The sequence below is a fragment of the Tetrao urogallus genome (genome assembly GCF_951394365.1).
Source record: "Tetrao urogallus genome assembly, chromosome: 4".
Classification (NCBI taxonomy): Eukaryota; Metazoa; Chordata; class Aves; order Galliformes; family Phasianidae; genus Tetrao; species Tetrao urogallus.
Genome location: NC_136817.1, coordinates 21826417 through 21898505, shown reverse-complemented (window position 1 = coordinate 21898505; position 72089 = coordinate 21826417).

Sequence of the window (72089 nt, the reverse complement as noted above, 5' to 3'; positions counted from 1 at the left end):
GTTCATTGGTATGTCTTCAGAGTTTGAAACTATGCATAAGCATCTAGGTTTGCAGACCAATGACAGTGCATCTGGAAACAAACACTGGAAGCATTTCAGAACTTTCCTTGGTTGTTGCTAGTCTTCAATTATTTTAAACTTTAAGCTCTAGTCTGGTCCTAATGACTGCCAGTTCATTTGCAGCTAGTGAGCCATATGGCTCTGAAGCAAAATTGAGTAGTTTCATCCAAGACAAATTCAGCTCCTATATTTCAAGATATAGCATAATATAAATCAAAGCAAAGAGAGAAAAACTGGGAAATCTATTTGAAAAATGCTGTTTGACCACTAGAGATATATCCTTCCCACTTAATACAGACATCCTTCCTCCTCCTTCAAAGACATTTCTTTGTTATACAGTAGATATAAATAACGTAAGTAGTATAAGCTAATAAGTACCAACTTCCAATTGCCCACTGCCTAAAAAACAATACAAAGTTCACTACAAAAGCAAAAGAAAAAGATTCTTAAAAAAATGAAGTAAACAATTCTGACACTCATTTTTCTCAGTCTATGGAGTATCACCAAATGCCTCATTCAGATCAGTTAAAACTGGGTACACAGATTCTTTTGCCAAGGGCTAAAATAGAAATCTGTGCAGATTGTTAAGACAGAATGGATACAGATAACAGAGTCTCACCAATGTCATGGACATCCTGGTTTATTTGCAGATTAAAACAAGAACTTTGTCTGGAACTTCCATGCCCACTGAAGACAAATAGGCATGCTATCACTGCCCTACATATGCTAAATGCCACTGAAGAATTAAAAGCTCTCCTATTCAAAAAAAAATGGTGTAGGTCTGATTTTTTGAGGCGATGAGAGTGCTTGCAACATTTCTGTTTCTAGAAAGTAACACACCTCCTCAGACATTCCCTGACCATTGCTGTTTTAGTACTGCTTTTCACACTGTCAAAAACAGCTTTCCATCTATTTTTTTTTCCCCATCCTCCAGTACTTGCTCATGCTTATGCCCAAACCTCTCCATGTTAACTGTGTATTACCAGACCTTATTCTCTCCCACACTGTATTTTCACATCTGTTTCTCACACCTCTCTGCTAACTAGGAGTTAGTTTCTTGCCCAGTTTTTATTAGGAATTCTCCTGTTCTTCTGAGGAATAGATTGGCCATCAAGTCTAGTGACGATTATTAGGAAAGAGCAGGTGCTGTTAGAAAATGTAAATAACTCATTGTGCTTTCCCATCCCCTTCCACAAAGCTCAAAATGCTCAGGGAATGCAGCAGTTTTACAAAATTCTCTCTCATACACTCATTCAACACATAAAACTTGCTTATACTTAAATTGTGTTAACAGCGTATCTTTTTGTTGTCGGTATCAGAAAAAAATACTGGAAAATATCCAAATCCCTCCAAAAACTGAAGCTGCATACTTTTAAGGAAAGATTTCGAAAAATAAATACATGAATAAATATTCCAAAATATCCTAGGGTTTTTCCCTCTACCTCTCTCTCAGAGATAATGATGGCTCAGTACCATATCTTGTAAATAAAATTATTTATCCTGTCTAGTTAAGAATACAGAGAGAAATATTTACGTAAGTTTTATACCATGATCTGAAAGTCATAAGGTACATAAAATCTGATTTTATAATGCAAGCAGCTGGATAACTACAGACAGCATAACCCACAGACCCTGAGTTGATCTTTCAAACCCCAGTCCTAATTTGCTGCAACACAGCTGTGTGACCTTGGTTCAGTCCTACTGAGATGACTGCTGATAAACTGTAAGAAGACATAAATGGCAACCACACAAAGTAATAACAGAAGAGGAAGAAAAACCTTTCCAGTGATAATAGTTGGCAACTCAGTGAATCAAGAGAAAAAAAACAGGGATGGAAGATACAGCATTTCAAGGAAGCCAGGAAATATGAACATGGCAAATCTGCAAGATCAAAGGCCAGGCTTTTTCAGGATTAAGAGAAGTGACACCCTGACCCCTGATGGACCATTTATTGGCCAGCAGAATAGATTCACGAGTATTAGGGCTCATAGGAACAATGTTTAACCTCGTACTATACTTATCTGCTACATGTATTAGCCACACACAACTGGTGTGTTTTTTATACCCTCCTTGCACAGTGCCTCTGAATTGGGTGTCTACAGAAGAGCATCCCAGTAGGAAGGGATGCAGAGCTGGTGGAGAAGGTTTACAGTCTTGGTCATCTGGGCTGAAAGTCAAACATTTCGTAAGTAGAATAATGAAACTTTAAGGACAGTCACATTTTAGCAGATTTTCTTCAGCTGCACTGCAATACAGTATATTTCCTTAGTGAAGTTACCAATCTCTATTCTCTTAAATCAAGACATAATGGAGAGACAATATAAAGGGAAAAAATAACGTAAATATAGGCTAAGCAGATTGAAACATATCTGATATGCTATGAATTTTGCTAGAATGGAGATGTCATCATTCTCTGTTGACTTAAGCTTGATTTAAGTTCTAAATTCCTAACATTCTTTATTGCTCTCTTGAGCGATACTCTTGAAAGTGAGTCCCTCTGGATACTAACAAGTCATCACACAGCCACATTTTCCTCTCTTGGTTTAAACATGGTAAATCCTCATACCCTTTTCCTCTTCTAATTTAGGTATCAATCATTTAAATTGCACTTAACAAATTAGTGGGTTTGTTTTATGACTGTCCTTTGTCATCTTAATAGAGATTCTCTCACACTCCTGTGTTTTTTTTCTTTGTATCAAGCTCTTTTCTGATACACTGTAGTTTTTTTTTTTTGATAGGTCATGACAGTTTCAGCTCATTTTGTAAGAGCGTTCTACCATATTTGAGTGGCTAATCACATCTGAATATTATCACACAGTTAATTTAAAGAAAATAAATAAATAAATAAAACAAACCTCTTCTCGTCTCCCCTAAGAATTCCCTTCATTATATTGCTGAAATAAAATACCCCTGGCTGATTTACCTAACCCTACTAATCTTAAAACTCAGACAACATTGATTAAATCTTTTCACCACTTAATTCTGGACACAAAGCTCTTTATGTATCTAACAATTCCAGTTTCAACATCTTAATTCTAAAACTAAAGTGATCTTTATACAAGAGTTGTGGGTAGGAATTGGATATAAACTCGTTGAAGTTATTAGTTATTACAGTGCACTTAAAAGCTGTTTGAATTAAGATTCTGTAGTTTCTGATCAAGAGGACACAAAAGCAGAAGGAATGTTTTTAGTAGCAAAAAGCACCTGTATTTATTTTGTAAATTTTTGCCTAAGAGATGAAAGTTTGGAAAGAAAAAAGAGACTGGATAAAAAGGAAGGTCCATCCACCTCATAGGACCCCTCCCCTCCCCAAAATAGACCCCACTGGACCCCCCCAGACCCCAAACATAATCCTGTCAGGCAGCATGCACAGAGACTAAATGTTTCACAGTTCCAACATAATATTTTACTAAGAGCTGAAAGAAAAACACACAAAATAGCCAAGTGATACAAAACAAGGCTTTAATAAAACTTTCTCAATTTACTTTCTCAATTTACTAAGCCAGAAGTCATTCACATCAGGATAGCATAGGAAGAGTTATTGACTCTACATATTTTCTGAATACTCTTACTTATTTATCATGCTTTCACCATTAGATTTGTAATGTAAAAGGGGCATTCAGTTAGGATACCTGTTGGCAGTACTTTTTACTGAAGAAATACTATTAAAAGTTACATAATAAAAGCTCCCTGTAATTAGTACAAAACAATTAAGAGGCACTTAAGGTTAACACTTACGTGGTTTGTATCTCCTCATTTTGAATTTGGCTTTCTACCAAAACTAATGTGTTTGACAAACATGGACTAATTATTTAAATGGAGAAGCTCCCTACAAATTGTGCCCTTTGGAAGTCAATTTAATTAATGCCAATTAAAATTCCTGACTGAAAACTATAATAGCCCTCCTATTTTATTTCACCTTTCTCACTAAAGCTTACAGTAGAAAATAAACTAACATTAAGCAACTGCTTAATGCCTCTTTTCAAGCACAGAACTTAAAGGTGTTCAGAGTATTTCAGTATGTGCATATCTGTGTGCACGCCTGCAAGTGTGTATGTATGTATATAGATGCATCCAAAAATCAGAAGTGTTTGCTCAGACTGAGAGTTCCTGCCCATTAGATGACTTAAAAATATAAAGCTCGTAAGTTAAAGAGAACTTTATGGCTACATAACTTCCTTCTCTCCTTCCTGTATTTTATAAATATGATATTTTATCCGTGATGCAAGGACAGATGTCTGCAGGAATCCCTGTATAACTTTTTTCAATTACGAGATCATTGTTGTTCATTTGTTTTTGATTGTTTTAAATGTTAAAGGTTAAAATAGCAGGAAAACTGTGGTAACTTCATAAGTTATAATCTTCCCTCTGACCCATCTGATATTTATACAAGGTTAAGTAGGTCTAACAAGAGATTATGTAGACATGAAGAAGGATTTGAATTTGTTTCTTCACATACCAGATGAGACCTAGCTGAAGTTATTAGCTATTTAAAAAAGCACTTTCACTAAAAGAGAGCAGATGAATGGATGAGGGAGTTCTTTAAAGGTAAGAAATGAAGATTTCATCCTAACGCAATTCTAAAACAAATAATATTTTCATATTTACCAGGAAAAAAGTATTATGCATAGATAACCTTATTCTTGAATTATATGCAATAATCATTAACAGACATAATAAGCTATATATATATATATATTGAAACTTCACCTTTTCTCAGTTACGTGTTATTGAACAAATACTCTAACTCATTATCTTTATTCTTATTTGTACATGTCACTTCAACTATGCTAGTTATTTATAGCATACATGCAAATGCTTATAAATTGAGCTTGATCCATATGTAAAGTATTTTTCCTTATCACAGCTATATAGCCGTCCACACTTGAAGAGAGAAGTAAAAAATTGTATTAATGTATAAAAGTCAGATCTTTTATACCACAGACCACAATTTATCATTATTTGAACAAAAACTAAATATGTTACTTCCATAGTTACTTAATATTAATCTACTTTAACTTTTTAAGCTATCTTATTTGTATTCTGGGAGAATCTCTGACTGAGAGAGTCAGAGAGTATATTCATAAGCAAAAGTCACACATATTGTACCCTCCAAACAGAGCAAATGTTTTTGAAAGACATTTCAAACATGTAACAATCCTCTTCTAGCAGAAGTATTAGAAAATTTGTCCATGGGCTTAAATAATATTTGTCCATGAATTAAAAAAATTACATTTCTGCAAGATGTGGAATTTATGCAGCATGTGTATCGAGTCAGAGGTGGATTCCCTCCATTCAGGCTTCTTATCTTTCTTGTCTTGGAAGTGATTCATTCACCTTGTCTAGACAATTATTGAAAACATCTAAATTAGGTATATAAAACATCATCAGCTCCCTCCTCCTTCTTATTGGAAATAGCTACATACTTCTAACAACTAATAGAGACCAATTAATCTATGAGCCCAGTTGATTTCTGTATATATTCCAGCTTCTTTTCATTAATTACACAAGAAATAGGCTCTTCATGTAGGCTACCTATAGCATTTTTGTCCTATAACTTACTGAAACAAATCTAGACCTAAGAGTCACTTCAGTGGAAAGAACAACATATTCTTAAAAAAAAATCACACTATAAAATAATAATATTTTGTTCTTTCTTAATCTTGATTTGCAAAGTTCTTTATATATACATATAGAATGTCCATATATATAGTTAATCATACCTGGACTTTGCACCACATTATTATACTTGAAGGGGAAAATATATGCAAAAATATACTTTTTGTCCTAATAGGGGAATTCCATTGTTTATATTTCTATTTGAATGGAACATTCTCTCCAGTGCCTGATGTCTAAGAAGCGACAATATGGAAATAAAGATTCTCTTCCCTCTGCACGAAGATTAATGAGCTTGTCAACTACTAGATACTATGCAAATTATTCCATAATAAAAGTATCTACTACATTTTGTTGTAAAACCAAGAAAAGCAGCAATGGGGTCTCAGAATAAGGAAACAGTGCAATAAGAACAGATGCATGCAGACAGTCTTAGGTCAAATGACATTATAAACTTACATTACTAGTTCTGGTACTATCTCTGTTTGACAGGACATTGATAATTTTTTATAAATGTGTCCTTTTGTGTGCATCCTGCACATTCTGCAATAGTTGTCACTTCCTTTCCTTTCAAATCATTTCATATTTCACTCTTTGATATGTAGTTTTACAAGCCAATGTACTTCCCTTCACTCACATCCCCACAACTTTTCTGCTCATTGGAACCCTGTATGTCACCAAGTGTAGAATAGCCAGAACTCAGAGCAGTGCTCAAAAGCATGACTCAAAATATTACTGATTGTCAAGAGATCGCTGGTTTTAAAATAAATTGGGAAAAGAGAAATATGATTAAACATAATTTAACGTATACCTAAAAAAAAATTAAGTGAAATTAAATTGCCATTTATTACCTTTTAAACTTTCTTAAAGTGATAGCACTGATGTTGAATCCACTAGATTATAGAATTGGAAATACATTACAGAGTTGCAGGTAGGTGATCCAAGAAAAAATAAAAAACGCAGTGGCATTTAGAATATCAACTATGAGTCTAACAATGAATCTTGTACCATCGCTAGATATATAAATACATCACCACTTACAGAAGTTTTTTGTTGTTGTTTTTTCTTTTGTTTTTTTTACATAGTGTCCATCACGTTTGCAGTGAAATAATAAATATATGAAGATTAGAAGCACATTATTTTAAAGTTACTGATAAAAAGTCAGCATTTTCCATCCTACCCTTCCTATCCAATGCAGGAACAACACTGGGTTGATTCTATCACCAGAGATGTTTTGGAAAAAAAGGTTTGTTTTTTTGTTTGTTTTTTTTTGTTTTGTTTTGTTTAGAAATGTGACAGGACATTTAAAGCAAAAAAGATTCCAAAACACAGTTAAAATACAGCTGAAGAACAAGTAACTAACTTTAAACATGAAATGCATGACATAAAATCATTAAGTTCAGCTTTTTCTGACACTGAGGGAAAATACAAGAAATGAAAAAAATTAACTGATGGATTTCTTTTCACACGCACAATTCCACAACACAACACTGTTCTGTTCTTGACTCTATGTCCTATATTCTCTTATAAAGGCATTAGCCATAGGCTTAGCTGCTCTCCTAATTTTCCTGACCTTCAAGATGCACAAGCACTCTTGCCATTTCTTTATTATCTGCTCCTATTCTTATCAGCCAAGCCCTGGCCCTCATGATCATTTTTTAATCATTCTTTCCTGGCTTTAGACACATATATAGCATTATAAATAGCATAATTATTTTATACACTCATGCCAAAAACTAAAAATTTGTGACAAAACCCTGCAGTTTCAGCAGTTAGTTCATTTCTTCATCTCTTTTCCCCTCCATCAAAACTTACGAACGAGCAACAAGAAAAGGTAACATCAATCTGTAACAGGGGTTGAAGTAGTCTTCTAGAAAAAGCTAAGAATGGTAAAAGAGTAAAACTGGGACTCAGAATGGCATTTTGAACACTGACAACTTTCTTGCACTGTATTGAATAAACAGATATTATGTACTGTTGTCAAATTCCTATGTGCAAAATGGACAAGATTTTTTTCTGATTAGACTCACTTCAATAATTTAATTCACAGAGATAGTGATAGCACCACATGTTATGGAAAAGTTTTTATGAATGTCTTAGTCAAAAACTAAGATTACTTGTCATGTCTTCACAAAAAAAAAAAAAAGAAGAAAAAAAAAAGTAAATAAAGCTCAGAGTTTTATGAATCTCTTTCTGAAAATTACTTATACTTTTGCTTTTTTTTTTCTTTTTCTTTTTTTAATTCCCCTTCATCATACAGTGTTAGTTTTACTTTGTATATCATCATTTTTTAATGTCTCCACATGAAGGCATTTTGTTTGTCTGCCTTCTCCAGAACAGACTTGTGTACAACTGTATTTTCTGTTCCCTATTGAAGGAAATCTCCAAGCAAAATGATCCAGGCAGGCCTCTTTAGCACAGTGTTATCTCTTGTTCAGACAGACCCATAAAACTACCACCATGTTCACTGACTGCTGCTTTGTGCTTGATAGATTTGGCTGTTGTGCTTCTGGAACAATTTCATTTATGTTTTATGCATGGCACCAAGTAATGCTTTCTTGCTGCAGCAGTAACTAGCAGTTTATCAAATGTCAAGCTTGGTCTATGTCAATATTCCCCAAGTCTGTTGCTCCTATAATTGTCAACAGAGTAAGTTTTGACAAACTCATTTTACAAGAGTGCTGTAACACAGTAGCATTCTTGATTGTGCTGCAACAAAACTTCTTATAAAACAATATACAGCTTTTGTCTCCAGCGGTCTTGCCTGCAATAACAACTATAGCTTCTTAAATACCATTTTTAGACTGTAAAATAGCTATCTAAATGGTAAGAAATTATGTTTCTTTTCTCAATGTTTTGGAAATCTCTTGGAAATCAAGTTCAGCAAGCTGCAATACTACAATTCTGCTGGATATCATTTGTTACTTCTATTGCTTCTGTTAAATTTGAAACAGACTTTTACTCCTTTTCTACACGTTCTTCTGATGATGGGACTGTTCTTAGCAGATTAAGATACATAAAACTTTACCACATCTCTCCTCAACATAGTATTTATAGTTTGCCTTTTATACATCATATATGAGGGCCCTTTGAAAGTAATTGTCATCCTCTTATTTTATGCTGTTGACCCATGATGTCAGGGGCAGATGTTGGTGGCATGGCAAATAGAGGTTGAACCTTCCTGGCAATATTGTACATTTTGGTCCCGTGCAATAGGTGGAAGCAGAGGGACAGTTTAACAAAATGGCATCTGACATGGAAGTGCTTATGAAGAAAGATATGTCATTGAATCCCTCTATGCAGAAAAAATGGCACCCATTGACATTCACTGACACTTTCTAAATATTTATGAGACCAAAATATAGATTCGACCACAGTGAGGCAGTGGGTGCTGCATTTCAGCAGTGGAGACAATGACATTGGATCGCCTCCTCTGCTACAGATATTTACAAGCTCAGCACGGAGGCTCTTGTTCATCAGTGGTGAAAATGCCTAGATAACGGTTGTGACTGCACTGAGAAGTGTTTTGTAGCTGAAAATTTGCTGTATCAAATAGTGTTACCGTGCCCTTTGTAGCAGTTGTAGTTCCCATGAAAATAAATAGGTTGCTCTGAAAGTAATGCCTTCTATGTACTAAGGTACAGGTTATTGTGCTTTTTTAATATTAATTTCAACTAATTAAGAGCAAAGTTTTCTGGAAGTTTAATGAGTACTCCCTTTTGTGACCTATTGATTTCTACTAGAATTTGACTGAAAATGAGCTGCAATTCCTTGTGCCTTTATTTTGCATGTCATTATTTAGGTTCCCATCTCCTACAACACTAACCTCTGGAGCACTGTGCTTGCCTGTTTCTTTCCAATTATTCAGGTAATAGCTGATTAACCAAGTCACTGAAAATACAACTTCCTTAACATCCTGCTTATTTTGAGATTAAATTACATCACTATAGCTAAAAAGCTTAACTGGATAAACAAATACAACAAATATATATCCTGTAGGAATTTTGATATCAGTTACTGCTACTAAGCTCATACTTCAAGGTGGCTTAAATCTGATTCAGTCATTTTTAACTGAACTAGAAGAGTTGATTCAACCCTGGACAAGAACAATCAAGACAATTTCTGCATCAGTTCAAAATAAAAATTATGTTCAAGTTTTAATGGAAATGGTCCAAATTTTCTCACAGACCACCTTTAAGACAACTCAACAGATAAAACTTTCAAGAATTCAGTGCTCTCTCGTTAATAGAAGTCTCAAGGAAGACTAAAAATTTATTTATATAGTCCATTATTTATATTCCTTCCTTTTACATACATTGCACCTCTTTCCTAGTACTGCTTCCATGGACTGTCGAATCAGTTTGATACTATTTTTTTAGTAACTCCTGGTGCAACCTGTTCCTAAATATAGATTAATGTTTTGGAATCTCAGTATTCTGTGGCAAGAAGCTCTGTACAGCTATCAGTTATCCTGGGTGATAATCCATCTCTGTTAGCTAGTTTATATATTAATATGCTTAACTCTAGTTCTTATACTTGAAAGCTGTGGCGAAAGGTTGCTCTGTCGCCTGTCTTCTTGATGCTCCTGATTTTACAGACTGCCACAATCCTCAGTAAGTCTCATATTTTCCACAATGCGGACTCTTAGCCTACTCTATCAGTCCTTGTATGAAAACATTCCCATTATTTTACAATCTCCTGTGGAACATCAGCCTTCTCCATCTCTACCATATGTACCCCAAAGTAAATGGAAAGGATATTACACTGTCCTTAAGGTGTGAACCAGTCACAAATCTATAGGCTGGTAAACACACTCTGATCAAATACGATTTAACAGCCAACAGGTATTAGCTATGTTAAGCTACCATACTTCAAAAGCCTATTCCAAGTGTAACACTCACAACGTGACAGTGACCTTCCTGCTAGCTTTTCCCTGTTTATAATTATCATCCTTGATAGTTTACAATAAAGATGCACTGCAAATTTTACATTTCAGTGTGCTATTTATGCCTCCTCCACCAAATTTCTTCACAAACCAGGAAGTTCAGGGTAGCACTTGCTGAATTTTATAAACCCAATCCTCCAGATCATCTAGGTACTTGTTGTGGGTTGACTCCAAGTCAGCACCTAAGTACCTACACATTCATTCTTACACTCTCAGTGGGATAAAGTTGGGAACTAAAAGAGCAGAAGTGAGAAAGCTCATGGTTAAAGAGAAAGACAACTTGAGTGAAGCAAAGAGATGCAGAGAGGAGAAAAAAGTGAGAAACAATGCAAAGGCAATCAGTCACCACTTTCCACAAGCAGACCAATGGCCAGCCAGTCTCTGAGTAATGACCATTTTGTTAGACAAGCTGTTTTTACTTCATCTTCTTTCTCTACTCTGTTCCAGTCTTTACTGATATATTTAATATCGCTAATGAAAATTGAAGCACCAGTTATGCATCAAGTTGTCAGTTAGTGCCTTCGCCCAGCCACACTGTCAGTTTTCCACCTTGTATAAGTCCAGACTATCTCCCCATAGTTTGGCTCATAGAATGTTATCTGGCTAAACACAATGTAAGCAGTTTCCACTGCTCTTCCTTATTTTATTGGACCAGTCCTCCTAGAAACTGAGATGAAGCTGATAAAGCTTGTACTTCCCTTTTCCTTCTTCAAGATGGGTGTGACATTTTATCCTTTTACCATCAGTGGCATCCCAGCTCCCCATGATATTTCAAAATTGACATAAAATAACACTGCAAGGACATCAGCTACCTTCTTCAGCAGCCTGGGTTGCATATTACCCAATTCCATTCAACCGTCTTATGTACACCCAGTTTGTTTAAATGGTCCCTAAATTAATATTCATCCTCTTCTACCAGATTCCAAAAATAAAATACTGGTATATTTCAAGGGTTATTCCTTCAAGTTTAAGTGTTTTCTCTACTTCCAGACAGTTTTGGGATCAAGAACTAGAAAAAAAATTAATATTTTATATTTATGGTGTTGAAAATATAATCTTCCTGCAAGAAAAATAAAGTATCAGAAAATATTATGCTGTATATAGCATTATCACCAACATTGCATTAAAATCATAGAGACAAATCAACTCTTTGAAAGGGTTGATAACTGCAGGACAAGACTAAATGGTTTTAAGTTGGGGGAGGGAGATTTAGGTTGGATGTCAAGGGGAAGTTCTTTGCAGAGAGAGTGATGAAGTGCTGGAACAGGCTGCCCAGAGAGATTGTGGATGCCCTGTCCCTGGAGGTGTTCAAGGCCACATTGGATGGCCTTGTATCTCACATCTAGTATTAAACGGGGAGGTTGGTGGCCCTGCACGTGGCAGGGGGGGGTTGGAGGTTCATGATCCTTGAGGTCCCTTCCAACTCTGGCCATTCTGTGATTCTGTGAAATCTGTTAATGAAAATGATATTGTAAAACGAGAAAACATTTGAACGTCAAACACACTGAAATCCTGATAACACACTGACTTCTCAGCTTCAAAATATATTTTATAAGAGTATCTGTTTTCAGATGTGGTTCTGTTTACATTTAGGAAAAGTTCACATTTCAATCTGCTTAAAAGCAAATAAAGATTCTAGCCATCAACTCCATTCTGTACTCCACATGATTAGACACTATATTGATTGTTAAAAATGGACGCAGCATGTCAGCTTTTGGTTTTTTTTTCCCCTAAGAGCAATTTATTCAGACTTGGGATGCAGTAATGCACTATTGATAATGGCTGTCCAATCCAATTTTTCTTCTTTATTACCTCTAGCTGATAATTTTCATGATGTGTAAGAGTAAAGTACGTTTGTCTTCGCATGCAATCTTATTAACCCAAGTACTAAAACTAATCATCATTTACTTTTGGAAATCTCATTATAAACCTGTTTTGAACTTTTCAGCACTGTTTCAGCCTGCAGCTACATCAATGATGTTTTCAGATCACAGCTTCCTCACTTCAAAGTAAACATCTGTAAGAGCAGGTAGAAATTCTCCATGAGGAGGCAAAGATTGTTCTTGGGAAGAACATCATTACTTGGGAAATTGTCAGCAGACAAATGAAAAATCTCAGAAGATGGAAAGCTAGCACACTGCTGACACTGAATAGGAAGATGAAAAGTAAGGAAGATAACACAAAATTGTCACTTGGTATAAGATGTCAGCAAGGGTCTGCAGCATTGTTTAAATTGACTAGTTCCACTTCAGGAACACTCCTGTTGTGTCCCTAAGACTAAGATGCCACAAGAAACACATGCACTGAGTCTAGAGCACTGGATATTTTTGCTTTATGTGAAAGGACTACATAAGGAAAAAATCAGAAACCAAAAGACAAAAAACACAAAAACAAAGCTTTTCTTTTAGTCTGCAGCACAATATTTGCTCCCCATGAGCAGAAAAAACAAGTTCAGCTTTATTTCTGACTCAGTTCTGCCTATTCCTTCTTATATTTACTAAATGTCTTCTGTATAAAGGCTGTCAAATAGAGATAAATCAAGAGACAGATGAACACACAGGTATGTAGACAGATAGAAAAGTAATGAGTAGCAAACACTGAGATCAGACATGGTGCTGTTTGTCATAGCATTAATGCAGTTGCCATTGATTACTGGGAGTGCCAGAAAAAAATATTTTTTTTTACAAATCTCACTCTTGATGGTAACATCAGCAAAATAGATGACGGATGAAATAAATTCTCATTTTTGTAGTGAGGAAAAATAAAGCATACACATTTGTTCTGACAAGGTTTGTGTCTGATATTACTGTACTAGATCTACAGAAATGCAAGTACCTGCCTTCCAATCGTATTGGTTCGGTACAGCTATGATAAGCTCAGCATTCACATTTCACTGGTAAAGCATTTTATAAAAAAATATGCACTACTAGTGTATGACATACAGAACTGGAATGAGTAATGTTTGCCTAGAGATGAAAGCTAAACCAATTACTGTCAGTGTGAACTGGCATGTGCACAGTTATGACACCATACACTAGGGTTGCGTCCTTAAGTTGACCTGGTACTGGTGCTGATAAGAAACCTCTAAAATCATCTATTCCTACTGCCAACCCATCACTACCATGCCTACTAAACCACAACCCCCAGTGCTACATCTCCACATTTCTTCAACACCTCAAGAGACTGCGACTCCAAAACCTCCTTGGGAAGCCTGCGCCAATGTTTAACTATTCTTTTGAGCAAAAATCTTGCCCTATTATCCAACCTGAATTTCCCCTGGTGCATCCTGAGGCCATTCCCTCTCATCCTGTCACTGTTACCAGGGAGAAGAGGCCAACCCCCCATCTCAACATCATGTTCTTTCAGAGAGTTGCAGAGAATGATAACGTCTCCCCTGTGCCTGCTCTTCTCCAGACTAAACAATCCTAATTCCCTCAGCTACTCCTCATAGGACTCATCCTCCAGACCCTTCACAGCTTCACTGCCCTTCTCTGAACATGCTCCAGGGTCTCAGTGTCCTTCTCACAGCAAGGTGTGGTCTCATCAGTGCCAAGTACGGGGGGGATGATCACCTTCTGCTGGTGCACTATTCCTGATACAAACCAGGATGCCATTGGCCTTCCCAACTACCTGGGCACGCTGCTGACTCAAGTTCAGCCAAATATTAACCAACATCCCCCTGTCCATTTATTCCATACAGTCTTCCAGCTACTGTTCCAAACCTGTAGCAATTTACTGGGCTGTTAAGTTTGAAATGCAGGACTCAATACTTGGTTTCCCATCAAAAAGATAGGAACTGTCACCCCAGTCCTGACTACAGCACAACCGAAAAAAAACCACCCTTTTTCATCTATCAACAAAAAACTTGCGCTTGTTTTCAAATTCAAAATGAAATATATTATTAAGGACCTAAAATGTTTTAAAGAGTATGAAAGTGCTAACTTTTAGAAAAATAGTCACAAAAGGGTAACCATCACCTTGTAGTTGATTCACAGCAAACCTACTACACTATTAATTCTGATGGGAGAGGAAAGATGTTAATTTACTGTTGAAATGCACATTAGTATATAAAACAAAAAGATAAATCATGTACTTAAAAATTCAGAGGCAAGTAGGAACACTATACAATTGGAAAATACAGAAAGCAAGTTTGGTAACTTATCTACACATTAGAATAGAAATTCTACAGCTATGACAAAACCAAATGGTGCCAACACTATTTTCTAAAAGAAGAGAACTGTTTCTTTTGGCTTACAAATCCAGCACTATTTGGATTCTTTAAATACTTAATTACATAATTGTGAACAAATTGTCTTTTTTGTACATCAATTTTGGCTTTAGGAGAAGTCAAAAGTACCATGAAGGTAGCATTCACAAAGCACACTGTTGGAATAAAGAGAATTTGAAGTTTTCATCTCAGCAGGCCTGTCTTCCACCGAACCAGTTTTAAATCCCTTGCATAACTCCAGGAATGAGCCACAACTCTAGAAACTGATAAAACTATGCATGATCTTAAAATTCAAGTATAATATTCTTACAGGGGATTATCTTGAGCCTTAACATCTCCATACTGAAGGTACATAAACCTTCTTAAACAAGCCTGAAATTCAGAGGGAAATGGCCTGTTGGTACTGAACTTAGGTTTTGCCCTGTAGTAACTTAATCAGGAGGAAATGAATTCACAGGTGGTCCTACACCACTCTTACTAGACCGGGTGATTACTGGATTACTCTTAATTTCTGATGTGCAAGTTCCCAAGTTTCCTTTCAACACAATGACCTTAAATCTTCACAGCTCTCAGTTCTTGGACACGGAAGGCTCTGAGAAGCAGTACAGAAATGTTTTGGTTTTTCCCCCCCAAAACAGAACACAGATATTAGGATGTCTTTTGCTCCTGCTGCATTTCATTGTTTTACTACTTCAGATTCTTCCAATACTGCATATACAAGCCAGCATTTAAACAGTTAGAATTTGTAATTTAATCAATAGAATATTGTTCCTTAACCTGAATGATAGCTCTTCTATTTTTTCTTGTTGCAGTTGAACAGAGAACTGGTTTTCTGACTGTAAATCAGAAAGTCCCTAGTTACTTTACAAGTCAAAATCCAATAAGGATACTTCCTAACTTCGAATTTGCAACTCCCTTCTTACATCCTTGTGGTGTAAGATTGTTTTATATATTTACCCTATTTTTCTCACACACACAAATTTATGTAACTATTTACCAGCGTGTGCTTAGACAAATTGGAAAGAATGTAAACATTCACAGTCAGAGTTAAAACACAATGGGAATTAAATAATGTAATATAACAACATCGTACAAGCTGGCCCAAGCGAGCAGAAAAGTACTGAGATCCTAGAAACACAGAACTTCACTTCAGGTGACATCTCAACAATTTAAAGGCCGAAGGATTCTTGTGGGGATAAAAAAATCTGAGAGAGAGAATGATGCAAAGAGCATGACTAAGAAAGCATAAAGAGAGTATTCAAGAGCATCCAGTGTCTAAAAGAGTCTAACACCTCACACCCAAGCAAACCTATGTGCAAATGTGATGCTGCTTTTAGAGCTATTAAAGTTAGGTATAGAAATGTCAGCAAAAATTATAGTATAGCAGTACTAGAAACAATCTCCTTAGTGAAACACATTTGGATGTGTATGTACATATATTTCTATATACTTTTCTCCTAAATTAAACAACTTACTCAGCAAAAAATAACCTGAAAATTTTATACATTAAGAAGCAGTGCAAGGAATTCTCCTTGCAGAAAACTCATTATGCCAAAAATTTATACAAAAATTACTCTGAAGCATTATTTATCCAACAGAGAAGCTGAAATATTAAAAATAAAATAATTACATATATACGTATATAATGTACCAAAGCAAAGGAATTGGGCTTCATAGGAGCAAACACAAAGTTTAATGGAACTTCTGATATATTTTTATGGTATTGGGTCCACATATGTTGAGTCAGTATACATCAGTGCTACACTGAGGTCATGCTACAAGTTAGTTTGTGTCTGTAATATGCTGCTACCAAAATTGTCTATCAAGTGCAAAATCAAAAGTATGAAAAATAAGAGATATATTAGTCATAATACACTACCAATTTTTCATTCAGCATATCCTACCCTACACTTTGTACACTGCAGGTAGCCTTACATGGAGGTATACAGTTTCTTCTTCCTGAATCTTTTTTTTTTTTTTTTTTTTTTCTTCCCCTTCCTGCATTTCTTGATGCAAGGAACATGCAATTTTAGGCTTATATACTGATAGATGCAAAATAGACTTATATTCTGGACAAATCTGTATATTTTTCTCCACCACACACTCAAGTAGACTTTTAAAGCATGATCGTTGCCAGCAGCACGAGCACAACAAAGGTCATAGGTACCATGTAATTAAACTCAGAATTTTCTTCAGGAAAAAAAAAAAAAAAAAAGTTAGAAAATACTCTGGAGACACCTGATATTGAACAGGTAGAAATCCAGTGAAAGATATTTAAGGGTATAATACAAAGTTACTCTATTTTCCTATTAGGATGCTTGCTCTCACTGTAATTCTCAAGATTATGATTCTGAAGAAATATAGAAAGATGTAGGTTCCTATCTACATATCTAAAAGCTACCTATATGACTTCAGAATGTCAAAAATGAAATAAGTAGTCTAGCTCCTAGACAGGGAAACAAAAAACACTGCTGCAATATAAGGCTAAAACTCCTTACTGAATAAGTACGTATATGACAGATTTTCATCCAAATGTTCACTTAAAGCTGCCTAAAATTGTCAGATATTCCATTCCTTGTTTCTCTCAGCCAGAATATCAATAAAATGGTGAAAGAAGGAAATCCTTTATTGTTTTAAGTGCAAGCAGCTTAGTCAGCTGAAATAAGTGTATTTTTCAGAATGGTGAACTTTGCCTTCTATTGTAGTAAAGATCTTTAAGTAAAACAGTGCAATAAGCCCTGCAGCAAAAAGGCCCAGTAATGACCAGGACTATCATGGCTCTCAAGGACTCCCAAAAAAATAGCAATACTAAAACAAATCCTTTGATGGAGTATAAAGTAATTAATTGACAATCGTCTCATATGAGCATTTCCTCAGCCACTGAATTATAGCAAGGTCTGTGCTGTGCTTGCATTTTCCTCCCAGTACTAGAAAAAAATATATATGTAGTCTTCATTTAAAGCTGTTTTCTCCGCCATTGCTTCACTCTCTATTCTTATAGTCCAAAAACCCACTTAGTAACAACGTCCTATCCACCCACGACTTATTCACCACCCTTTCACAATTCCTGTGTTTATCTTAGCAAATCTTAATTCATCCAGTGATTGTATCAGTAAAATTTGATAACACTGATCAAAGTATCTGTTCTCTTTGACTTGCTTGAAGAAATGTTGATCTATTTGACACTTATTTGATCATAGATCTAAGGAAAAATAATTTCTAGCCCTACATCTAAACTGCATCCTGTTTGCAAGCAAACTGAATTTTGCTGTACATTCTGTCATGGTCAATAAGAATTGATAGTCTATCTCTGTTGTGAATATACTCAGCTTCTTGAGCTGCCACTCAACATACTCAGTAAGACGATATTCCCACAGAAAATTCACTGCTATAGACTAAGCATTGCTGAAACTACTCAAATGGCACACAGATGGCACTGAAATACCTTACATTGAAATTTTGTTGCTTCAAATAAAACAATAATACCATTTTCATAAGAGCAATTTTGTCTTACATTACTTTGTATTAGCATCTGGCTTTCAAGTTCCCTCAAAATATGATTTTCATCGCCAATATTTCCACATACTACACAGAAGATATACTCCTACTTATTTCATATTTTAACCTAATTTGTTAAATTATGATGTGACAGATGAGTCCCTTTCCTAAAGGAAGCCCAATCAAATAAATTTTTCTGAAGTGGCTATATTGGAACTTGTAATCAATAGATACTATTGCCTAGAGATGAGTTTTACCATAAAGATTAGTGACAAATTGATTGTTAATCTGCTGCTCTTGTGCAAAAAGGAGACAAACACAAATCTCTAGAAGCTAACAGCAGGAGATTATCTATTCTGTCTATTATGTTGGATCAAACAGATGTCAAAAATTTTTGACAAATTGCTTTTAAAAAAATTATTGGTAAAAGACATTATTTCACCTTCTTTGAAAGCCACCTAGACTTTTTTTTTTTTTTTTTTTTTTAAAAAAACTAACAAAAAAAACCCAATTTTTAAACTAGAAAAGTAAAACAAAACAAGCAACAAAATCATTTATTTTATTTGCAGGAAAAACAGGTTTCCTATTGCAATCTTCAAAATCATAGAATGCCCTGAGTTGCAAGGGACACACAGGAATCCAACTCCTGATTTCACACAGGACCATACAAGACTGAAAGGTATCAAAACACCTCTTAAATTCTAGCAGCTTCATGCTGTGACCACTGCCCTGGGGAGCCTACTCCATGGCTAACCACTCTCTAGTAAAGAATCTTTTTCTAACACTCAACACAACCCTCCCCAATGTAGCTCCGTGCTTTTCCCTAAAGACTTGTCCCTGTAAATGAGACCAGTACTGTACTGAGATTAATCTGTAGGGCACAAGATCAACGTCCTGAGAGGATGCCATGTAAATGGTCTAATAGGAACTACCAGAGATACTGTTGAGTCACTATTTCTTTCAACGGCTTGGTTTCCTTACTTGAAATTCCAGCAAGGCCTAGTTTCAATCTAAATTTATAGACCATCAGCACATCCTAAAATTAAAATCAGTCCTTTGTTAAAATTCACAGGCAAGGTAGAAACCACCGATCTACTCTGCTTTACACCAGTCATCCAGGATGTATTTAGTTTCAGTGGGTGAATTCAGATTGTTTTCTGCTACAGATAATGTTAATGCCTCTGCTCATGCAAAGTGTGCCCTGCCCTGCAGATTTATCATTAAAACAAGATAATTGGGCAACGTTAAACCTCAAATCTAAATAATGTTGAAAGTTCTTAGCAACACTATATACCATGTACTTACAGGGTTATGAAAGAAAAACCTTCAAAGCATCACAGAAATGTAATGCAGAACTCTAGATATCCATGAAAAGGAAACATAGCCATCAGGGAATAGCAACATAAATTTTTACCTGCTAGAAGTTCTGCAGTAATCTGCTTATATACGACAGGTACCTACTGTACCACCTAGGAATCAAAGGCTCTGTGGCTACTTGCAGTCCTGCGCTTTGTAACCAATTAATACTACAGGTTGCTCTGATCATTCTTAGAACATGCCAGTGAAACCAAGTCTTGCACATAACTGGAATCCAAATACCCAGAGACTGAGAAAAGGTCCTGTTCTCTAGACTCTTACAGGAAGTGAAACATTTCTGAAAGTTCCAATCTTTTTCAATTATCTTTGGGCATAGGCTGCTAACAAATCTTTGGGTGTTTATTTGTAACTATATTCATTCATTCGATTTTACAGGTTTTTGCTCGTTTATAGTGCACATTTTGCTTACTATAATAACAGCAGTTTTTTAGAATGGATGCATTCTTTCTTTGGGTTACATCAAAGAAAACCAAGAGTCATCTGTGGCAGGGTGGAGAAATAAAAGTATTTCATTTGATTTCCATTTTCAAGGAAGATGCATAATTTGTTTTCCATTTGTTGCATTCATTCAAGTACAAAATCGCAGTCTTGGAGAAATTAAAGATCATTTAGGTGACCTTAAGTGAAGATCACTACCAGCTTGAAAAATTTGTCTCTTCAGATAGATGTGTTCTCTGATAAGTAAATCAAAACTTCCATATTTGAAATAAGAAAAATATGAAAAATAACTCACATCAGTAGAATACTAAACAAGTTGTCAGACACCTTTATGCAGACAACTAGCGTCCAAGAGTAATCCATATATCTTAGTCAGGACGGGAAGTAAATCATTCCCTCAACCCTTCATATGGATTTTTTTTTTCCTTGCTTCCTCAAAACATTGGAAAAGTAAGTAAGACTACAATACAAAGTACATTTTACGTGATATAGTCCTTAGTTATATGTGGTCCTTCAATATAAAAAGACACTTCCATATATTATCTAAAATGAAAACGTTGCCAGTCTGCAAATAACAAAAGAAAGGGATTTTGGTGCAATATGATAAACCATTAAATTTTCTTCTTCCCAGTATCCCAGCTTAAGTTTAAACTAAGAGTCTAAGAGCACTGCACTTTTGAAAAAAGCATTATATTAAACACAAAGACCACTGTTTGCAGTGTTCTTATAAAATGTACCCTTTTGTTCGCATAATTTTGGGAAAAAGAATGTATCATCAGAACAATAGTATTCAAACACATTTATTACACATTGTAAAGTAGCGCTTGACATTCTCCAAGGAAGTGTAAAAAGAAAAGCTGTTAATCTGGAAGTCTCCCAACAGCAACATAGGAACTTGCCACTTTATTGTTTCTACTTAAAGCTCACAGAGTACACTGAGTTATAGCAGGGAGCACCTTTGAACTTCAATGCACACATAGCTACTTCCCCTCTCGCTCACCTCTAGCAATTTCCATTTAGAAATAGGAGCTCGGTCTTTATGATATGACACTTCAAAACAGTATGTAATTTAGCATCTTCAAACTTTCAGAAAAACAGGAACATACTCCAGAGTTTACAACTACTTGTGAAAAAGCAACACAAAACTTCTGTGCTAGCTGACTCATCCACTGGAAACAGAAATTAAGATAAAGTTCCTTCTTATGCTCAAGCATGATACCTTTTTCATTTTACTCAGCTGCGTCTCTGATTTCTTTAACAGAATGAAGATCCCACCTTAAGTCAACCAGTTAACAATTTGCCTGAGTTCTTAATGAAAACATAACACCGAACAAACTCTTTGTAGTAACTAAACTTGCAATAGCACTTGATTCTGTGGAGAATGCTATCAGTCCTGGAAGCAATCTGTTGATGAAACAGAAATCATTTTCAATTCTTCCCTTTCTAATTTGTCTTTGGTTCCAAATGACTCAGACCCATCTGAAAAGGTAATCTTTTACATAACTTCCTCAAGGTGAATATTTTTGTACAGTATAACTTAGCTACTGTTGCTGAGTTGATTTGGATTTTTCATATCCATCACTACTTAGTATTTTATATGCAAGAAAAATGCAAGAGTAACCATAATATTAGTATTCTTTTATAATCTATTATTTTTGTCCCAAGTTCATATATTACTTTTGAAAGCATGTAGATTCAGAATGAATATCTTATTAACCAGTCATGACTATTATTTCAAATTGTTTTTATATCTGAAAGAACCCAGGTTTCATCAGTAAAACAAACTGTTCTTAAACTCATTTATTCACAATTGCTATTAGTAGCAGTGGAACAAGCAATAGTTTCTGTGCAGATGCTTATGCAGAAGATGCTTACCAGCTGTTTTTTTTTCTGTGCACTATTATTTCATACTGTGAAATATTACCAAAACAGCTGATGGAGCATAAGCTAGATGAGCAAGAATGAGATATTTTTTTAGTTACCTTCAAAAATTGATTTGTCTACTGTGGTATCTTCTGTTTCAACTTTATGATTAACTGAATTTGATTTCCCAGTCTTATTATATTTAGTGTATAAATACATCAAGACCACCATCATTAGGCTGGATTTTTTTTTTTCAGGAAGATTACAATTTCAGATTTATATACTAAATTTTGGAAATTGCTCTTTGCCAAATATATACCACAGCATGTTGACTATTAAAACGTTTCAGAAATGTTTTACAAATAGTACTAAAATTCTTGTGGTTGTCTGTTTGGGTTTTTTTTTTTTTTTTGGAGTTTATTTTTGGATCAGAACAGAGCTGACAGCACTTGGAGGATGCCTATCTGAGACCAAAAAAACTCTCCTCCCCCAGAATAAGAAATCAGGCAAACAAGGCAGAAGACCATAATTCTACAATTTTGATATTTGTGAATATATTAGAACAGGCTTGTCCAACCCTCAGTCCATGGGCTGCATGTGATCTTCAGGCAAAATCAAAGTCCTGGAGATAATTAAGTATACAGATATTGTAACAATCTATTTATTGTTTAATTGCTTTCAATTGTTCTTGAAGAAATTGTGTTTCTAGACAAAAATAGTTCACTTCAAAATATCATTTTTGTGCTTTTCAAATATAAAAGTGTGATTAAAAGGAATAAGGAAGCTATTATCTAGGTTTATAAAAGTAAAGTCTACTTCAGGTGTACTCTAATTCCCCAATTTACTATAAGAAGTAGCAGATAAAAGATACTTAAAATGTTAATACTTATATATTCCATCTTTAGTACAAATTTTGGTTATAAATGAAATATATGGGACATAAGTCTATATCACGAATGTACTTATTCATATCCATTGAAATATTCTGGAATTTTTAAGCATCTAGATTAGCTTCCTTTTTAAATACCTTTTTTAATTTGTTTTTAAGAGTAAAACTATTAGACATAATCGGATCAAGAAGTTCAATTTATTACAGCTAGTGAACTAGGTTAAGTTTTGTTGTTTCCCTTATCAGACACGAAGTCACCTTAAGATGAATTTCTATTTGTTGAAAAATACTTGAAACATGCAGTTTGTTATTTTCAATAACTCTGTTGGTAAGGTCCAACTCATTTTAAATTGCCATTCTAAAAATGTTCATGTTTTGACAACTATAGTTACCTATTTTCTAGCACATACATTGCAATTGAAAGTAGTAGGTTGGCCTATTGAAATCTGTTTCTATGACTGCAAGTCACTTATGCTCAAATTCTCTATGGATTGAGTTACTTCTTGAGTACAAACATTTTACTGAAAGTGAGGTATAATTAGTTATATAGTGTTTGGGTGCTTGTAAGTAATTTGGCTTTTTAATTCTACCGAAAATCACAGTAAAATCACCTGTTCCAAAACTAGTTCCAAAGAAATTGTTTAAATAGTCATACAATGTTAAACTAACAGATCTGGTCAGCCTACATAGCCCCCATAGAGATAAGACAGTTAAGCTTGTTTAGATCTATTTTTTCCAGGGCTAGGCTGAGTAGATGTTATTTCATAGATGAACACAGGAATGCGGTTAAGTTCAGTTCCCTATAAATATGATTTGCAGAAAGTAGCTTTGTCTTCTGATTATTGAAGACATTTTAATTGTTGCTTAAGTACAGCCCTTTGCTGAGATCTTGCATCACCTTCAGAGAAAAAACGCATAAAAAAGCCCACTGCACAATCAACTCATCTTAAAGAATGAAAGCAAAAGGAAACAAATGTTTTCTCCTCTGCCAGTCAAAATAAGAATTGTCACAGCCCCTTTAGAACAGGACATCTTACTCACTGTTTATTTTGTTGTTTCACAATCAACAAATACGCAAGATAGTTCCATCCTTGTAACAACAGAAACATTCATTCAATAGAAAAAGTCCTAAAGCAGGAGAGCATCACATCTTCACTTTGGAAGGAACAGGCTCCGTTAAAGTACAACACGTCCTCCCTCACAAGAACTTAGTTAATCCTTAACTTCAGAGTCAGAAGTCTAATCCAAAAACTGGCAATTAAACTTTGTGTGACACTATAGACAACAAAACCCACTGCACAATATAGGGAAGAATCTCTGATCAAAACATTACAGAACAGGACCTCTAAGGAAGCATTTAATGGTCATCACTACTGCAAGAGTCAGGACCACATAACTTGGTCTGTGCTTGCAAATTAAGCCTGCCTCAGAACATTCCCAGGCTCTGACACCAATTAGAACACCACATCCTACCAAAAGTTTGGGCCGCAAAAGATGGAAGCTGCCAACCAGGGATGGTTCTTGAAGATTCTACTGGACCATCTGTGAAAATGTTATGTTGTCATTAACACCATTTAATTTACTAATACACATGTAGCTTTTATTTTCCAAGGAAAGCATCATTCAATACAACAGCTCCACATCAGCCAACATGAAGTAGGAAGAAATTGACTGCAAAATCATTTCAACCTCATCCTCTGTAGAAGTCTATATATAAATAGAATCCAAAGATTCAGAAGCTGACTTAACTACAGCTACACAAGCATTACAGCTACAAAAATCCACAGTGGAAACATAGTGTCTAAAACACATATCACAAATGTATCATACAATACTACTTGCACAGATACTTAAATTAGGAATTAAGACACTGCCATGTTAGTTTAACATTAGTGTAACATCAGTCTGTTATTCAGTCTTCATTCGCCAGAAATCCAATCATTTTATCTTCTTTTATACTTGTTTATGTAAACATCATTACTGCTTTCACTCACTACTGCAGGATGAGCAAAGGCATGAAGAGCACAGACATTCATCACCACAAAAAATAAAAATAAATGGCAGAATGTTTCTGACGCACTCCTTAATTCATATTCACAGCTTTTAGTCAACACACAAAGTTACAACATATCTGCCAACCAAACTATACAAATCTTTAGAAAAAAACTTACATATTTTACATCCTAGCCTTCAGGCAAGACTTAAAATCCATCCATTTTGCACTGTATATTTTGAAAGTCTTTAGACATTAAAAAGCAATAATTTTATTCTAAGTAAGTACTTCCATTTGGCATAGAGATGAAACCGTGTTTTTCCCATTTAGTTCATAATTCTAATCCATTCTTTTTCTGACTGATAAATGGATTCTCAGGAATTTGTAGCTCTAGTCTTGAGGTCTAACCCAGCAGGCAGCTAAGTACCACGCAGCCATTCACTCACATCCCCTCCCAGTGCAACGGGGGAGAGAACCAGGAAAAAAAAATAACCTCACTGGTTGTGATAAAAAATATATATGCACAAAATATTTACTAAGAAGAGGAAAAGAAAGAAAAAAACAGTAATTATTATAGTATCATATGTATTTACCAAACAAGTAATGCACAACACATTTACTTACCACCTACTGACCAATAACCAGCCAGTCCCTGAGCAACAGCTCCACCCCTGGCTAACTCCCCTTAGCCTTTAAAATACTTTGCGCTATGCCATATGGTATAGAATATCCCTTTGGTCACTTTAGGCTAGCTGCTCTGGTTCATTCCCTCCCAGCTCCTTGTGCCCCCAACTCCCTCCCTGACCAGGCAGCACAAGATGAAAAACAGAAGCATTCTTAGCTCTCTGCAGCACTGCTCAGCAACAACTAAGACATAAATATGTTATCAATGTTGTTTTTCTCCCAAAGCTAGTACAAAGCATTGTACCAAACTGAAGGAAAAAAAAAAATAAAATAAAGAACTCCAGAACCAGAATAACAACATACACTGGTCTGCTTACTTAGACTTTCACTGAACAATACTCTAGCTTTTAGCTCTATGCCTCACAACATCCAAATCACAACAATGAGAACTATAGATACAATTACAATCCTCTATCCTTACTGTCCTCCACCACGCTTATCCAACTAGCAACTTCCTATCACATAAACCAGGAAAACCTAATAGCAACATATCTATCGTAAACTGCAAACTGCTCTTATCAACATCAGTACAGGCTTTATCTGATGTCCCTAGTTCCAGTCTTTGAGTTGCACACTGCACAATTATTTTGCTACTTAGAGTTCAGACAAACAAGAAACAAAAGTGTACAGCAAAAGGAAACAACAGTACTTTCTCACAGGATACAGACACTACATATCAATAATAAATAATTTTAGAAGTGTCTTACCCTTTTTGGATGAGCAGCAACAGTTCAAAAGTAGTGCTGTCTATCCAGAAAGATACTGCTCTTCCAGCTCCTAATCCTTAAACGATGGTGAGGAGAGGTGGATTTGGTTCCACTCCTCCTGATCAATCAGCTTGCACCTGAGCTCCCTGTGTTAGCCATAACTGATGCTCAACCGTTGGTTCAGGCTGTGACCAGGCAATGCCACTATGAAAACAATGACAAATAAAAAGAAAAAAAGAAAAAAAGAAAAAAAAAAAATTGTCAATTACTTTTCTAGCAACAAACTCCATAAACCAGTAATACCAAGAATAAGCTGGATCTTTCATAAGAACCTGATATATGTTTTGATAATGATCACTGCAGATGAGAGTAAGAGAAATCAGTCTCTCTTCAGCTCATCATTACAATGATAAACTTGCCTCAGTAATTGGATAGGCCTTATGACATCTGGAGAATATCTTTTACATAAACTTAAATTTCTCAAAATGATGAGAGATACTGGATTACCTAAAGTATCAAGTGGTCCCAGATCCCATGGGAAGTGCTCATTAATAAGCTCATACCTTGTCCAGCTTTATGATTCAAGAATGGATTTAGAAAGAAGAACGCATTCTTGTCACAATGTATGCTTCTGTCAACATTGGAAGTTTATTTACTGACATGAGATTTCAGTTTCTTCCTGTATCTTGCACAAAGCTACTGCAAGTTTCTGCTAGCATTATTTTTTCTGATTATTCTTTCATGGTGGACTGAACTTATATGATTTAATATATAACAAATACATTTTTTAAAATATTAAAACAGACTTGTTCTGTCATTTTTCCTTTGTTACCGAAGTTTGTCATGTAAAATATGCAAAACAAAAAAAGTTTTTAAAATGCAAGATGCTTTAAGAAGTAATTAAAAAAAAAAAGTCAAGAGTACATTTTTTCACAGATTTCTCCTGAAATTTTGTTTTCTATTGCCAAAACTTGTGAAGTTGGCTCCACACATCTTACTGCTGTCAAGCATGCTCTCTGCAGGATGAGGTACACCTTCAGTTAGCTTACAGACAACTGTTATTGTCTTTATATCCTTTGTTTACAAGTAAATCTTCATCCAGGCAATGTATACCTCACAAGTTACAACTGACTTCCTTAAATCAGCATCTTTGTTATGAGCGACCCACATCAAAATACATTTTTTGTTTTATCGATGTGTGCAATTGAAATCCTTTATGCTTTCAAAATCAAGAGAAAACAGATTCAGTGAGTGAAGCAGATCTTGCTTGTTTTCAAAAATCTTGACTCATCACTTGTCCAGCTGTTCTGCTCAAACACCCACAAGGTTGAATAAGGTCCCTCAGTATGTAGAAAAAAAGTAAAGATCAGGCAGATTTGGAAGTGTGCAATTATCAGAAACTTATGTTTCCAAAATACTATAACTATTTTTGATTTTTTTTAAATTTCCAGGAGATTATGTCTAGATTATTCACTAACAAAAGTGAATGTGATAGATACTTCAATCAGTTAATATGACTCTAAAAAAAAGTAATGTTCGGCAGTTGAAGAAACAGACAAAAATATTTTTCCAAAGTAATTTAAACTGATTGTTTTATCATTACAAAAATTTCAGGATGGAAAAATATAACCATCATATATATAATATAATAAGCCTCATCAATCATCTTAGATCATAAGAACCTGGCTAACTTTCAGGAAATTGCAGTAGTGGTAATGTTTTGTTTTGGTCTGAGTTTTTTTTGGATTTGAGCGGTCGTAAATATCACATCAGTATATTTTCTTAAACTTGTGGGGAAAAAAATATATACAATTCCTTAATGAAAGATCAGCTGATAACCAGTACAAAAGGAAACAGTTGAAAAGCTGGAAAACAGAGGAAACAGTTGAAAAGCAAAGAAGACATCTTTGCAAAATATAATATTTTACTTTTGAAAGGCATCTTGCAGCATTGAGCAATCACAGAATCACAGAATTGTAGGGGTTGGAAGGGACCTCCAGAGATCATCGAGTCCAACCCCCCTGCCAAAGCAGGTTCCCTACACCAGGTCGCACAGGTAGGCGTCCAGGCAGGTCTTGAACATCTCCAGAGAAGGAGACTCCACCACCTCCCTGGGCAGCCTGTTCCAGTGCTCCGTCACCCTCACTGTAAAGAAGTTCTTGCGCATGTTTGTGCGGAACTTCCTATGCTGCAGTTTCCACCCGTTTCCCCTTGTCCTGTCTCCACTCACCACTGAAAACAGTCTGGCCTCGCCATCCTGCCCCCCACACCTTAGATATTTATAGACCTGGATCAGGTCCTCTCTCAGTCTTCTCTTCCCAAGGCTGAACAGACCCAGTTCACTCAGCCTTTCCTCATAGGAGAGATGCTCCAGGCCCTTCACCATCTTCGTGGCCCCCCGCTGGACTCTTTCCAAGAGATCCTTGTCTTTTTTTGTACTGGGGAGCAAGATATGCTAGTATGTTCTATGCCACTATTTTGAGTGGTATTTTTTTTTTTCCCCCACTAATAAACATTTGTTTCTTCTCAGTGTTAGATTTTTCTAACTTGGTGTTTTTGCAGTGTCTCTACATACTTTTTAGTGTCATGATCTCTGATGATTCCAGGAGAATTTTTGGTTCAAGAGAATTGAAATATAATTATCGGAAGAACTATGCAGGTTGCCTTAAAGTCTCTTCTCAGGTTTGTTTTGATCTACATTTGAAATTCAGGTTACTGTTTAAAAGATTTCACGTTCTCACTTAGAAAAATCATTTAGCCAACAAAGTACTTACTCTGCTTTACTATTGTTCCCAAGGCAAGTTTCACAAGACAGAGTATAACCAGGTCAAATGTCCCACTTATGTTCCTATTGCTCTTATTTAACTTTTTAATATCTTTTTAAATTGAAATGCATTTTTAAAGTTTTGTTACTTACATAAATTATATTTATTATGTAAGTATTTATAAATTATATTTATTATTATTTATTATTATAATTTATAATATAATAATTATAAATTATATATAAAATATAATTTATGTAAGTAATTATATATATATATTGCTGTTTGGAAAGTAACGCCTCCTATTTTATGAAGCTGGCCAACAACATCAGAGGTGGATGTTGGTGGTATGGCAGTAGAGGGTGAACCTTCCCATCAATATTCCATTAAGTTTTATTGCCATGTGATGAATGGCAGCAGAGGGGCAGTCTGACAAAGCAGTGCTTGACATGAAAGTGTTTATGAAGAAAGGGGTGTCATTGAATTCCTCCATTAAGAAAAAAAGGCACCCATTGACATTCATCAGCATTTTCTGAATGTTTATGGACACCAATCAAGTAAAGTGAGATGGTAGGTACTGAGCTTCAGCAGTGGTGACAGCAACAGTGGATCACCTCCAAAGAAGCAGATGTAGAAGAGCATTGCATGCAGGCTCTTGTTTATCACTGGTGAAAATACACAGCTAATGGTGGTGACCATCTTGAAAAAAATAGTGTCTTGTAGCAGAGAATTTGCTGTTTTAAGTACCATTATTGTGCTCTTTGTATTTGTTTTGGTTTCCATGCAAATAATCAGAAGGCATAGCTTTCAGAGCAACTTTCACAGATATGGCACTGGAGAGCTCCTCTTCATTCACTGCGGTCCAGATAAGCCAAAATTTTCAACGTTCATGGTGTAATGCTTCACTTTATAGCAATCACTTTTTGGAGAAAATTTTAAAATGTATTAAAAAAAAAAAAAAAAAATCAACTGTATACCTTTAAAACAGTTTGATAGAAACACTAAATGTTTCATGTTGTGCACCTGCTAGAAAAGAACTGTTCTGTGGTATTTGTTTAGCCAGTGTCTTGTTTAAAAAAGTACATTAAAAAAATGCTTATCAAAGAATATCCACTAACAATTGTAACACTAATTCAAAATTGCTGTGAATGATTATCACTATTAATGGCTACATTAATTTAATTCAATAACAAGAGTCTTCAAAAGCTAAAAGATCAGGTCCTTAAATATTTGAATAATACATTTTCATCAGCTTTATGATAAGGAAAAAATGATTTTCCAGTCTCCACTTTCTAAACACTCTGCCTCCAACAATATGCTTTTCTTCAATTCACTATCACAATCACAAGATTTTAGGAAGTATTGCAGCCACAAGAAAAAATAAATAGATGTCCAGTGAATGTCTTATAACAGAATTCAGAAGGAATAGAAAGATCGTTAGAAGAAAAAAAAAGGTAAATAACCATTCCTTGTTTCATCTCATAGGAAAAATTACTCCAGCATCTGAATTAAGTACTAAATGCTAACAGCCGAGCACAAATCTGCCACCCGTACATCTTCCTCTTTAATATGAACAGTAAGACACTCAAGTGGACAATCTCGAAAAAAAAAATCGTCTTAGCAATCATAATCTGGAAACATGTGGCATTAATGTCATTGGAAACAGTGCAAAAAATTCTGAAAAGTAATTTACAAAGTTAGAATACTTAGAAGATTCAGAATGATTAGAACTATAATGCCTTTAACATTTTGGGGACAGACAATAAACCATAAGCGTTGTTGGAAGATTAAACTATGAACATTTATTTCTGCCTGCCAACTACACAGAAGTCACTCTCTGACCAGCTATTGCTCATTATAGACATGGCACTAAACAGGCTTCTGGTCCGTCCAGGCATGGCACTAGTTATCTACCTTTGTCTTATTGTCCTAAAGATAACAGTTCCGAAGAACAAATTGAAATAACATTTAAACTACTCATTCAAGTTAAACTTTACAAAATAGAGTACTGAACCTTTATACTAATCTATAATGATGTCAGTTTACTTACATCTTCAAAGTATATGCCAGCTTTTTATTTTTTTTTTTGCCCTTTTCAAGGGCTTGCTTCTTTTAACAGATATGTGATATGAAGTTCTGTCAATGTATCAAGCACAATAAGTCTATACAGAAAAAATGTGTTTGAGTGTTAGTTCTCTCTGGTCTACATTGTTTATAAGGAAAGACAGCTCATATATTGCTTGTTATTAATAACCAAGAGTGCTGAATAGCAAAGAAGAAAACTTTCCTCTCACAGAAACCTTTTATCTTGACTCAGCTGAAAGTTAATATACTATAGTCTCAGCTAATAGATGATCAAAGACAAAACCCAGTGTGAGGATTAAAGAGAGTTCTGCTGTGACCATCTTCATATATTCTGCACAGCAAGGTATTAATGAAAGCAAAGATAAGTCCAAAAAGCCAATATTGATTTAAAAAATGAAACCGTCTTTTCATCTGAAATAGGTGAATATGACAAAATGTCACCACGCACTTGAGAAACAACAATGAGAAGATAACAGCAGGAAATTAATTAGTTTACAGAAAAAGTGAGAATTTATTATATCAGGTACTGATTCAGGAAGCCAACCCTAGTCAGCAAAATACTTTACTGTATGTTTAACTAGAAACATATTCATAAGTTCCATGAACTTGTCGGGTTATATAACACTCATTAAGTTTAACATTAAAGAACTGATTAAAGCTTAATACTGTTCTTGCTCAACTCAATAGCTTCTGTTGTAAACTACAGAAGAACTAAACTGCTTGATCCTTGCTTGTAATTTCCCTTTAAAGCTAGTGCGCTAGCACTGTAGTCTTATCCAATTTTCTGTTGCTGCTTTTTGTTATCTGAATAATAAAGAATTATTGTAATATTTCATTCTTTTTATTTACATCTAAAAATTAAGTTTTCAAAGATAAGAGCTAGTGTACGTAATCTTCAATGTGGAATACATACATTGGCTTTGTAGAAGTCCCACGTATTTTAAAGAGTCCAGAAGTGTTCTTGTTTTAAGAATTATTTTTCCATTTCAGCTGTCTTATAAAGATTTCTGATTGCTTAATTCATAAAAACTGTTCTGTTTTTTCCTGGAGAAAAAAAGTATCAAATATTGTTCATGTACATATCAGGGATGAACACATATTTCAGACTAACTGTATTATGGAAATAATTTTTCTAGAGGAATAATACTGTCTACAAAAAGCACAGGCACCAGACTGAAACACCAAGGGGATGGTGCTGTGAAGAAGTTATCATGAGGCATTTAGATTGCATTTATGCTTTACAAGTAGCACTGGCTCTCACGGCAAATGAGACAAAATTTGAGGTTGGGAATTCCTCACTGTAAGTGCAAAAAATTGTTTTTCATTATCACAGAAGACAAGAATAGAGACAGACAACTGTTCTAAAGTAGTCGCTGCACTGGTAATTCTTATACATTGTAGTTTGGTTTTGATGACTTAGTTCACAAAACCAACTTGTATGTCGAAGATCTATACTCTCAGAAAAAAAGTCTTCTATTCACATGTAAATGGATAGCAAAAAATTATCCAGAAAAAATATATCTTAAATTTTCAATTATATTTTAAATACAGATTAAGCAAGAAGGAAAAATATAACAATTGCAGAAGGAACTATGAATGAATATATATGAATGGGCATATATGTGAATACATATGAATAGAATACATAAGCACGTTAGAATCAGTATTCACTAGCGATAGTTGTGAGATAGTCATCAAATATGAAAACTAATACCAGATGAGTACAACAAAGACCACAGTCATAAATTAGACAGCTATATCCTATACCATGCTTATTTTCAAAAGCCAGAGAAAGTCAAATTGGTTATAATAATAAACTTTTTTAAATTATGCCTTTTGTATGTTTTGAAAAAGCCGGTGATGTGTCAAGCCTTCAGGCAAGCATAAAACTCAAAAGTATTCTGCCAGAGAAAACCTACTACTTCCTACTGGAAAGAGTTTAATGTACACATTTTAATTCCTTTCTTCACAAGGCAGTACAGTTGCCAGAGACTTGAGAAAAGAAAGTAGTGTACAGAACATGCTTATGTTTTGTGCACCAGACCACTTACAGACCAACAATGGAACATATGCTGACAAGTAAAGCAAGGTAACTGTTAGTTCAATAGAAATTCCTACAGCTTGTAAATGTAAAGGTATTTAGTTCAATTTTTTGCCAAATTAATTCTTAACAAATAAGACTGATATTTCCTTTGATATTGCAAGTTGGTTTTGTCACTGAAATTTCCACTTATCAACCATTGTGATTTCTAGTTATTTCTTTTCAGGTTTTCATTTCCTTTTTTCTCTCACACACACTTTACAGAAATAATAACATCAATCAAAGGACTTTAGTATTCAGAGCAAGAAAAGTATTTGGAAGTATTTTATTTCTTTTGTTTCAATTTTGGATAAAGATTTGGAGCTATATAATAGAAGGCACCAGGGGTATTTAATCCTTTATTTCACATCTCTGATTTTTGTTGTCTTTTTTGTTTGTTTGTTTTTCTGTTGTTTGTTTTGAGACCTGCGTTCTACTCACAAAGAAGCAACAGGTTCTGTGTGATACCAGACAAAGCATTTACTGTAGGCCAGTCATCACATGCGGAAAGAAGAATCAAACACATTCAGGTCAAACTCACCCAGCTAGCAATGGGGTTCTCTAGCTATACAGCATTCCTTCTCAGGAAGTAGCCTAGGTTCCAGCAATGCTCTCCCCTTCAGCATCCGAACCTTTCACGAGCCTATGGAGACTCTGCTGTGGGTTCACCACTTCTGACCATCTGTTGAACACAAATGCAAATGCAAACAATTTGCTTGTGCTCTCTGGGCCAAACACACCCCTTCACCAGGTGCTCAATCACTGGTTTAAGACCAGACCTAACAGTTCCCCTTATAGAACTGTGAAGTAGAACAGTGAACTTTACATGAAATGTTTTGGTAAAATTGTAATAAACCTGACTTCTGTTGTCTATCTGTTGATAGACTTCCTAGTCTGCTCCACTAGCATAATACACATATTTTGGAAACTCAGATATACAATATAATAAGCCTATTATATTATAACTTGCATTGAATGTATTATATGTATATTATACACATGCTACCTGATTTTTCTCAGAAGCTACTGTTCATACAATCCCTCCTATTTGAAATTCTAGACAAGGAGATCCTTTCAGCATCCAAAGAGTTATATTCAATAAAGAGTTATATATCAGCAATGGAAGTCCTGAAGATAGCTTTTTCAGAAGCTAGGTACTTGCACATTTCATTCTGTTTCTGGAAATCACCAAAGCACAAGGAAATTCGTGTGAATTTTAATTCAACCCAAGTTATGCCAGATGCGAGTCTAATATTCTATATAACAATTCTACAATACAGTTCACAACTTCTGAGTAGAAGACACAGATTTCAAGCGCTCTTTAGACAGAAATGCAAAAAATTAGCTGACTGATTATATCAATACAAACATTCTGAGGCTATGCCCTTCTGTGCCACAAATTGTACCAAATACTATATAAAAGTGTTTTACAATAAAAGTCACAAAGCTATCAAATTCAAGGCAAGAAAAAGAACTATCTGTCATACTCCTTTAAAAATAGTATTTTTCTATGTAACTCTTATTTAATACAAACCTCAATGTGATTTCCATGAGAACAGCATATCAAAGATAATTTTATAGCTTTTTAGTTGAAATGTTTTTTCTAAAAATAATCACCTGAAATTACTCTTCTCTCATACCATGCTTATGAAAACTAAATTTTTACAAAACCGAATAAAATGTATCTACCTGTTATTTATGATATGATGAAATCACTGAATATTTTATATTGTGTGCTTCCTTTTCAAATTTATAGGTATTTCTAATTTTTACAGGGCTTTCCAGATATTTTGGATAGACTTCTCCATTGGCTTTGGAATAATGCAAATTAGAAGTAAAACATGAGCTCTTTGAATGATAGTGTTTCATAATCTGCCCTCTACTCTGAAAGAACTGACAAAATACACAGAATGAAACTGAAGAGTTTATGACTATCTGTGTCATCTTGTGAAGAACTCCTTTTTTTCCCCACATTGTTCTTTTATTCCTTTACCCTAAAAGACGGTTCTGAGTAACTATTTCCCCTTTGTATCTGTGAGAATAAAAGAAATATCATTGTGTGGTTGCATATGAGAATAGAATTTTTTTAAAAATCCCACAAATAGTGACAACGTAAGTAACTGATTTTCTGAATTCAAGAAGAGAAGAAATACCAGGTGAATATTTGCAAATACTTAAATCCTCGAATTATGGGAAATGTGAGCTCTAAATAAGAAACTATAGCTATGAAGCTTGAGAATTCAGCCTTAAATCCACCTCCCCAAGGTGGAACTAGCTATCCCTACACAATAAAAAGAGTATTTAGATATGATGTAATTTAAAATTCTAGTGATGAAGATGCAAGTACAGATTCCTTAGTTTAGTGCTTATTTGCCTATATTTAGAAATATTTCCCACTGCCCAGTCTAAATCTCTTTTCAGGAAGTTAAATTCATCATTTCAATTTCTTTCTATTCTGAATGAAAACAGAAGTCATATTTCACTTTCTTTTTGAAGACTGCTATCGAATCTATTCCCACACTTCTCTTCTAAAGTAATATAGCTACAGAAAAATGAAAGGAAATTTTGCAAAAATTAGTTTAGAAATAACTTGAGAAATTTGCCTTTTTCAACAACTAAAACTAAATCTTACAGAACTTCAGAACTCAAACCCAAGAATAAGCATAAAAGAACTTTGATAAAATAACATTTGAAAAAGTCCCTGTAGTGTACTTGAAATTAAGTAAAAGCACAGATGTTATTACATAAGATTACATAAACAGAGCAAGATGATGTTGAATTACATTGCATACACAGAAATTTCATAGCTGTCATCTGCACATTTTTTCTGAAACTACCGTTAAATTTATATTTTAGACACAAAATTGTTAGGAAGGCACATATATTGATGAATCTTAGGTATGATATTTTCTATTGTACCTTTTTTATGCTTGTATAATCTAGTGACAATAAAGAATGTTATCTTTCATTTAAAAAGCATCTGTTCCAAATCACTGTTTTTAGATAGTCATTCACAGAAACAAACTGAAAGGCACAGAAAGACACACACAAAAAGTAGATTTTTCTATTGTTTAAAATAACTTGCATGTGCTAACAATGCTTTTAGCTTGGACTATATCAACCTACACATCAAAAAGGAAATTTGTTTTTTATTGCCTCATACAGGATGGCGTGTAGGCCTTTACACAAGACAAGCTTTTCTAGTTCAAGAAATTATTTATTGATCGCATTGAACCCTGCATGATCATTATAAATCTGGTTGAGTCAGATCTGACCAGTATCTCTTGGAACCCTTGAGTTTCTAGTCAATTTGGAGCAGCATTTTTGCTGTAGCAACAAATAATTTAAAATAAGTCAACTTAAACCCTAAAATTTCCTAGACATGTAAACACAATGAACTTGATTCAAATAAGAATATGTAAACATCAACATGCTAAATGAAGAAATGGAAACTTATGTAAAAGCCACTGAAACTGAATGAGAATATTGACGTGAATTTGTTACTAATTTTATTACAATATTATGTAAGATCTTGCTGTTGAAATGAAAGGTCAGAGTCAAGAAGGTAAAAGGGACAATGTTGCTATCAAATTGAATAAAATTTTTCTACTTCTAAATATATACATTTCAGTCTTTTAGTTTAATTCATATTCATCAATATGCTTTTAAAATACGTCTTTAACATTAAATAGAATGTTGGCAAATAGTGCAAGCAGGGAACAAGAAAACAAGTAGGAAAAGCAGTTCTATAAGAATAGGCTACAAGTTATATCATGAAAAATATATTTTCTTTTTTACTACAAAATGAAAGTGGATTATCTCACTGAATTTGCCTTTTATAATTTGTTCAAACTTTGCAGTAAGACTACCTAAGTTTTCTACAAGACGGTTATTTTTCAGCCCCAGTCTTGCATCATGTTAAACGACTGTATTTACAATTATTTCAAACAAAAATAAATGTAAGTATTGATCTTGTTTATATTACAATTAACATTTGTTTTCCTTTCTTATTATGATAACAATGATTTGTGCCATCTGGTCAAGTACCACTTCATTCATCTTTGATGTTCCCCAGAATATCCTTCCCATTTTATTTTTTAATAAAATAAAACTTACTTAAAATCATACACCAAAATTTATTTAAAAGTTCTAAAATCAAAACAACCGAGGTAAAATGCTATAAAATATTCTTAACATGCAGTGGCAAAATTCTGACTTCAATTTGAAAAATTTGGGCTTAAAATACTTTATCTCCTTATTTGCCATCTAAATTCAATGCTGTAATATAGCTATTGGAAAATGATATTTTTAAATAAAGGCACAGATATGTTTTATATATTAGTCATTGCTCATACTTAATTAGCAAATTTTTATTATAATAACTGATAATTTTGTGGGTAGGAAAAAAAATTCTGGCACATACTAAACACTGACAAATATTGCCTCTTTGACAAGGTAATCACAAAAATAAATATTAGCGCACTTTTAAATTTGGCTGAAGATCATATTCGTATTATGGCCTATATTCAAAGCAGGAATTTATAACTTCTAAATCAGAAACCTTGAGATATTAAATATTTACTAAATGAAACATTTCTGTTGCAGTCTGTGTTGAATTGATAAGAGTTAAATCATTTTGAGTATTTTGGAGTTTATTTATTTTGTCAGTTGGAAGACATTATTGACTCAACTGGCTTTTGTCTATATTATCAAGACGCAGCTACCTACTTTGAGATTTTATTTGAAAGAGTCATCTACTTGACTGTAGTTGCTGATCATTTACAGAGCAGTCTGCTGTACTGACAAAAACTCTCAGTGAAGGAATTCAACTGAAGCATACCTGAAATTCCTGTTTTCTAGAGACTTAAGAAAAAAAGCCTACTATTTTCCATGTATTAATGCATATGAATTTAGAGATGAAAATGAAAAGAGAATTCAGAATATTCTTTTGCATTATCAACACCATTCCAAGATTATTGAGAGCCCAGGGTGGAGTCGCACTGACATGTGACTGATGAGGTGTAAGTAGGAGTATGAGAGCCACTGAACACCATGAAGTTTCATAATATATCATCATTATGAAAACACCTGTGCTGAAGAACATTGTGCTGACACAGAGAAAATCTCTTCTCTGTGCTTGACAGAATTTTCATTTTGCCCTGACAAGATTAGAGAGGAGGACAACAATGTCTGCCAGATAGAGTATATGGAAACTACATAAAAGACTTCTGTGCTGATAGCACATTGCAGATTCTTCTAGCAAAAGTGAGGCTGAAGGAAATTGTTCCCTTCTTTGAAGTCACTGAACTGGAAAAGAGCCATTTCAGCAGGTATTTTTTAAGGATTTTGCAGTTCTAATCTTCTGTCTGTCTGCAAGATGAAAGGACTGAAGGTATTAAAAAAAAAAAGTTATTAATGACCTCAATGGGACAAAGCACATCTTCAGAAAGTTTGTAGATGAAACAAAGCTGTGAAGGATGGTTGATGCACCACACGGTTGTGCTCGAAGAATTCAATAGGCTGGAAGTGAGCCAGCAGGAACCTCAAAAATTCAAGAAAGGGAAATATGAAGCCTTACACTAGTGGAAGAATAATGCCATATGCCAGTACAACTTAGGGGATTACTGGCTGTAAAACAGTATTTCAGAAAAAGACTTGCAGGTCATTGTGCCCTGGTGGACACAGAGTTAAATGTGAGCCAGCAAAAAAAAAAAAAAAAAAAAAAAGCACAACCAGAAGATTCTGTATTAGGCAATGAATCACCTTCAAATTGATCCTTCCCCTCTACTCATTCTCAGCCTTTCTTCACAAAGGAAGGTGCTTGAGACCTGATCATCTTCACAGCCTTCCTCTGGACTCAGTCTAACAGGTCTGTGTCTTCCTTGTGCTGAGACCCCAGACCTGGATCAGAACTCCAGCTGAAGTTCTGTAGGACAGACTAGAGGTGGAAATCATTCCCCTCACTCTACTAACCACTCCTTTTTGATGCAACTCAGGAAAAGATTGACTTTTACATGTATTTTACAAATGTATGTGAACATAAACAAATTTTATCTGCAACTGTATATATCAGTCATGCTGCCTTGAAAAGATTAAGTACTTTTTTATTATCTCCAAAGTACTTTCAACAAAAGATACACAGTGTATCAAACAAAGAAGAAAGATAGAAACCACAATATAAACAAGCACATCCATTCTTCCAATTCTTTTATAGCTGAAGGTACTAGACCTCCCCCTACTGGATAGTATGAAGATCACAAAACTACAAAAGCATCTTGGATATTTTGATATTTGTAATCTGGTATCTACACAGTGCACTGTCCTGAAGATATTCTATTGTTTTCACATCTGAATATGATTATGCTTTACATTAAAGTGTTATCTTTTGGCCTGAAAAAGTTTCTTCATAGATGTTGCATCTCCCTCATCTTTCCTCAGTAAAACTGACATACTTTAGAGATGTTCAGCAAATAATTGCCAAAAATATCTTCCAAAGAGTGTGAAATGTACACATATATAGAACATCCTTTCCTCAATATCATGATCTTATAGATCAGGAATAAGGTTCTCCCAAGTAAAGTATAAAAAGAACATTAATTCTGTTACTGTTCTATTTTATGTATCTACTATAGTCAAGCCATTTTGATTCATGGACTAATCAGAAAAACACCAAAGATTAAGCAAACAAACCCCCCCCCCCAAAATTTCATATTTCATCAACAACAGTAGTTATTTATGAAGGATGACTGTAAAACCAGACTGAGAAAAACTACTTTAACATTGCACATGTATGCTCGAAGTACAGTACTTACTGTGAGTTTAAAACATTATAGGTACTTACCAAAAGTATTAAAAGATTATGAAGTCTTTACAATCTAGAATTCATACACCAATCATTAACATGGATACAGATGACTGTAAATATCCTGTGCAGTCTAACATATAACTAGATATTTTCCTGTTTCATCAATTTTATGGAATGACTGATTCTAATTCAATTAATTCAATTCTTACCCTGTTTGTACCTTTTGCCATTTCATTCTTTCCACTAATCTTTCCAATTGTAACAGCATAATTTTACTACATTACATGTGAGCTACAGCCTTACCATAATGATGATTCTTTTTTCATTCAGTTTTGTTATGAAGACAGAATTATTTATTATTTTATAGTTTTTATTATCTCCATTACCAAAGTACCAAATATTTTTCAAAATTCCCACTAGCTTGTGAGCTAACTATCTAAAATTATGCAATACTTAACTGAAGCATAGATATTCTAATATTTTCTCTTAAACAAAAGCAGAGTCCTAGAATCCTGGTATGAAACGCCCTGGATATCATTCTGTATGGGTGGGAAGGTGTCATAAAGTGAGACATTATATGTGTGCAATATCACATAAGCACTTTCAACAAGGTTAGCAATTAATTTGTTTTCTACTAAGAATCACTAGGAGGAAGAGAAACCACCCCCATTCAGCTGGTTTGAGTTTGCTCATTTGTGACTTCTCGAAAGTCAGCCAGATGTATTTAATTCTTTTTGAGTTGAGCCTACAAACCAGGCCCTTTCCTTTCAGGGATACTGTTCTACTTAGCTGGTATTTGATGAACACAGATTCTAGACAGTATGAACTTGTATCCTAGGTGAAGAGAGGTGCTTACTTTTTAAGAAGAGTCACATGCTTGTGCTTCAGAGAGTGCTTCTAGATAGCTACCTGATTACTATGGATTTTTGAGGATCCTCATGTTGATTTGTAGAGTATATCTTTTAATACATTACAGAACACTTTCTGAAGGCACTTTTTTCCTTTTTTCACTGTTTAGGAAATTCATAGGCTTGACTGTTTTTTCTTCATGTGTTTTACTGACCATAAATTGTGACATAAATGAATTGGGTAGTTCCTTAACTATCACAGAATCACAGAAATACCAAGGTAGGAAAAGACCTACAAGATCATCCAGTCCATCCACCTATCACCAATAGTTCTCATTAAACCACATCCCTCAACACAAAATCCAAACATTCGTTGAACACCTCCAGGATCAGTGACTCCACCACCTCCCTGGGCAGCCCATTCCAGTGTCTAACCGCTATACTACACTTGTACTCAGAACTTCTCTGAAATCACTGTAACCAAGGGATTCTGCTGTAGCAGAAAAAAAAAACAAATAACATCAAATACCTTGAAATTTCAGCCAGGAGTGATTTTTATTTAAAAGAAGTAGCTTGTCAAGGTAACTGTATTTGGTACTTTTTTTTTTTTTTTTTTTTTTCTCCTGAAAGCATGCTGATTGATAGTTTTGTGACTGCATTTTCAGAATTTAAAAAACCTGTGCTACTCAGAATAGGTTTACAAGCTTAAGTGAAATTGTTGTTTTTCCTGTGACAGAGATCCAGCATATTTCACAACTGAGTCACAACAAAAGTTCAAAAAACAGCTCATCCACATGCCACGTTTCACATGGTGTTCACCTATTCAGTGACCAGTGAAGAAAGCCCAAAAGTCGATGCATTTTCAATATACTATTTTTCAGTAACTGGTATAACATGTAGAATTAACGTATGTTGATAATCAAAGTGCATCATTAATGGTTTCCCAACTTTTCCTTCATTGTTATCCTAATGAGCAAAATTCCAGGTTGCTATCTTCACCATCACACCAATTCCAGCATCACTACTTGTATGACAAACTGATTCTGCTGATAGGAAAGGAGAAGAATGATTAATCATGTAGAAAAAGATGTTGACAGAATCATTCCCACTTGGTAGGAAGGTTATTTGTAAAACAGAATTTTTATTTCTTGTCTGAGTCAACCCACCACTTCAGTTTGTCACAGTAACAGTCAAGGCAAGCCATGCTAAACACATGCTCTGCTTCCGTGAACATCAGTGCTCAGCACTTAATTAAACATAATTAAAAATTCAAAATAACAAAAAGTTCCCTTTCAAAATATATATATATACATATATTTTGGGCTTCCAGAAGGGAAGCCTTGTACCCTTTACTCATGCATTCATGCACTACTCCATCCTCATCTCTCAAATGTTGTAGTAATTTATGGACATATTAAAAAGTTGGAACACTGTCTGGGGAAAAAGTATGAGAACTGAGCAACTAAGTGAGTTTAGGGCTGTTCTATATGAAATCATGCCAGAACAGTCATGACTAGTCAACAAAAATGGTAACAAATCTCAAATACTATAAAGCCAGCAGAGAAAAGCATCTCTATATGTGACAGCACTAGCCATCTTATCCTTTAGTTTCAATATTTTCTAAATGCCTCAAATTTTCCTTTGCTCTTCTTTCCCATAAGAAAGAAGAAACATCTGAATATGACTCCAGTTTGATAAGCAACTCTTTCAATTTTGTCTTCAAAGGAGAATTTTTCAAATTAGGGATGCTATCTACAGATAACATTTAGTTTCATTAGATCTACATTTCAAATCAAAACCCAGTGATGGAGAGCGAGGAGAAAGTTCTCCTATGAACATTTGAGATATTTTCAAGTTAGTTCCATCTTCTTCAAAAATGTCTACTGTGAAACTTAACAGATTACACTCTCAGTGAACCCTTAATATGCTGAATTACGCTTATGGGGAGCATTGTGCAAACCAAATGCAAAAAGACTTTTGATTAAGACCAAAGCTTCAAGATTTTGTAGAAAAAAAGAAGGCATATAATTTGTAACTCATGTATTATATTTCCATTAGCATTAATTTGAGCATAGACGTATTTCAGTACCAATTTCTAGTGTTCTCTGAATTACTCAAAGTTTCTATTTGGATGAAAAATAACAGGATTACTTAAGTAATGCTGAAATATTAAAGAAATAAGTAGAAGCTTATTACATTAAGGCAAATTTAACAAATCGAGTGTTTATTTTTATTTTATAGACTTCTGAAGAGATTTTTTTCAAGGAAGCATCTTTTCTAATAAAAAACATTACTGAAATAGAAATGGCTCATTAGAGAAATAAGCTATCATTTTTATTTCAATTTTTGTTGCAATTTGTAGAATTAATAAATTTTAGCATTATTTAGAGCTCAGTCCATTTGTTCTTTTTTCAGTGCTTCCAGTGAGAGCAGCAGTCAAGTAATGAGTATCAGCCAAATAATGGTCATTCAAAGAATTTTTAAAAATACTTTAGTTACTTAAAAAAAATAATAATAATTATTAGTATTATTATTTTTTTTTTTTAAAGTGAAACATATCGCTTGTGTGTGCTGTTTTGGGAAATGCTTAAAATATTTGTACAGCTCTTCAGAGAGCATGTCATGGAAATCTGAAGACTTAACCACCTAAATAACTATACAGAGCATGGAAACTTTATAGAGAGCGTCAAAAATATACAGAAGTATTCTTTTGAAGTGGTTTTCACTCCAATGACTGGAGCATTTAGTTAAACAAAATTGCTGCTAAAAATCTGACTGTACATTTTCTATCAAAGGTTGTTTCTTTTTGGGAGAGATCAACAGTGAGAAGGTTTATTTTTTTTCCCTTTTTGATCAGACATTTCTTTCTATTTTATACTACTAAGCATGCTCAGTATTCCAAATACTAGGTAATTTAACATTCCTTATAAATGTAATATGTCAAAACATGTAATGCTCAACGTTTTCCCAATACCCTACTAATAGCACAGATGTTGAAAGGAATTTAGACACTGATAAAAATTGCTATTTTTTCTCTTATTACTTAGTATCATGAAATCTGTCTTCCATTTAGAAGTAAAAATTATGCGTCTTCATTTTGTAGACTGCATCTTAAGTCTATAAATTTGATTTGTTACCTATATTCCCCCCTGGTATAATCCCACAAATACTGAAGCTGATCTGGATAGAAATCACCTTTGCTTCAGAATTTGTGCTGATCCTAACACAGGCGCTATACTAGTAAAACTATGATAATAATGAAGAAAACATTTACAATGTCTGTTGCATCTTCAGCATTTTTTAAACAGATGGGATTGGGCATCTACATAATTCCTGCAAGATATACTTATACTTTTGTAGTTTCCTAAAACTCCCAATGGGTCCAGCCACAGAACTGGCTTCTTGTTAGCATCATTCTGTTGGAGGTCTGGTACTTGACATTTCTTTACCTATCTACCCACCTCCATAGCGTGTTTCATGGAAAGTGATGATGAACCACAAAAAAGGTAAATTTATCTGTACTTAAAAACACGATATTTCCACTATAACTGACTTGAAATCTCTCAGGTCTTTCAGTATGAACCATCAGCCTTGTAGAAAGGAGGAAAAACTTGTCTGGACATGCAAAATTATTATAGGCTTCTATGAAGGAATATGATGAATGTGCAGCATGCATGTAAGAAATTCCTTTGTTTCCTGCTACAATCAGATGCAGATGAACCAGGAAAAAGCACAAGTTCAGGCTAACGAGAAAATGTAATGGTCCAAGTTAGATTTCAGAACAGTATTTTTAAATCTAGAGTATTTGAAAATCTTAGTCATGCAAGGGGTTGATGCTGATGGAAATATGAGTAAATAAAACGCAAGTAATTGCACCGATGGAAGGGAGTGGCATTACTATATCCCTGCTAGACTTTACTCGTGTTTGGGTTCTCATCACTTACAACAGTTTATTTCCCAGTGTTACAAAACACGTACTAAACTAAATGCCTGCAGAAATCACAATTATTAAAAAAAAAAAAAAAAAAAAAAAAAAAAAAAAAAAAGTTAATGTTCACACAAGCAGTCCTGTCCAACTCGGTGGCTTGCAAGAAAGGTGAGTCTTTCGAATCCCGCTGCTCTCTAGGGGAACGACCCAGAGGAACAATACAGGACAATTTACTGAGCTTTCTAACAACAGCTAGCCAACTACTTCGAGGCAAAATTAAGGAACATTCTAACAAGTTAGTAAGCATAACAGATAAGGGTTACTCGGTATAGGTGTTATTTCTTTATCAACTACTTTAAGGCAAATTTAGGCATCAACTGCAGAAGATGATAAAATAAAAGAAGATCGAGAGTAAAGAAGCGAGACAGAGAGATTTAGAGGTAGATAAATTTCACCACTCCTCGATCCAGCGTTGTTTGAAGTCTGGGGTCTTTGTCTGCAGGTGGTGGGTCGACAACGGTAAACGTGCATTTTCACTTTTATATAGTCTAGTTGGTCCAAGCTCGCCTTCGGGTTGGCACACCACTTGCGTGCTTGGGGGCTTTCCAACGAGGGTCCCTGGTGGTCGTGCACCTCCTCCTCCCTTTTCTGCTGTTTATGAGCCGTGAGAAGCAGGGAAAGAAAGACAAACAGTCTATCCACTCTGCTTCCAACCTAAGTCGTTGAGGCTTCATTCTTTCATTCTCCACCAGTCGTTAAGGCTCCTTGTTTAAGACAAGATCCTTGTACAGACGTTAAGGCTTCATTCTGTAAGGCTCCGTTCTGTCTCAAACACAAGCCAACTTAGTTTTTTTAGAAGACGTGAAAGTACTGGAAGGAAGAGCAGGGTGGAATAAAGTAAAGAAAGATAAATGAATCTATAACTTATTTAGAAAATTTAACTATAATGCAACTGTTTTTGGAGCTTTGCAGAGCAGGAGTTAAAGAAGCATTTTGTCGTGATCAATAAAAATTATTAGTAGTTTGTATATGAAATGCTTGTTAAAGTCCAGTATCTTCATGTGGATTTTACTGATGGCTTTACTCTTTGGATAGTTATGAACCAATAGCAGCTTCACCCCAGTGTTCCAAAACTCCACTGCCTTTTCTGTGAAACTGGTGTACAAAACATAATATCCATTTGGCATACTAGTCTTATTAGGTAACGTCCAACTGCATTTCAGTAAATCACCCTATGAACGAATTGTCCTGGAATATTTGTGACCCTCCTGTTTAATAGACGTTAGTACTTGAAATAGAATAGCGCTAAGTTTCTACTGCAGCAATTGCTTCACATTATGTTTGCAGTATTAATGGTGCTGGTTATGATTGAAACTTAATTCAACTTATGTATTGTTTTAGTACGCAGTACATTAACAGTAGAATAATTAAAAAGTACTATGACCCTTCATAAATAAAGAGATAGCTATTAAGTAATAGGCTTATAACTGTGTATTAGTCTATACATTAAAAAGTGGAACGTATTATTACAAACTTACAAAATGACTTTGTGCTCTGAATAAAGCCAAAGGCAAAATAAAAAAATAACAACATAAAAAATATATATAAAAAGAACTCAATCATAATAGGTTTGTTCATTTTCTGAAAGCTGAGCAGACTTGGCAGACCTGCTCTCTAGTCCCAGTTGCCAGCTGTATAGCAAATTTTTAGCTGTTGGCTTTGCCTCAGGAAAAATGCTTTAGCAGATAAGTCTGTCTGAATGTTTGTATTTTTCAGCTACCACTGCCTCAGTGTTTTTATAATCATATAGGCAAGATCAAAACAGTGTTCAGAGATTTAATGATTATAAGTTATTTCACAGGTAATTTTTGAGCAGTAAATTACCAGGAAGGTTCTTAAACAGTCTTTACTCTGAAAAAAGTCCTGTAAAAGTGGAAAAATAAAAAAAAAATCCTGTTGAAAAGAAATTCACACTGGCATCTAGCTAGACAGCCTTACTATGCTTCTTGACTATAAAACCTTACAGTAAGTTTCTGGAGAGTCCTAATTAATTGTGATGAAACACAATCAATGTCAAACTTATAAGCTTTTCTTGTCTTGTTTTGTTTTTGTTTTTTGTTTTTTGTTTTTTTTTTTAATATATTTGTTTTCAAGAAGGGCAATTTTCTTCTTGAAGTATTTAGTTTTTTTCTGCCTGACTTATTTGCCCAAATAACATTTTCACATATGGAAAACACAATTCGTCCAGCCACACTGGAAAAGCCTTACTGATAATTGATTGTTTCACTTGATATTCATTCTCTCATAATTTCTCTCCCTTTGTTTGTTAGCTCTCATATGTTCAGACATAATCCAACTCACACACGACCCATCTTCCTTTTTGAATTCATGTAACCAGTATCATGGAGCCAGCATGACTGAAGCCCTTGAACAACACAAACAATACACATAACTGATGATCCCTCCTATGTGGTCACTTGATTACTTTCTCTTTTGATGGAAAGGCATCTTGGCAAATTCACTTCAACTTGTGTTTTTTTTTTAAGTCCTTATTTTTTTCAATGATATTAATAAATTGATTACATTTTAATTTGGGAACTTTTAAAACTATATAAAAGGAAACCTTTCTTTGAACTATTTTTCTCTATGCAGACTTATTTCCTAGACTGATTTTCACTGTTATCATTAACAATAAACACATGACTGAGTTTGGTCCAAGGAACACACGGGGTAGATCTCCTTGGGAAGATCATTTGTAAGCTGTACCAAAGATCTGCCTTCCTTTGGGTATGCATGCTCTTGACTGAATACAGGCTATACACTTTGAATTTTCCACTGGTGAAAATGTTTTCTTCAGACATAGAGTAACTTTGGCTGCAAGCAAATCTTATACTTTTATCTGCCCAAGAATCAATGATACATACAAAATTTTCTTTTCTTGACTTGGGAATAGTCCTACAGTTCTAACCTATAGCCAGAGGGTACAGCTGGCAGTTGTAAAATTGGCACAGAGCACTAATAATTTATTTGGTTGTCTTTTCTGACATCTTCATGTACGTATGTTTCTTCATTTTCAGGAAAAAATTACTTATTTTGTCTTCATCGACAAGAATAATATTTTGATTCAGATTATAGTAGTATATACCAAAAGAAAAACTGCAGCAATATAGTCAGTCCACTTGAATGAAATGCAGAGACATTCCTTTAGTTTATCTCTAGCACAGATGAGTATGTTCAAGGAAAGCCTGTGAGAATTCAAAACAAGAAGGATTCTTAGGGTTATGTTTTCTTTCTAGAGTTCCTGTAATTCTCAGTGACTGAGATAAAAATACTGTGTATATCGCTATGGGACAACATTTGCAACACAATTGACTAAGAAAGAGAGATGCTTTCTATTTATTGAAACTTTGTTTTTTATTCATATGGGAGAAGGTGAGGAATTATTTTTAAAATACAGAATATACATTAAAAAAAAAAAGGAAAAAAATTTCTATGCCCTCAAGTTATCTGTTGAATGTATATATGTATATAATGAAACATAATGACAACAGATCAGCAGATACTAAAAGGCACGGAGAGATGAAAAAAAAAAGAAATGAATGAAAGCAGAGGTGAGAACTGTCACTGACAAGTGAAGAAATTAAACACTTAGTGCAATAAAAAGGAAAACCTTAGCTGACTGAAAGTCAGAATTGATGTATGAAATAGAAAAAAAAAAAAAAAAAAAAAAAAAAAAAAACCACCCACCACTTTTAAATATGTCTGTTTAGATATCTCAATGGATATCTCAATAGAGCAGGGTGATTAAAATGCTGTGTCCCAAACAGACCCCCTACAATCACAGCTCAGCCTCTCCTTTTATTCTCTCTCTTATGCATCTAGTCACAAACTGGGAAGTTGTTTGTCTGTTCAAATTAAAGTAATTAAATAGCAGAGGCTACACTTTTATATCTCTTTGGCATTCAGAAAGTGGCAACAGGACAGAATGTGATGTTAATTGCGAGAAGGAAAAAGAGGTAGGAAACAGTCAGACAGTCATCATTAGAAAAAGGATTGAGATTATTCTAAAGGGTGGAACAGTTGCAAAATTACACTGGGGGAAAACAAACAAACAAAACACAATTCTTTGGCAATAAGACTATTAACGTCTGTTTGCCAGTGCAGCCATAGTCTATTTCTAAGTCTTATCAAGCAAAATTAAAAGAATAGTGAATTGTGCAACCTTTATCTTGCATCCAGATAAAAACTTATTTTACTCTTTTGATATAGTATGTATTATTCTGTCTCTAGTTATGCCAGGGAAACTGTATTCAAAGGCAAAGAGATGGATCATCACAGCCCTGACAGAGAAGATATAACAGCAAACCTGACCACCAATATACTCCCTATTTATTTGGTCTTGTTTTCTCACCAGATTCCTTTGAAAAGCCCATTTCATTTAGTGCAATAAAAACTTTACAGAGATGCACATCTATCTCACTTCATTACATGCTGCTGCGAGGACTTCATAATGACATGAATTGACTTTTTATATAAACATTTGAAGTTTTGCTTCAGAATGCATATTGCAGTCTATAGAATTGCACAGAAGTCTGAAAACACAATAAGAAGTGGTATAAAAAGAAATCCACATACAGGTATCAGAGCAATGTGTTTTCTTTCTAACAGTAGGCTAATACTGCAATTGTTTTATCTTCTTTACCTTCTCAAGAAGCCCAAGAAATGGGCTTTGAAATATGTTTTTTGAGGTTAAGAAGTCTGAGAGATGACAGAACATAAGAGATTACTTCAAAGTGAAGACCCCTTCTGAGAGCCCCCTGTTAGCATTCATTTCTCATTAAAATGATGGATGTAAATGGCTTGAAAACACTGCATGAAATTATGAAAAACCTAGTTCTGTTTATCTTTTCATATGTACTTCAAATTACACACACACACACTCAAATAAATAAATAAAAATAAAATCAAACAAAATGAAATCAAACTCACCACATCCTGTTTCAAAATCTGTAATGTGAAATTAAAAAAAAAACAACCTATATTCACATATCATAGAAGAAAAAAATTATATGACAATAAAGATCCCAAAGATCCTGGTGAAGGCATGAATCTGAGGGCATCTAGACTCTTTTCCACCCAGGATAAGCCATGTAACCATCAGGATTTCAGGGAAGCAAGAATTTTGAAGGCTTGCTAATAAAATTGTTACATATTGAGGAATTTCTTCTAAGCTTTGCTGAAAATGCCTTCAGACCCATGGATGTGTGCTCAGCACCTTTGTAACAGATTTGAATGGAATGGAAACCTGTTTTGCCATTAATTTCCTTCTCCAGTGTAAGTGGTAGAGAGAAAGGGGACCAAAAATCATTGCATTTCCAATTCACCCAAATGAATTCAATGTATCATATGAAATCCTATGGTTGTGAGCTCAAAGTATATTGAAGGTTTCTGCACATCTTGACTAATAACTTGACTAATAACAGTGATATAACTGAATTCATCTGTCTAGAACAGGACTTTTTGCATGTAGAAAGCCAATTGAAAAACACCATTGAATGCTACAGATCACAAAGGTTGCTGTTACATAGAATTAGGAAGAAAAACTGATGTTTATGTAATTTAGATTTGCTTTGATTTAATTAGATCTTTTTTAAGCCATTACAAGTATTTAAGTAAAAATTATTTATTAATTTAAAATGCTATGCATCTTAGTACAGATGTACATTATATCTGCATAACTGCAGGTTTTTCTCATAAAAACATGTCTATCCAGTGATAAAACACATTTAATGCACAGGTCCAAGTAGTTCACGGTATTCTTTGCCTTCTGAAATGTGTAGTCATGCTGAGACCTTCGGGAACTAAGAGACAGAAACCTCCAGGCATCTTCAGTTCAAAGCTTTTCAAATCTAACATACTCCAAGGTTATTCCAGCTACACTAAGAGAAATGAATTAACCCATTCTAAATATGTGCCTATAGCCCATACTAAATTTTTAAGCAGTACATACCATTCAGAAGAAAGAGTCTAAGCTGGTTTGTAAAACAAAAAATCCAGTGCTTCTCTTTGGCAAAGTAAATTTGAGATTCAGGTAATGTAGTTGGAATAAGCAATATGTTCAGGCACTGCCAATGATATCCCCATTGAATGGTTTCTTATTTGTCAATTTGTGTAATAATTTTCTTCTTTCCTACAATCATTCTTACTCAGTTAGCAAATTCATTTTTACATTTGTCAGAACTACAAACAAGTGCTGTATCTCAACTCCCTACTTTTTTTTCCCATGAAAGTATCAGTTTAGATCTGATTACTACAAATGTCACTTCTGAAATAAGATACAGTGCATTTATCTGTGTAGCTATATCACATACAAAATATAGAAACAACCTGCAAATCTGCTTATTTTACAGCTGCAGCTCTATCAAGCTTCTCTAACAAAACTTCAGCTTTCAATATATTTAGAGTTCACTAGGAAGATACAGATGGGGAGAATGTCCAGAAGTGTTGATCTGCCTGGGGCTAGGAAGGCCCTACAGAGAGATCTGGACAGGCTGGATCACTGGGCTGAAGCCAGTGAGATGAGGTTCAATCAAGTGTCGGTTCCTGCACTTTGGCCACAACAACTGCAGGCAACACTACAGGCTTGGGACAGAGTGGCTGGAAGACTGTGTAGAGGAAATGGACCTGAAGTTATTGGTCAATGGTCAGCTAAACAAGAGCCAGTAGTGTGCCCAGGTGGCCAAGAAGGCCAATGGCATCCTGGCTTGTATCAGATACAGCAGGAGCAGGGAAGTAATTGTATCTCTGTACTCAGCGCTGGTGAGGCCACACCTTGAGTACTGTGTTCAGTTTTTGGCCCCTCAGTGCAAGAAAGACATTGAGGCCTTGGGGCACGTCCAGAGAAGGGCAATGAAGCTGGTGAGGGGTCGGGAGCACAAGCCTTATGACGAGCAGCTGAGGAATCTGGGATTGTACAGTCTGGAGAAGAGGCGCCTCAGGGGAGAACTTACTGCTCTCTATAACTACCTGAAGGGAGGCTGTAGTGAGCTGGGGGTTGGCCTCTTCTCTTGTGCAACTAGTAACAGGACTAGAGGGAATGGCCTCAAGTTGCACCAGGGGAAATTCAGACTGGACATTAGGAAATGCTTCTTTTCTAAAACAGTGGTCAGACACTACAATGGGCTGCCCACGGAGGTGCCAGAATCATCAACCCTGGAGGTATTCAAGGAATGTTTAGACATTTAGTTGAAGGATATGGTTTAGTGAGAACTATTGGTGATAGGTGGATGGTTGGACTGGATGATCTTGTAGGTCTTTTCCAACTTTGGTGATTCTATGATTCCAGTGTATGTATCTGCTGTAGAAAATAAATGGACTACAAGACATGAATTAACAGTTCAGTAGGAAAGTATCTGAGAGCACCATTAGCAGTAGTGGATTGCACACGCAGTAACAGTCGTATTATAACAATAAAGAAATAATTAAAAAAACAAGTAAGGAATTCCAAATCTTTATATGTGTGAATATTGATATTTGAGATTACTTCAGAGATGAGATTTTGGCAAAAGTACACTGCAAAGTTCAGCCTTAGTTTAGAAAGATGTAGGCAGAAAAAAGAACACCAGAGAAGAATTTTAAAAAGGTAGTAGACCTTAGCAGAGTTCATTACAAAATATAGTTTTAAAAAGCAATTTCTTCCTTTGAAGGGCTGTAAACAATTATGGGCCTTTGGAACTCTGTATGCTATGAAACAGATCATTCAGAATTATTCAGAATAAAATCCTTTGATTTAAAACAAAAGGAATTTCATAATGGACAAAATAAACGATCCACCTGTTTTAATATCCATTCCTTGTCATTCACACACCCAATGGAAACACATTTCAAATTTAGCTCATTGTTGCCAGAGAGTTAGCAAAAATCATTAAAATGCTGTTATTTTTATTTTTAATTTAGTGCAACATTTATGATGCTTGACTTATATTTCATTGAGACAGACATCAGTGGAATACTGACAGTGATCCTGAAAGATCTCAAGAACTATTAATTGTAAATAGTAATGAATTACTTATTATTCAACCTAACTTACTGTTAATTAGACTAAAAGTTTTCTTTCTCTGATTTCCAGTTCAAATTTTAGCCCCAAGAACATCTTTTCTTTGCATTTTTTCATGGACTAAACTTGCACACAAATATATATTTTATCAAATATTTATATAAAGTAGGTCAGAACTTACTCATGTATTTAAACATTTGGTTTATTTTGGTTTAGTCTTTTTCAAATTTTGTTTGTATTATCTGAAACATTTAAATGTATGTATCATTCCTATTCCTTGTTACCACAAACTAATGATAACTCTCTGGTAATCAATATATATATTTTTTTTAATAACAGACATAATGGTTAAATATATACATGTGCACATAAAATGATCAAAATAATCATAAACACAGACAGTTCTGTATTCTTCATCATTCTGAAAATGGTAAGAATTGACACTTTTCATGTTTGAATTTACCAACATCTAATACAGTGGTAAAAAGTACATTAAGAAACACAAGGCATATTTAGGACATCCATATTTTGTTGCATAATTGCCCAAAGTTATCAAAAGATCAGGACAAAAGTCAGGTGTACAGCATAATGTGTTCTTTTCATTGCCATGAAGTCAGTTGTGACTTGTTTGAAGCCTGTTATACAAAGTTCATTCACACACACGCAGCAGTTCCCCCACATGTTTGGAAAATGTGCTCTTCCAACAAGGCTGCTGAAGCACTCATATTGATTCATGTTCTTTCCCTAAGTAATCATCTTGTGAAAACCTCTTTTTTTCCCTTACTTTTTAGACAAGTAGAAAGCTCAAAGGTAAAGAGGTAGTTCTCATAGCATGCATAGAAATGTGTACATGCTTGCAGCAAAGTGCAAACCAAAAGAATTTTCAAGCCAAAACAGTTCTGAAGAAATTTGTTTCTTTTGGTGATACACACTCCTAGTCCGTATTATAATAATAGAAATTACATAACACGTATATATTGGTGATCCTTAAATTGACAAGGAAATACAAAATCTGTACTCTTATTTTCATAATAAGGAGTAGATGCTATAGCTAAAATTCTACACTTGTCAGTTTTGCTAAGGTTGTCTGAGATAGGAATGAGAGCTGTAGAAATGGGTTTGACTCTTTTATATTTATGCTGATCCTTCAAGGAAAACTTCAAGAAAACAAAGTGATAAGAAATATAAAGTTTTCTGTTTTCTCCATAAGATTCAAGCAATAAGTCAAGCTGCAAAGTGTCAGCATGTTGACTATAACAGCTGCATATCAGTGCAAGTGAAGCTTGAAGCCAGAAGTAAACATTCAAGATGATAAACAGTATTCTGGTTCACTGGCAAGTACACAAACAGGCTACCTACCTATGAGAGTACTATTCTAACCCCTCAGCACAATTCCTTTCTGACATGCTGGATGCCTCCTTTGCATTTCTGAAAAGTTCCATGGAAGACCTCCTTTACTGAATGGATAGAAAAACACTGACTCATTCAAATGTATTAGAACTTTATGTAATGAAATAACGGGAATACAAAACAACAACAGAACAAAACAACAAGAAAAGAAACAGCTTTTTCATCTACTCAATTTTTGTTTATCAAATTTGAAGGCAACATCAATTTTTGCAATGTCTTTAATAAAAACATACTCTTTAATCTGTGCCAGGTTCTATAAATAGAAAGACCTGAAAAAAAAGATGAAGATACTTCTTGAAATTATGAGAGCTGATATATGAAAATAATTTGATATAGTACCACAGCAGTATAAGACCTTGTTCCATCTAAACTTATAATTACTTTTCTCCACAATATCATGAATTGAAAACTATATTCTGGCAGTAATGATATATTTGTTTCTATTTTAGTGAGGATTTTATCAGAGAAAGTTTTCCTTTCCAAACCTCACACCAGACAGAAATGCTGCCCAGACTTTCAGTTCCTTCCAGACTGATTTATTACATATTTAGTGAATAACAGGACCAATATATGTGTCCTAGCATAATGACTGAAGTCATTTTGATATGTTAAATCAGTGAAGTGGAGAGAGGAAAATGTCTGTTATTTAAACAATAAATTACTTTTTATAGTTCTTATTTAAGTAGGCACTGCAGGAGATGTGAGTTTGGGTTAAAAAATTCATACAGATATGTACCAGAACCTCTACAGTTTATTGTTGAGGCTGAGACAAAGATTTTGGATTTGATCCACATTTGCTCCTTAACTCCTAAATAATAAAAGATAAGAAAAATGGTTTACCGCCCTAAAACACCCAATATATAGAAACTATAAATGGGTTGTTTAAACAGAACGGAACACACTCCTTACTGGTATACTAACTAAAAACCATCAGTTTGTGAAAAAAAAAATATTTAGCATTTGTATCAGTTTAGTCTTAAAAAAGACATTTCAGTTTTTTTTAAAAATTATGTCTGGCAATTTGTGCATTTCCTTTCAAGAAGAGCTGTAATATAAAGCTTTCCTTTACCTTGACATAAAATATAAAATGTCATAGAAAGGAGAAAAAAAATTCTATAATGTTCTGACAGCTTCAAGTTTTAAACAGAGTAGTCTCAATATCTTTCCTACCATTTGCTGAAGTTATGAAAGAGAAAAAAGTAATTATTTAGAATATAATGACACAACGCCTGTGCCTTTAAAGAGTTTCTGTCTGCTTTAGATGGGACACAGCATTAAAGGCAACCTCCCTTTAATACAAGAAAGACTTAGACCTGTTGGAGTGTGTTCAGAGGAGATCCACAAGAATGATCAGAGATGGAACGCTTCCCCTGTGAGGTCAGGCTATGAGAGTTGGGGCTGTTCAGTGGCCTTTCAGTGTCTAAAGGGGGACTATAAGAAAGGACAGACTCTTTACAGGGTCTGTTGAGATAGGACAAGGGGAAGTGCTTTCAAACTAAAAGAGGGGAGATTTAGATTGGACATAAGGAAGAAGTTCTCTGCGATAAGGGTGGTGAGGCACAGGAACAGGTTGCTCAGAGAAGTCATCCTTGGGGACACTCAAGATCAGCCTGGACAGGGCTCTGAGCACCTGATCGAGCTGTGGATGTCCCTGTTCACTGCAGAGGAGTTGGACCAGATGGCTTTTAAAGGGTCCCTTCCAACTCAATTCTATGATTCTATGATTCTATCATAGCATCAAATGACATGTTTCCCACCTATAGCACAAATGCTACTTATTTTTTACAAGTCATATTTACAAAAATCCCTCACTGCCTTGCCACAAAGCGGAAGTAATAGTGAGTGAATTAAATATTGCTAGTGTCTGTTGTGTTCTTTTATTCCTCAGTCAATGATAGAACATAAAGTAAAGTATTCTCGGGAGATGCAGAACTTCTAAACTGCTGAAAATTGAAAGAGCTATCACTGACAACACATTACACATTGCTTTTTTCTCCTGTCTTTAATAAATGACTTGGTTGCTAAACATATGTTAAATTATATGTCTACAATATATTCTAGGCAGACAGAAAAGCATTTTTAGAATGAAATTCTCACGCGATATATTTGCCATATACAGAAAAAAAGCACCCAAAATATGGGTATATAAGACAGTAAAAAGCAGTAACCTCTGATGCAAGGTCTATGTTTAGAGTCTCTAGATAATAAAATATATCTGATCTGAACGGTTTTCAAGAAATTCGCATTGCTATGGCTGAGGGATACCAATTACCAATTCTTTAACTTAAAATATTGAAAAAAAAAAAATCTGTCTTAATATCAGATATTTACATCAGATAAAAATCAGTAAAGATGTATTTTTTCGTGTGAGAGTATTCAGCTATGAGACTATCAGTATCCCTCACAGATAATCATGAGCAGAAGTGCAGCAGAGTGACTTACACAAAACTATTCTGCATCTAATGACAACAAATACTGAAGTTGTAGTACATTTCCCATGAGGCTGGTGGAATCACATTTCAGTGATATCTTACAGTTTTTAATCTTTTTTATCCAGGAATATGTGATGAATCAACTTTTCAGATTTAGCTTCTATTATTTAAGCATGAAGTATAACAGGACATGAAAACTCAGACACGTTTGCCATTTACTTACCCATATCTTTTTGACCAAGCCAGAAGCATGTCTGTTTTTCAGGGAGGTCTGGATTTTAATAAAAATTCTTTTATCAATTTCACAACTGGGTTGGCTGAGCAACAGGGGGGTCAAACATCTTGTCAAAGCTTGCCTCCTTTATGGACCAGTTAGGATTAAAATTTGCTCTGGGCAATTGATGCCTGTGTGGTTTCACTAAACGTTAGATAACTGGCACCTAGATATTTTGAGAAGTCATTTTCATTTTCTGATTTGCTTTAGAAATCCCAGGAGCCAGGATTAAATGTACTAGCCATAATGGCTTTGACCAAAGTCTCATTTAGTTGAGAATCCTGCCTCTGATAAGTACATAAGAAGAGGCCTATGAGCAGAATGAGCTTGTAAGTGGTACTTTCCTGGGGGTATTCAGGAGCACTACTCTCAACAGCTTTCAGTTTGGGGGCTATCTGAGCCAAACATGGAGCCTTTGTGTATAAAAATTCCTCATGATTTCATGAGAACTACTAGCATCTTGGGGCAAGGAATTCTACACTTATAATTACATTGCTTATTAACAACTATCTAGTCTTGTTTGTTACCATCTAGCTTCACTCAGTTTGTTGTAGTTCTTCAATTTGAAGAAATCAATAACAACTCTCTTAACCCTTTCCACAGTGCTCATGAATGAACAGTACCGGTCAAGTTAGTCATTCCTGATACTCAGTTCCTTTCATCATTCTTCCCTCTCTCATCAGATTTTTATTTTTTTTTTTTTTCAATTTTATAGTAAGTTTTTTTGTGTGTGTATTTTTTTTCCTTTTTTTGAAAACCACAGGTATTTACAGTATGTAAGGTGTGGGGACTCTGTACATTTAAATGGAGGTTCTGTTTGCTATTTTCTAATTATTTCTAATTCCTAATATTCAATCGTTTTGTGAACTTTACTGGACATTCAGCTGTGGTTTTCATAGAATTATCCAGTAATTCTTTTTCATTCATGATAATGACCAATTCAGAGATTATTTACTAAAATAATTTTCATCTTTTTAAAGCACAGACACTCAATCCCAAGGACACTGGTCCTTAGAAACCACACTGATGATCTCTCCATTACGAAAATAAACTGCTTACTACTCTTCTTTAATTTTTGAATAAAGCACTTATCCATCCATTTATTTTTTTATGTCATAGATGCTTTACTTCTTCTGGAAAGGAACTTAGTTAAAAGTCCTAAATCAAAATAGATTGTATCAGTTTGGACTTTTCTTGTCTTTTTCAAAGACAACAGCAGAAAAAAAAATGCCTATCACATCTACTTTTTCATACAATCTTGAAGTTGGCACCAGAAGAATATTGAGGAGGTTCAGGAGAGAATTTATGCTCTCTACAACTCCTGAAAGGAGGCTGTAGTGAGGTGGAGGTAAGTATCTCTTCCCTGGTAACAGTGATAGGAAAAAAGTTGCCAAGAGAGATTCTGATTGGATATTAGGAAACTAGAATCAAAAAAGTGGTAAGAAACATGTTGTCAGGGAGGTGGTGGAGTCTCTCTCCCTTGAAGCTTTCAAGAAAAGGATAGACTGGTTGCACTGAGTGACATGATCTAGAGGGGTCACAGGCATGGATCAATGAGTGGTCTAGATGATTTTATTGGTCTTCTCAACATTAATGATTCAATGAAATGAAAGGAGGAAACTCAGTTGTGCTTTTACTAATTTTACTAATGCCTGTCCTCCAAACACAGTATCAGGACCGTGGGACACACAGGAGAAAATACCCCTTGGCAGCATAAATAAATAAATAAATAAAAATAAAAAAACCCTATAATCTAGAAACAGCCCCATTTGTTTCTACAGCCACAGTGCTACAGTGAAATGCTACATTTCCTTTTCTGTCAGGATTTTATTCTTATCCATAACTTAAATAGAAAAGTTTACATATATGTTCTAACAAAACTGATTTTTGAAAAGGAAAGGTAACATGAAAATACTATTTATCTTGATCAGTTGGAAATAAAGTCTGTATGACAGTTTGTGAAGCTTATAAATAGTTTAATTCCCTACAGATCCTACAGTGTTTATCAAAATACTATCATCTACCAGAAATACACTGCACAAACATTTTGATTAAATGCAGACACATTAAAAAACAAGAATCTCAATACAGAAGTTGTGTAAATTATCTGAATTCATCCTTTGCATGACTAAAAATCTTTGAAAGGATTAAAATTGAAAAGTTGCACAAGAGTGAATGTCTTCCTATTTATCCTAGGAACAGATATACACTTGTTGATGTTCAGTTAAGTCTTTCCTTGTTTTCTAATGCTTCACTAAATTCCTTATTTCTCCACGGGAAAAAGAATTGAGATTGGTAAACTAGATGACAGCCCAAACCACCCAAATATTTGAAAGAATTACCCTTGACTATATGTTTTTAGTTTCAGTGAATCTTTTTAACTTCACTTTCTGAAAACACTCAGTTGTTCAGAATTTACTAGACATGCTTTTGGCTTGATTGCTTGAGTATTTGCTGAACACAAATTTTAAACTGAACATCTGATTATCAAATTTGAAGTTTGACTTCATGCTGGGTTGGTTAGTTACCATGGATCACACAATACATGGATTTTGATTGCCTAGCATACATTTCTGACACCTATTACAATCAAACACAGTTGGAAATCTAAACTGGATTGCGTAAGTTAGTTAAATACATGTGCTATTGCACAAAAGTTGGATCCCAAAATGATGGTAATATTCATAATCCACAGTTGAAATAACACACCAAGACTTATTTGCTGAAGGAATTACAGAATAATGAATAAATTAAAGAAATGAATCTTCCAAAGGGAGGAAGGTGAGATTCATGAAATTATTTTTTCTGAATTACTTTTAATTTTCAACACATGATAATGTTTGAAGCCAATCAAGTAACAGGGAAAAATTGACTACACACTATGCAGATAATATTCTGAATACTCCAAAGTGCAAGAGCAGAAGGCAGAGATTGACAGCAGAACTACAGAAAATCATAATCATTTTTTGCCTCAAGCTACAATGTAGATGTTTTAGTAATTATCTACCCTGTAGAGTTACTTTTTAGTGGGGATGGAGAGCCTTTTCTAGTCCTATATACTCTCCAGAAATTTTTATCTGATGTGTAATTGGTTAGTAATATATGTATTTTGCAATTTCACTTGATGCTGTGTAATGAGTGTATAAATATTCCTTTCCCAGAATTGCCTCTTGTGGAACACAGATTGTAAGTACCGTAAATTCAGTTAACTATTTCTTGTCCCACATATTACAGTATGCATGTACTTCATATTATGCAAATAAGTTTGTTCCTCTGAAATAAAAGTATGAAATGGAAAATAAAAGTTCAGCTATGAATTGCATCATTCTTTCTCTGAATCAAGCAGAGTAACCTGTAGTTAACAAAATACGCAAGTTAGAGATGTAGTCAACGAAATACGTAAAGCGGGGGCTGTCAAGGTCACCAGGCGTAACCAGGCGTAATCTGTGTGGGCCCCCTTGCGTGGCTAGCGAATACGTGAAAGGGGGGCTGTAACAGTCATCAGGCTCTGCGGGGGCCCCTTGAGAGACCATGATGAGACATGGCAAGACAAGACATGCCACACGTCTATTGGGCACAGATAACCGTAGCAAGGGTGATTGGTAGCACTGTGATATAAGGGACAACTATAAGAAGAGTGTGTTGCTTGCAATAAGTGCCATTTGCCGCTCACCACATTGGTGTCATAAAAGCGTGTGATTTGGCCGGGGCTGTCTGAGCACTTCACGACGGGACATTAATCAGAGGTTGCCAAAGCAAAGGCAACATAACCTAAATTAGACTCATTCTACCCTCTACATAATACTCACCTAGAAATCACTAATCATACAAAAAACAATACATCTGTTGTTGTTCTCTTCAACAGAAGTAGGGTTTTCTGTTTGTTTGTTTGTTTTGTTTTCATCATAAAAATGCAACATTTTTTGAACAACTAGCACCTTGGTCAGAATCCATACAGACCCGTGGCTTTGTCTTTCAAGCTTACAGCTAAGGCCAGGATAATAAATGACATTTCATAGCCTGAATTGGACCAATTTTTAGCTGTAATTTTGATGACTAGTCAAAAACATTAAGCTTTAAAGTAATTCATGCCTATACAAGTTTACACTGAGCTTATAGAGATGGCAACTTCCTTATCCATAAAAATGATGTACAGCATCCTGTGGAGTTATTCAGTCAGCTGTTTCCAGAGATCACGTTTGCTACAGAGTATGGAGGATCTGGGAATCCTTTTCTAAGATAGGATGTCAGGTTTTACGGAGCAGCACCACCACATTTGAAAATACTCGGTATGAAGACTATATTCCTTCAAACACATCAGGGAGCATTTTCAGCACAGTGCACTGAGACTTAGCTTCATTCTCATTAATGTTAATAGAAGTTGCATGGCTATCCCAGTGGACTTAACTAAAACGTTGCTCCTTCCAGTTCACATCTGCATACCACCTGCTTATTCAATGCAGTTTGGTTACTAGTTCACAAAAGGTGTAATAACAGGAGCTTGCACTATGCTAAGTAACTGAATTGAGGCAGAGGTTTCAGGAAATTAAACTTTAAAAAGTCATTGAGAGTCATATGCCAGGAGTAATGCAGTGCACCAGAGAAGTTACAATACATGCACATGCTAGTGCCTTAAACACAAGTTATTATTTGAGGAAGTGATTAAAAATAGTGTCTGCGTATAGCAGCAGGCTAGGGAGATCTCCTGTTTATTCCTAGTTTTATGTGATTCTGGGTAAATTATTTCATTTTTCCCTGGCCTGTATTCCACAGTTGTGAAACAGAAATAGAAACATTTAATGTTAGCTGAAACTCAACTATTCTCAAGCCAAATTAAGATATGTTGGACACAGAGTAAAGAATAAAAAGGTAGACATATTCAGCATACAAAATTCATCCTTTTAGAGAATGTCAAATACTTTTAATTTTTGACATAGAAAGAATATGTCATTGAGAGTTGCAAATATTCCTTAATCAAACTTCTGAAGAAGCAGTAATGGTAAAGTGATTAAAAAGTTTATCTTGAGGTGGAACAATGTAGAGAAATCTAGAAATTACAGAATTTAGAAGAACCAGCAAGGACATACATGGTCTCAAATGTGACCATTTAAAATTTGAATTTTAGCCAGTTCAGAAATGCTATATCAAGAATGAGTACTACCACTACCTTCTGTTCTTTATGAAATATGAAACTGTTATCCAGCGTTACATTTTTTAGTACGTTACCTATAAGTTTGATTTAAGAAATACTTCTGCTGGGATTCCAGCCTTTAAGCTGCAAATCATTCCAATTCTTGTTGTCTCTAATAAGTCCTGAGCACCATGCAGAGTCTGATTCTTGAATATTAATAATTTTTCAGCTTCCTTTATTTCAGGGAAACTAAGTATTTAGAGTGCAATTGAGAATTGAATTTATGGTCTCACAGCAACCCCTTAGGCAGTAAGTACTGATTGTTAAAATATAGGCCTATTAAACAAACAATCATTAATCCAATCAATAATTCTAGAAAGTCCTTCATCCTCCCTTTCTCCGTTTTCTTAGAATGCATGTGAAATTTCGCTCAGTCTACCTTATATGATTTTGAAATAATTACAATATACTACCAAAAAAAAAAAAAAAGAAAAAAAAAAAGAAAAGAGCATCACTAAATTCATTGGAATCCGATGAAGAAAAAAATACACGTTCAAGCAGTTGTTACCAAGATCATTAAATCCTGGAAGTAACAGTTGAACTCGAACACAAACACAATGAACAAACACTGGGAATAGGGTATACTTCTGATTAATGATGATGAGAACATAATTTGCCAAAGAAATTTTATGCAGACTTATAAAACTTTTACAAAAAATGTAATGGTTTGAATAGGAATTTAACATCTCAGCTTTCTTTACTATTCCTCGGTTAAGCTTCTTAGACTGCTAAACTTCATTTACACAAATTCTGAAGTGCTTTTGAACTTGCATTGGTAGTAATTAATGATGCTGAAATAAGACAACTATTCAGCAAGCCCCCTATTTGGCAGATATTGTGGGGTTTTGTTGCTGTTTTTTCTTTTTTGTTGTTATTGTTTTCCAAAAATTGGATAGATTCAGAACTGAAATCTTATATGTATTGTGGTGTTGCTGATTCTTAGAGGAAGAGAACTAGAGTTGCTTAGATTTAGGATATAGAAGGTCGTCAAAGCACAAAGGTTTTGTGACAAAAATAACAGAGAGCTATGAAGAGAGCTTGAGAAAATGTAAACACTGAGTATTTCAATGCTGCTGCAGAATCCACGGCACATGTCAAGTGCTTAGAGTCTATATAAAATATTTACAAGATATATGGCCATACAGGATTTATCAACATCTCTGTGACAAATATAGAATCATAGAATGGATTGGGTTGGTAGGGACCTTAAAGACCATTCAGTTCCAACCCCTCTGCCATCTAGTCTAACTATTAGGAATACACTGGAAAGACATACATTAGCGACATATATTTAGTGTGCATTTTATAACATTCTGGACTTGCTGCTAGAATTCACTGATGAAGGTAAGCTACTATGAACTCTTTTTCAGGAACTCAAGTTTTCTCACATAACACCAGATTTTTTTTGCCTACATTCAGTTTTCTATTTGTATGTTCTTTTGAATCTGGTTTTTACTTATCACGGTACGGGACTGGAATAAGTAAGGGGCATTTAACCTTTCTTATCCCTTCTTAATCCTCACTGAAATAAAACAATCAATTTATATCTTTGATATTCAGCATCAAGTTTTTTTCATCGTGTTTACCCTTCAACTGTATATAGGACACGTTACATGACAAATCTTGAAATGGTGATATCTTAACAGCAATCTACTCATCAGAACCACTTTAACATATTGTGTTAAAATAAATTTTACACTTTCCTTGAAGAGATATTCAGGGCTTTTCCCATCATATTAGCCCAAAAATACAGTGAAGTAAATGTGAACTAAAAAAACTGGAATATAAAATCATGTGTCACTTAGTCATGTACTCACAGTTTTAGGCCTAGACTATTAAAAAAATTAATTTTCTACATCACCATTTTTATATAATAATTTATTATTATTTATTATTTTTATAACATGTAAATGACTTTAATATCTAGCTCCATCAAAAAGAAACTAACAAACAACAACAACAACAAAAAAAAAACACAGAAAATGAATTCCATGAAAGAGAAATAATAAAGGGGATCATAATGCCACTTCTGCTTTCATTTGAATGAGAATTGAGAACACAAGTTCCATAAGGAACATGTCGGAAAATAACAAAGTATGTATTTTGGCCGAGAGTCTGTACATGTTTTGCTCTGATGTCTGTATAGCATTTCCATACCTCATTCTCCACCCAGTTTAAAGATCTGATTATATTTTGAAGCAATGCCTTCATTTAAGGTCAAGAAAAACCTTGAACATGTTAATCAAAGTGAATACTTATTGTCATATCTCAATTCTGACATTTAAAAGAAAGTCTTCATGCAAATGAGATATGTGACTGAATTACTAGAGAAGGCTATCAAATAATAAACACAGTAACACTATGAGCCCCACTGTATTGACTGAAGTTCTTCATGTGCCTCCTCTAAAGTGCAAATTAGACTTAGATTTGTGAACTTTGAAGTTTAGGAACCCTTGGATGTGTGTTTCTTAGTGCATACTGATCTGTATAATAAAATAAAATTTAAACTATCCCATAAAACACAACATCCTGCTGTTGTTCCCTGAGTCTGTAGGCTCAGAATTGAAGAGTTGGTAAATTCAACAAAGTTGTCTGATTACTATTAAATTGCCTTTTAAAACAAAACAAAGAAAACATTATTTTGTGATTAATTTATTCTTAATATTTGGCTTTTCTACTTTCTTCTGATCTGATTTTATTTAAAATTAACATTTTATTTAATTCATGGGTCATTTTTTTTTCTATTATTGAAATATTTTATCAAATCTGGCAGCTAGCTTTTGCATTTCAGGAATGAAAATATACTGAGAACCTAAAGCGAAACAAAGGGTGTTATTAGCAAACAAATACATAGTGTTATGTACTGATTAAATAACTTGACAATTTTTTCTCATATTTAATCTCCAGAAAATTTAAGAGGGTGTTTAAATTGATGAAATTTGATTTTGAACCCATCTGCTGGATTTGTACAAATTCAGTCAATCGGTAGGTAAGGGGAGACCAGTGTGTATTGTCAATCTTGACTTCAATAAGGTTCTTAGCACTGTATTTCATAGATCTTCATAGAGAAGATGATGATGTACGGGCTGGACAGACAGACTGTTTGTGTTCACTGAAAACTGCAAGAAAGAGTAGTGATCAGTTGCTGGAGCCCAGCAACTAGTGGTGTATCCCAGGGGACAATACTGGCACCAGTCCTGTTTAACATCTTCATCACTAGTCTGGATGATGCAGCAAAGTGTACTCTCAGTAACTTGCAGAAGACACAAAAGCAGGAGCAGTTTGGGAGATAATAACATATTTATTTTGGCTGTCGTGCTGTCATTTGGAAGGACTCCACAGGGATGAAAAAATAAACAGAAAGGAACCTCACAAAATACAGGGAGGGGAACTGCACAGTCCTGAACCTGAGGAGGAATAATATCAGGCACCGGTACATACGGTTCCATCTACACATAAGGAAAAATACTTATACCTTTTTTTTTTTTTCTTTTCTTTTTTTTTTTTTTTAAACTGAGCACTGACAGGCTCCTCTGAGAGGTGGTGGAGCATACATCCTTGGAGATATTCAAAAGGCATCTACACAGAGTCCTGGGCAACTTGCCTTAAGTGACTTTGTTCGAGCAGGGGAGTTGGACCAAGTGACTTCCAGAGGTCCTTTCCAAACTCAACATGTTTGATTTTGTAATTCCAACCATTTACCTTTCTTTTGCATCAGAGCAAATAAAAGGAGAAGGATGTACTGGTAAAATATACTAAGATTCATTCAGTGAACTTACTGTAAAAGCCATATATAGACATGGTTCCAGATCCTCACTATAAACAATAAGTAAAGGAATATAAAACTTCATCTTCCAAGACTCAGGTGAATTCTTTAAGTATTTGACTTTAGGTAAAAAGGTAGTAGCTCTACTACATTTGTCACTTGCTAAGAGAAGACTGACCAAATTTTTTCTACTATAATTTTATGAACTCATGAATCTTCAGCAGGATTATTAATGATAATATCGCAGTATCTCCCTTTCTGTCACCTGATCTGGCAGAGTGCTGAAAACTTCCTGCTGAATGTTCTTGCTTCCCACAGCTGCCAGTGGTAGGTGATAGCATGCAGCATTTCACAGATACACTCAGCAGTATTACTACTTTGCAGGTCTGGCACCTAAGCTAATTTCAGACACAACTATTTTTTCTAGAAAATAGAAACCAAACACTTATAGTTAGGCACCTTCCAGGAGATTTCCATAAATAGAAGATCCTTCATGTTCCTAATTGCTCAGACCATTTATACTCAAGGATATAGCTTCCTTTGGTGCATAAGAATGTCTTGTTGGCGCTTACCACTAAAGAGAAGTGCTTACATACGGACCACAGAACAACACTGAAGAAGAATCTTATGGAAAACAGCTGGTTCAACTAAGAGCTAATACCTAAGATCTAGTTTTCTCCTAATGTTAACTCAAAGAGATTTATTATTTTTTATTTTTACCTTTTTATGAAGGCTCTATTAACAGGTAATAAAGAATGCCACTTTTTGCTCTAATTAAATTAAGCTTTAATATACTTCAATTTAAGCTGCTAACTATTATCATATTATCAGTAGTAAAATAATTAAAAAATTGCATGTTCAGACTAAGCATATTTAATGGCTGTTGCTTCTATACCAAAGGAACTTACTTCTGTTAAGATTTAATAAGAGGACTCTGCAGTCTATTACAAAAACTATTTTGCCAGTAAACACTCAAATCTTAACACATAAGAAATTATGATTAGCCCAAGAGGTAGTTAACAAAGTACTTTCTGGAAAGGCATTCATTGCATTTTCACATAAGCAATAGGAAAATAACCAGAAACAGAGCTCTAATATGATTAATATCAATTTTCTAGTAAAGCAAGCAAAAAAAAAAAAAAAAATCAGTATAGTTAAGAAAACACTAAAACAATCTCATTTTTACCAGTTTTTGTATAGTTATTGTAAATAGTATATTTTTGTAAAGTTATTGTAGCCCAAATTTATAAAGGAGAGAAGTTCATACAAGATGAGAGAGAAATGCCACAAAAAAAAAAAAGATAAACAACTTCACTGCTTCAGGAACGAATAGAATTTTCTTAATTGCAGCACAAGACATGATATTCACTTCAAAAATATTCCAAGATAATTAGGGAAACTTAGAGATGATTCAACTGTTTCAATGCAAATCCAATGAATTTAAAAAGTAAAAATGACAGACTTTATTAGATTTAGTTATGCATAATCTCTACTGTCGAGTCAAAATGTAGTTTTTGACAAGTTTTACTATGACATGATAGTGGCAGCACACCATCATCTAGATCAAGTGTTCCACACAGAAAAATAAAGAAAATATAACATTACAAAGTTACCTAAATGTTAAGACATTATTCTAGAAGGAACAAAATTGGGATGATTTTCACATTAATAATATGTGTAGGTATTTTGAAAAATATGCAGATTTTTAGTAATTAAGATTTTAATGAAAACAGAATTTTTCATGGAGGAAAATCCTAACTTTCTGACCAAAAAAAAAAAAAAAAAAAAAAAAAATCCAAACAGCTCCAGTGAGAACAACTTCAGTCTTGACTCCATAATCAATAGAGTACATGTTGTTTTACACACAAGGTAACATGCATTAATTAGCTGATGTAATATTATGACTAACAGATGGGATGCATTAAACAGTGCCAAAAACACTTCAGCAGCTCTTATTTAATACATTCACCTTTAGGAAAGTCATGAAGATTCAAGGATAATGTCATTACCTTTTGCTTTTATGTCTTCAAATGCCCTGCTTTGAAACTGATGTTTAACTGTGAAAAAGATTTTACTCAGAGCATTGCCTTCATTTACTAAGGCTATCTGGAAAATTGTGACGCTATATGAAAATATTGCTTATTCAGAACAAAAATGCATGCATTAATGTAACACCCTAGTTTGAATTTACATCTTTTTAAGAGCATCACTTTGCACTTCATTTCAATCATAAATGTTGGTATAGAGTTAAATGCAAAAGAAAGCCCAAACTGAAAAAACTTTATATGCCTATATTTACTCTATTGCCACTTGAAGAAATTTCTTACATTTTTTAAACAAAAGAACCTTATGTTTTTACTGGCAGTTATTACATGTGGTCAAGGACACATAACTGTGATTCAAGTAAACTTAAAAAAATGGAGCAAGAGCTGCAAGTAACTGCTTTTCTCAAAAGCTGTAGATAATAAGTAAACTCCATGGATGATTTCCAAACATGCCTAGAGCAGTAAAATATTTATAAAAATGGATGTTACAAACACTTAAATTTTAGAGAAGTGGAACTCTGAAGCAGGCTGCAAGAACATTTCAAATTATGATCTTACCTAATGACTACTAGGAAAATCAAAGATATAAAACCTGGAAGTAGAAATCAGATTTTTTCCTTCCAACCTGCAGCCTACAGACTAAATGCATGTCCTTCCTAAGTTCCATTTTTCCAGCCACTATTTGTACATTTCGTTGTTGGGATTTTTTTTTTTTTCTTTTTGGGAAATCGTAGTAGTCTCAGCAATCACTCACATCCAAATTCCAGAATAAGTTCCTTGAATAACTGATCCATAATTTGAAATCTGAATATCAACAAAAGTAACACATTGCATATACAAAGGCAGGAATTTAAGTCTAATTTAGGCCTTTGCATTTTAATTAAAGAGCCCTTATTTGTTCATTTACAACTATACTATACAAACACTGGTAATTTAAATTACAGAAATTTAAAATTATTCAAACACAAACTTCATTCTGACCACTCCTTCTTCTAGTGATACATTCTCTCTTTCTATGTCCTGTTGGGCTTTAGTGTAAATAACCTATCTAGGGGAAGAGAGAGTGTAACTAGTCATAAGCATCTCCATTCCACAAGATTATGTTATGCAAGATCAAATAATCCCTATTTGCTACCGGTGTGGTTTTTGTGCCTATACAATCTCTGGTGTAGCAATTTACAAAGGTTCAGGTCTGAGCTAGGCACCTGTAACTACTGTAGATACAAAAAACATCAAAGTTTGCTAGGCACAGAGAAGTTTTAAACAAGGACAAGAATATTATTAGCATATGCAGCTGAAAATTTCTTGGAGAAAATCCTGGAAAATTTACCTGTTGTGATTATTTATTAAATCCTGCTGTAGGAAACTCCAATTTTGTTGGATCAACTAACAAATACATTCCTGATGAAGGTATGGGTGTTAGATTCTGTATAACTGTTTACCTTATCCTGTATTTGAATACACACACCTACACAGAATCATAAAGATTTTCACAGAACGATAAAGCTTTTTTTTTTTTTTTGTATCAACGTGTATTCTATTCATTTCCCTGTGCTACTGCAATCCAAAGATAGCATCTGCTCTACAAAACTTTATATCTTATTTTACTCTGTTGTCTCTTTAACATGATAAAAATATAGATTAAAATTTTTATGTCCTTAAAAAACTGCTTTTTTGTTCAGATGTGCCACAGAAATGAATAAATTTAACCAATTAATTATTTTATGCTGATCTTTCTCATACAGTGATTTAAAAAAAAACACAACAAAGTGATCTCCTCAAATGCTGATTTCCTATAGTCCATAAATGTTCGTGAAATGCTTCGCTTTTTGTAAATAAGCTTTTTGAGAAATTCACTTTCTTTTTCAGACAGGCAGGTATTTTCACTTCCTTATAACTATGTCAGAATCAGTATTCAATTTGGCTGAACAGCCTCATTAAATGTTATTTAGAAATTTCAAATCAGGCAGAATCTAATGAAGTACATGATTTCTTTTGCAGTAAATAAATCCTTTATAAATAGTTTTGGGTTTCAATCCTTTGATGCTATATCCCATTAAGGAGGACAAAATAGAGAATTCTAAGTGAGAGAAAAAGGATATCATTTCTAGTTCTTAACGGTAAAGAATATATACATTTTAAACTATAAATTGCTTTGTGCAGTCTCAGCTTTTTATTAATGATTTAGATTGTCATGTGCATGATTAAAAAGGCAGATGATTATGACAATGATTTAAGGAATATCTTATGCCTTTTTCTTAATGAAAAAGAATGTATAAATGGCTTAGAATGGAAGGCAGTGCAAGTCAGCAGCTCTCATAAATTCAGAGAAATCCCCGTTTCAAGTTCCTGTTGTAAAGTAAATCTGTATTTTAAAATCCTGAGGTCACAGATCATTCAAATTATCCAGAATATGCAGGACATTTCACAGTTCTTGCTAAAGTTTGTTTCTGTTTGTGTAGATTATACTTCCAATGTTAGTGCATTAAGAGGCAGAAATTGTCCTGTTTTTCAGGATTTTATTGATTTCTGTGCAAAAAGTAGGTCTGCACTTTGTATACACACTGGAAGAAGACAGCTGGAGGTGGAGTAAACTAATGGAGTTTAAAACACGAACTTAAAAACAACAGATTTGATATCCCCTATGCTACTACTAGTGAATATTTCATCATCTGTAAGTTTAACTCATATTAAAAATGGTCCCTTCCCAGAATTTACTTTAATACAAGTTTTCTTGCAAGGATTTCTAGATTCTGGTTGCTGATTTCCTGTTTATTTTATGCATCTGGTTCCTTTCAATACTTATTATAGCTAAAAAAATAAGTATATCCTTCAGACACCAGAGACATGTAAGTCTGTTAATTTTATACATATAAGAATGATGCACAGAGAAATTAATGATATATCTAAAGACACATGGGAAGTATTTGCCTGATATCTTGAGCATCTCGTCACCAAAGTAGCATGATTACTAAAATTAGAACAGCCTAGGAGACATCACCTGTCAACCCAAAACTTGAAGTTTAATCATGAAAGCTTTAAGACTGTATATTTAGACTACATTGTTTGTAAAGCTCAGAAAGACAAGAATGTAGCTTTAAAAGCGAATTCAGTGTTTCTAAGTCATATTACCCCAAATCAAGATGCCAGAATTGAATACTCCTCTGCCTAAACCAGAGGAAAAGATTCATCTGAAGGAGTGTCAACAAATGTCAGCCCTTACAAACAAGGCAGCTTCCAGGATATGTCCCATCAGAAGAATGACCTGAGGGAATCCATTTTTTTTCTAAAACAACTCACACCCTCTTCATGAAATGCCTCTGGTTCTCTCTTGTTTGCCCAATGAGTCTTGATTTTATTTATTGGTAAAGAAGCCCTGCAGGAGGGAAGATATGAAGGCCTGGTCTGCCTGCCCAGTGTCATTATTAACCCAAGCTGGTGGAAAATACAGCCCTGTAATCTTCTCTATCTTCAGAGCACCAGTCACTGAGCTAGACACGGTATTTTGCTGTCACACATCTCTGTAATTCAAACAGCCTAACTAAAAAAATTGATTCTTTATGAGAGTTTTGTAACACTTAGCTGGCTGCCTTCTGCATCTTTTTCTCTGTGGACTCCTGGCATTCATCCTACAGGACAATCAAGTCCATAAAGATCAGCAGAGTCTAATTATAAGATTCACAAATGTATTTATTAGCAATAGAATGAGGTTAATTTCTTGAGTATGTAGGTTAACAACTGGTTAGCTCCCTTTGCTAATGGCTGCACAAACACACAATTACTCTTAGTAAGATTTAAGAATTCAGTTCTACAATGAAAATCAGGGATTGTCCAGGCAAAGCAGCAAGATAATAGAGACAGTATGAGCTTGGCTGCTCCCCATTGATGACTAATACAAGGCAGCTGGTTCATCATCTCACCTTACGGCAGAGTATCATGGCCAAAGCCAGTCAGACAGGACACTAAGATGGCCATAAGGCCAGTGAGAGGGGAGTAAGCCATATCTGAGGTTAATGCAAGAAACTCATGTGTCCATGGAAAGGATAAGGGCAGGGAGGACTGCAACATGTCTGGGGTACAGACCGAGGGACTCAGTTGGGCTGAAA